At 32.4% G+C, this 71039-nt stretch overlaps 6 protein-coding genes and 1 pseudogene across 16 annotated transcripts; 3 read left to right on the plus strand and 4 right to left on the minus strand.

The window, feature by feature from the left end:
- The first annotated feature begins 8934 nt into the window (after positions 1 to 8934).
- On the plus strand, positions 8935 to 12723 carry LOC118051906 (protein INCREASED PETAL GROWTH ANISOTROPY 1). Its single transcript, XM_035062680.2, has 6 exons — positions 8935 to 10407; positions 10893 to 11024; positions 11128 to 11309; positions 11390 to 11501; positions 12246 to 12383; positions 12471 to 12723. The coding sequence occupies exons 1-6, from the start codon at positions 9262 to 9264 to the stop codon at positions 12597 to 12599; spliced, it is 1839 nt and encodes a 612-aa protein (XP_034918571.1). The 5' UTR covers positions 8935 to 9261; the 3' UTR covers positions 12600 to 12723.
- A 5486-nt stretch (positions 12724 to 18209) lies between these two features.
- On the plus strand, positions 18210 to 21788 carry LOC118051908 (uncharacterized). Of its 2 annotated transcripts, none has more exons than XM_073412695.1 (5): positions 18210 to 18667; positions 18827 to 18903; positions 19768 to 19879; positions 20807 to 20966; positions 21425 to 21788. In XM_073412695.1, exons 1-4 carry the CDS (start codon positions 18408 to 18410, stop codon positions 20934 to 20936), a joined length of 579 nt encoding a protein of 192 aa, XP_073268796.1. In that variant the 5' UTR covers positions 18210 to 18407; the 3' UTR covers positions 20937 to 20966; positions 21425 to 21788. The 2 variants fall into 2 exon arrangements, with proteins under 2 accessions (XP_073268796.1, XP_034918575.1); XM_035062684.2 differs by having other exon boundaries at positions 18216 to 18667; positions 21474 to 21788.
- Positions 21789 to 22131: 343 nt separating this feature from the next.
- Positions 22132 to 27046, minus strand: LOC118051907 (protein trichome birefringence-like 38). Its single transcript, XM_035062683.2, has 5 exons — positions 26597 to 27046; positions 26332 to 26503; positions 23129 to 23304; positions 22835 to 22993; positions 22132 to 22725 (listed from the first exon to the last, which is right to left on the minus strand). The coding sequence occupies exons 1-5, from the start codon at positions 26887 to 26889 to the stop codon at positions 22437 to 22439; spliced, it is 1089 nt and encodes a 362-aa protein (XP_034918574.1). The 5' UTR covers positions 26890 to 27046; the 3' UTR covers positions 22132 to 22436.
- A 10274-nt stretch (positions 27047 to 37320) lies between these two features.
- LOC118051909 (large ribosomal subunit protein bL34c) lies at positions 37321 to 38836 on the plus strand. Its single transcript, XM_035062685.2, has 2 exons — positions 37321 to 37647; positions 38446 to 38836. The coding sequence occupies exons 1-2, from the start codon at positions 37422 to 37424 to the stop codon at positions 38700 to 38702; spliced, it is 483 nt and encodes a 160-aa protein (XP_034918576.1). The 5' UTR covers positions 37321 to 37421; the 3' UTR covers positions 38703 to 38836.
- A 668-nt stretch (positions 38837 to 39504) lies between these two features.
- On the minus strand, positions 39505 to 40955 carry LOC118051910 (senescence-specific cysteine protease SAG39-like; annotated as a pseudogene).
- A 6804-nt stretch (positions 40956 to 47759) lies between these two features.
- LOC118051911 (uncharacterized protein YNL011C) lies at positions 47760 to 56947 on the minus strand. 5 transcript variants are annotated; one of them, XM_035062689.2, is made up of 15 exons: positions 56688 to 56947; positions 56502 to 56618; positions 56299 to 56431; positions 55655 to 55751; positions 55221 to 55264; positions 54900 to 54922; positions 54766 to 54839; positions 54493 to 54564; positions 51428 to 51511; positions 50665 to 50766; positions 50433 to 50480; positions 50065 to 50190; positions 48904 to 48996; positions 48139 to 48353; positions 47760 to 48038 (listed from the first exon to the last, which is right to left on the minus strand). In XM_035062689.2, the coding sequence occupies exons 1-14, from the start codon at positions 56905 to 56907 to the stop codon at positions 48243 to 48245; spliced, it is 1344 nt and encodes a 447-aa protein (XP_034918580.1). In that variant the 5' UTR covers positions 56908 to 56947; the 3' UTR covers positions 47760 to 48038; positions 48139 to 48242. The 5 variants fall into 5 exon arrangements, with proteins under 5 accessions (XP_034918580.1, XP_034918579.1, XP_034918577.1 ...); XM_035062688.2 differs by having other exon boundaries at positions 54766 to 54922; positions 56502 to 56594; XM_035062686.2 differs by having other exon boundaries at positions 54766 to 54922.
- A 2312-nt stretch (positions 56948 to 59259) lies between these two features.
- LOC118051912 (uncharacterized) lies at positions 59260 to 62456 on the minus strand. Of its 6 annotated transcripts, none has more exons than XM_035062693.2 (5): positions 62189 to 62456; positions 61617 to 61776; positions 60531 to 60966; positions 59840 to 59979; positions 59260 to 59655 (listed from the first exon to the last, which is right to left on the minus strand). In XM_035062693.2, exons 2-5 carry the CDS (start codon positions 61686 to 61688, stop codon positions 59506 to 59508), a joined length of 798 nt encoding a protein of 265 aa, XP_034918584.1. In that variant the 5' UTR covers positions 61689 to 61776; positions 62189 to 62456; the 3' UTR covers positions 59260 to 59505. The 6 variants fall into 6 exon arrangements, 5 of the variants coding, with proteins under 5 accessions (XP_034918584.1, XP_073268567.1, XP_034918585.1 ...); XM_073412466.1 differs by having other exon boundaries at positions 61617 to 61795; XM_035062694.2 differs by having other exon boundaries at positions 61617 to 61809.
- Between the last annotated feature and the right edge of the window lie 8583 nt (positions 62457 to 71039).

The raw sequence follows: 71039 nt of genomic DNA on the forward strand, positions 1-71039 counted from the left end.
GCTCTGTTTTTAAAATGTATTTTTTTTTCACTTAACTTCATTCTTAATTTGATTATTTAATATATATTTTAAAATACAAATCTAAATTCATAATTATTTAGCACCTTAAAGACATCAATCTAGCAACTAAATATAAAATTATTAAAAAAATAATAATAATAAAATGAGAGAAAGAATGCTTTGTTCTTGGTGTAATTTTCATTGAAGGCAACTCAAAAACATGTGTTTTTTTTTTAGAGAATTGATAAAAAATTATCTTAATCCAATAACTTAAGTTATTAAGTAAGGTTTCAAATATAATTTGTATTATTCTCTAACATACATCCCCTCAAGTGAAAGCTTTTTGGGCTTGAAACTTTCACAATCTTATATTATCTTATGTTTAATTTTTATTAAATAAATAGGGATAATGATATTCAAATTTGTGTGACCACTTGGTAATCAAGACTTTAATATTATGTCAGAGAATCATCTTAACTTAATAGCTTAAACTGTTAGGTAAAATCTTAAAAATATAATTTATATTATTTTTTATTTTATAATAGAAATAATTGTTTAGAGAAGAGAGAGGGACTTAAGAAAAAATATTACAATTACTTTAACATTTAATATCTTATTTTTTATCCAACTTTATTGTACAACCATTTTCATTCCCGATTGATGATTATCTATTATTTCTCACTCATAATATTTCTCTTCATTATTTTCTTCATCGTTTCACCTGGATGATTTTTAATATGATAAGCTTAAATATATAATCGCCGGCAAATCAAGAAAAAGACTTCAAATTAGTTAATTTTTAATATTTAATTCGATAATTTAACAAAAAAAATATATCTTCCGATCCATCCAACGTGTAGATTATTATCATTCTGCGCAACACAAATTAAAGCGTCACTATCCTATCATGTGACAAGTTGGCTCCTTCCACGATCCACACCTCATTGTTTGCCAGAAAAGAAAAACCCTAGCACCGATCCAAGCATGAAAATAATAATGTCAGTTTTGAAGGGTGAATTGGATTTATATTAGAAAATAATATATATTATATATATTTAAAATTTATATATATTTATATGTTTAATTTCTATCAAATAAATAGAGATGGTAAGATTCGAACTCATGTCTGTTTGGTCATCAAGACTTTAATATCATATCAAAAAACTATCTCAACCCAATAATTTAAAATATTAGATAAGATCACATGATATGATATATATTATTCTCTAACAAGTTCTAGATTTGCTTACTAGAGATTATCGGTTCGAGTTTCACAAATCTTAGAATCATTAAAAACTTATACGGTCGTTAACTTTAAGACCCGTAAAATTAATCGAGATACACACAATCTGAACAACAACTTTGAAAAAAAAAAAAATAATAATGTGGACTTTGTTGGCCAGCTTTATGTGTGCACCGGCTCCTGCACGAAAACGATTATATATCCTGTGAGAGACACCCACACACACACAAGGGATAGGGTTTCAAGGACCACGTACAGGGACCCCTCAATCGCTCATTTATTCCCACCTCTAGCTACTTTCCTTTCATGCTTTCTTAGACACAACTCATCCCTCTCATGGCCATCGTCACCTTCTTGCTGATGGGGATATCGCTACAAAACGCATTCCTTTTTTGTCTTTTTTACAGTAAGACAAGTGCATATATATATAGTTCATCTTCTAGCTTAAGTTCTGGAAAATATTCTTTTTAATCAGGCCCAACTCCCTCGCAGCTCTCAACTCTTAAAGCCGCGTGCTAGCCAGCGTTATATACATATGGCCTCGAGCTTTCAAGTGTTTTTTCATTTATTTATTTATTTATGTTAGGTATTTAAGTTAGTTTGTACGTATCTTAATTTATTCTCATAAATTTTAAAATTAATGATTAGATAAATTTTCAATGACTTTCAATATTAATATCCTTATGACTCGAACCTAAACCATAAAAAAAAATCCCTTTAATTCCAAGCTCTTATCATATAATTACCAACTAGATAATTTTTCAAGTGTTTTTTTGCCCCTATATTAGTTGACTCAATGAAATTAAATATTCACAATGATTTAAACATGTAATTATATCTTGCACAAGTATTACAACTTTTTTTATTATTATTTTAAAGTATTTTTTTAAAAAATAAATATTTTTAATTGTAGATTATTTTAATGTGCTAATATTAAAAATATTTTTTTAAAAAAATTATTTTAAAAACTAATTCCTATCCTAATTATTTAAGAACTAAATATGGTATAGATACTGTGGAGAATTAAAAATTATCTTGTAATTCCATTTTATTTTGATCAACTGCCTGTGAAAATAGTCAGCGATTTCTAGCTCCTTTTATATATACTACGCAAAGTATAATTATTTTTTGTTTTTGTTTTTGTTTTTTTACATCCTTGTAAATCCGATTCCTTGTAACTGATTGTTTAAAATTTGAATTAATCTCCTGAGCACACAAGGTGTTCCCATGTGCATGGTTCTAATTGCAGCAAGAAATCACGTAAATTCTAGTCAGAAAATAGAAATTGCATCGTCGTTTTATTGTAAATTAATATTTTGTTCAGTATCATTTTTACAGCTTTTCTTCCAAAAGTTTATTTATTTATTTGTTTTTTCAAAAGGATACAAATTGCAACTCTCATAGAAAAATTGCAGTTGTCAAAAATTGTGACATTCTCCAAAGCCATTCCTCATGGTGACGTGACACGCTTTAACTGAACCTTTATCGTTTGGCATTTACTACTTTGCGTGTAGTAGGTGAATATATATTGTTTTTTAAAATATTTTTATTTATAAATATATTAAAATAATAATTTTAATTATTAAAATAATATAAAAATTCAAAATTTTATAAGATTTGGGTGGACCCGCGGGTCCAATCATCCGAAATGGGCAACGGGCAAGAATCCGAAACTGATTGAAATTTTGCATACTTGGTCAAAGTAACGACCACAGCAAATTAAAACACCAGACAAAACATGCTAATAATGGGAATTCAGACAAACGGAGAATCTAGGCGTCCCTCGTTGATCTATTATTTACCACTTTTTCATGATCCAGCTGCAGGAAATAAAAAAAGGTCCTCCAAAGTCTTTTAACGGTCATAATTAACCTGTTTAGAGTAGGGATTTAATTATTTTTTAAAATGTTTTTATTTATAAATATATTAAAATAATATTTCTTTTTATTTTTTAAAATTATTTTTTATATTAACATATCAAAACATCTAAAAACACAAAACAAATATTAATACATAATAAAATAAATAAAGTAGCTGCATGGCTACGTACCGGCTACATGTGTAATCATGACAAATTTACAGAGCTACCTCCGCTAAAAGGAGTAGCTGGACAGGGCTCATAATTGCAGTGTTTTTAATAAATTCATCTCATCTACGGAATCAACTCGACCCATCTATTTACCACCCGATTAAAACTAATTTTTATATCAAAAACATGGTGGATCCTTGTTAAAACTTAATTTTTCTAAAAGATTCTTCATACAATGTTGTTCTCATTTTTAAAAAAAAATTAAAATTATATTATTTTAAATTAATCTAGATCCACCTAAATTGATATATCAACTTATAACCTGGCTAAAATATGAGTTGAATTAAATTTTATAATTTTATATAGCAAAATCAATTCATCGTGAAGAATAATGATTATTCTCTAAATTAATGTTTTTAGAGTATAAATTTTATGCTTCTAACAGTATTATTTTTTTATCTCTTTTTTTATCAAAATATATACTAAATTAATTTTTAATTGTATTACAATAATCATTATTAATAATAAAATTACTGTCTCTCTCTAAATCTTTTAGAGGTGAGATTTTTGGTTTGGCAGGGATTTCAATAAAAAAAATAATCAAATTAAAACTTTTGCTTTTTTAAATTATAAAGAGGATCAAAACGATTAATCAATTTAAACTGACCAATTTGATTCAATCCAATTTAATTTTTTTCTTTAAAAACCGGTTAGACCTATGTCTATTTAATTGAGTTTTTTTTAGACCTTCTGTGATGGCCTTGGCTTTTCTAAGCTTGTTTTGAGTATTATTTTACAATGAATCTAAAGTGTTTTTTAGACTTTTTTTTTTTCTTTGATATATGCATGTGACGTCTTTTGGCCTTGAAATCATGTTTCTTTTTTTTCTTGTATTTTTTATGGGCTTAGGATTATTTTGTTAACAAAAAATACTTTAATTTTTTTTATATTTAAGTGTCACAAATTCATATATATATATATATATATATATATATATATTGATGAAAACAATAAAATGAAAAATAAAATAATAATATGTCTGGTTAAGAATAAGCTTTTAAACAAATTTATTCAAATAACATATCAACACGCATGATAAATTTTGTGAAGAAATCAATCAAGTAGTCCAAGAAGAAAGTGAAGTGGAGATTTATGTTAAGTGTTCATTTAAGTGTTTATGTAAATTTTTATATTTTACTTAATAGCACAATTAAAATAAACTCATACACTTCACCTTGTATGCATTAAAGGAATGATAATTAATATGACATAATTTAAAATTGACTATTCTAAGAATTCACTTAGGTTAATTTGTTAAAACTAGAATTCAACATAAACTAATTGAACTGTCCTAGGTACGACTTGATGAATTGGTCGACTATTTGAGTTGTCACTAGGATTATAACGACTATAAGCATCTAGTTTTTCTTATAAACACACACACGCATACACACATAAAACTTGTCTAATTTTAAAATTAAAAAGAAATCTGAACATTTATCATATACAAGATGTTCTAAAAGAAAAATAATTTCAAAATTATCAATTCTTAATTATACTCTAACTTGTTCTATTAGCTTTCATATTTGAGCACAAGAGTACTTAATCATATTCTCATTACACTTAAACATCTTCAAACCAAGTGCTATCTTGTGATATAAAGATTTATTAAAATTTTAATTGTAACCATTCTATTAAGAGAGTTAATTGTAATAACAAACTTCCACTTGTAAACATTTGAGAGTTAAGTAAAAATTTTTGGTATTTGTGAGGTAATTTAATCAAGAAAAAAATATTGAAGAATGCATAGATTCAAGTGGAAAAAATATTGAAGAGAACATATCTAGAGAAAAATATTGAAGAGAGAATATCTTCAAGTTGTGTAAAAATTCTAGAGTAGATTCATTAAGTTGCTATTATATTTTCGAACTTAGATTAATGAAGGAATATAATACTCAAGTACGGGTTGGTGCTTGAGTATTTTTAATTAAAAAAGATATTCAAGATTAAAAAACCTTCATCCTATATATGCATTTATTTTTTTAGCAATCTATTTATTACAATGTTTATATTTTAAAGCAAAAACTTATTGGTATTACAAAATCAAATTTAAAAATAAGATAATATTTTTTAATGATCATGATGCAGATATAATAAAAACATACAAAAATAACGCAATGAAACTTTTTGGAGTATGTTTTTTATGTAATTATACGACAATAAAAATAATTGTGCATGAAAGCCAAAAAATAAAAGTTTAGAAAAAAAAAGTAAAAATAAATCATGAAAGGATGCACAAAAAAGTGTTTGGTAATTTTATAGGAAAAAAAAAATAATCTCTCCTTTTTTTTTTAAGCTGTTTGTTGACGAGATTTTCTTCACTTTATCAAACTCAAGAACTGTGAAACAAAATAAAATAAAGATTTGGACCATAATAAAACTTACAAAAACTAATGAGATCTTAAATAAAGTCAATGAAGAATATGAGAACTAATTATAACTTTTCCATGTGAATTTGAGTTGGGCAATTATTATTATTTTTCAATTTTATTTTTATTCCTTTAATTATTTCATAATATTACAAATATAAACATATCTCATTAATTTGATTCAAATCTTATAAAAAAATTTATATATAAAATAAATGCAAAGAATTTAAATAATCCACGAAAAACACAAAAAAATTAAGTACAAAAAAACAAATTAAAAAAAAAATGTCACAATCCAATTTGAAATATGAGGAGAGGAGCAATGTATTGAGTGTATTAACATTACATTGATATCAAATCAATTATTCAAACAACTCGTATATTTTATTTTTTTCTGTGATTTTTAGTTTAAAGACTATGATCTAATAATACTATTATTAGTCAACAAATTTTTTTATAAAAAATTAGTCACACTTTACGCGGAGTTGAATGTCCTTTTATAAATAAATGACAATTGAAAAGGAAAAACATAATAACAACCTACTTTTTATATTTTAAAACATAGTTTTGAAACTCGATCCGGTCATTGACCTGGTCAAGTGATCGGGTCACAGATCAGATGGGTTGACTCGGGTCAAAAAAAAAAAAACACTTATAGTTGCATGTCAAAATTCAACTTAAGCAAAACAATAACAAAATTAACAACAAATTGATGAGCATTAATAAAAGCAAAAGCAAACGAACAGGGATATCAAATTCAACTTAAGCAGAACAATAACAAAATTAACAACAAATTGCTGAGCATTAACAGAAGCATAAGCAAAAGAACAAAGACAACATAGGGCAGAAACAATAACAACTAATTGCAGAAGCAAAACGAATGAAATATTCACAACAATATTTACAGCAAACGAACAGGTTTTTGACCATTTGAAGTCGCAGAAAAATAAAAGAACAGAGAAAATGAGATACATACATGTGGAGCTGCAAGCCAGCCAGTTTAAAGCAAATAGGTCAACAAAAAAAAGAATCGATGCCATTGTTATATTACAGCAAAGCTTTCCTGCAAGTTTAACAGAGGGAAGAAGATCTAAAAGATGTTTCAATTTGAAACAGAGGACAGCGAAAAAAAAAAAAAGAAACAATATTCATCTAACCTTATTTGCAGATTTGAAATGGTGATCCAGGATTCAAGAGTCTTCTGCTCCTCTGCTTTTCTTCGCAACTGAAAGTGAAATGGGTTTGAAGATTTCTTGAAATTAATTAGGTCTTCTCACTTCTGCACTATGTTCGTTCCTCTGCTCTTCTCATTTTGGCCTTTTAATTATAAAAAACCAAAACGATGTCGTTTCAATCATGAGTGTGTGTGTGTGTGTGTGTGTGTGTGTATAAACCCAGGTCTCAGCTGGGTTTGACTGTTTCGGCCGGGTTCCTGGGTTGACTCTTCCGGATCGAACTGGGTCTAACCGGGCCAATTCCTAACCTTATTTTTTCTTAGAACTGGGTTGGCTGGGTCTCGGTTCGACCCGCTAGGCCGGGCCAGATTTTAAAACACTGTTTTAAAAGTGTTTTTAAAAAAGATTTAATTTTTTTTTTTTTTTAATTTTAAATTAATATTTTTTTTGATATTTTTAAATTATTTTGATATACTAATATCAAAAATAATTTTTAAAAATAATAAAAAATATATTTTAATAATAAAAAATATTTTAAAAAACAATTATAACTATATTTTTAAACATATAAAAAGAAAAAAAAAAGCTAAAGGAGCTGTTTGACTTGTGCTGACCAAACCCGAAACCAAACTGCCCTTATAAAATTCTTTCGCGAGAAACTGGAGAGATGAGAAGAAGAAAACAAGCCTACCAAAGCCGACCGTTGCAAGTAACTATCTAGTTTCTGAATTTCCCACTCTCTCCAGATTGATTTCATCGCGCTCAAATTATCGCCCATAACAATCACCCAAATTTAGTCCACCACACAAAACCCACGCGCACTCAATACATCTCCAATCTCAAATTATAGCATCATCAAGACTCTCTTCCCCCCCTTTATTTTTCTTCAAACATTATTTGAACAGCCATATAAAAATATCAAAAAACAAACAACTAATTGATATTTTTATGAGCATAAAAAATTATATTTTGAAATTTTAGTTATAGTTTGAAAATTCATCATTAAATTTTAAATAAGATGTAAGTTATACTTGATTTTTAACTAATTACAATAATTATAGAATAAATTTTATTTATAAAACTTGTATTTAAACAACATATTAAATTTACACATAAAATTTACTTTGTGCTCATTTTATATAGTCGAGTTGAATGTAAATAATAAAAAAATAAAAAATATAAATTTTAAAAGAATAATCACACAAAAACTTCAGTTAGAAGTTCTACAATTAAATAATTCTCTTTTAATAGCATTGCTTCAAAATAAGGATTGTAACCTCTTAAATAAGCTTTGTATTGATATTTTAAAGATATGAATAATTTAAATGTAAAATTAAATAAAACTAAAAAATTAAGCAAAATTTTAAAATCAACTAGGAAAATAACAAAATAACTTGAAAAAACTTGAAACCAATTTAATGGTCAAATAAAAAGTTATAGGTATTTTCATAAAAAAAAATAATTTAACATGACCAAATTTCTTCTTGAGTTTGGACTTGCTCATTTGATCAAAATACATTTATATTGGACTATTCACATGTTTCAAATACAATACATTAATATTGGATTGTTCAGACCTCTTGCATCAATTGTTATAATTGTGTTAAAAAATAAAATAAAAAATAATATAGAGAAAAAATTAGGATAGAAAATTATTATGATTATAATTAAATGGGTTGTTAAATAAAAAAGCTGATAACAAAATTATATATTGTTTGTAAAATTCAAAACAAAGAATATAAAATTATTGATTGACATAACATAATTTTTTTAAAAAAAATTAGTATTTCATACTAAAAATTCATAAAACACAAAAACAATAATAAGAAAGGTAGAATATAGTTTTAAATCAATCAAATATTAATTCAACACATTTTGCAAACAGTTTTTTTCTCTTAAGAGAAGAACGCAACCATTCGGAAATAGACGCGTGCATTATAGTCGTTGACCAAATCGCGTTCGTTTCTTCGTAATTGCATTTACACATTACACTAACGTCTATTTTTCTGTAAACTTATACAAGTAACCTCAACAAAAATTTTCAAAACTTGGATCCGATAAAAGAAGACCGTTCCTCGACGGTTGTGCCCTAACTTTCTCTCTCCTCTGTTCAGTTAAAGTTCAGTTTTTAGTTTCTACTCCTTTAACTCGCTTCCCTCTCTTGCACTCATCAATCTCTCTCCCTCTCTCTCTCAAGCTCCAAGTCTGTCTCTCTCTGTCTCTCTGTCCTTCCCTCTCTCATCTTTCAGACAACACAGATAGACAACGGCGGCTTTGTTTACCCTTCATACATTCTACACACATCATAAACCAGCGCACCGTAAAATCAAAACCATATAGAAAAGAAAAAGAAAAACCTAACCCTAGTCTTAAAAGCTTAGAATCATGGTAGCCGGCAAGGTAAGGCTGGCAATGGGTTTGCAAAAATCACCGGCAAACAAAACTGAAACTCGTAATAATACCCCACCACCAAAACCTCCGCTTCCTTCTCCTAGTTCCGGCAAAGCCTCCTCTCAAAAGGGGGGTTTTTCTCGCTCTTTTGGTGTTTACTTCCCTCGCTCCTCCGCCCAAGTCCAGCCTCGTCCGCCCGACGTAACAGAGGTTTTAAAACTCGTTGAAGAGCTTCGCGAACGTGAATCTCTCTTAAAGACTGAACTTCTTGAGTTTAAGCTCTTAAAAGAGAGTGTTGCTATAATTCCTGTTTTGGAAACTGAGGTTACTAATAAGAATCTGGAGATTGAGAAGGCAGTGAAGAAGATAGAATCTCTAGAGCTTGAAAACGAGTGCTTAAAAGCGGACTTGAGTGATGTGAGAGGGAGGTTTGAAGAGGAGAGAAAAGAGGGTGAAAGGAAAGTTAACGAGCTAGAAGCGGAAATTCAGGAGTTGAAGAAAGCGATGTCGGATCGTGAGAACGAAATAGAGTTTTCTTCTTCCCAGAGGTTTCAAGGGTTAATGGAGGTCACGACCAAGTCTAATTTGATTAGAAGCTTGAAGAAAGGAGTCAAATGTACGGACATTGTAAGTTCATCGAGTCAGATTCAAAATGTCGATCATCATTCAAAGAGAATGGAAGAGAATGTGGAAATCGAGAAGCCGAGGCATTCCAGGTGCAACTCGGAGGAACTCACTGAGTCTACTCTGGCCAACCTCAGATCTCGAGTTCCAAGGGTTCCTAAACCTCCACCAAAACGATCGCTCTCATCGCCGGTAACATCGTTGCCATCAGTTTCACCCACCGGTTCTGACCAATCGGTTTCAGGGCCACCTGTTCCTCCCCCGCCGCCGCCACCTAACCCACCTCCGGTGGCTAAGAAGGTCGCTCCACCTCCACCTCCACCGCCTCCGAAGGGGAGGAGAGTAGGGGCGGAGAAAGTGAGGAGAGTGCCGGAGGTGGTAGAGTTTTATCACTCGTTAATGCGGAAGAATTCAAGGCGGGAGTGCGGTGGAGGAATGGCGGAGTCTTTACCGGCATCGGCTAATGCCCGTGATATGATAGGGGAGATAGAGAATAGGTCGACCCACTTGTTAGCTGTAAGTACTGAATTCCCTTTCTTTCAAGTTTCTGAGATATTTACTAGATTTGCCACTGGGGTGATAGCTGACAGGTCTGAGTGACTTCATTGGTTCCTTTCACTCACTGTCTTCTTTGGTTTGGATTTTATTGTTTGCTTCAGAGACAAGACAGTGCTTGTAGAATTTCTTGAAAAAAAAGAAAAGAAAAGGGGTAGATCTTGATGGGCAATTTATAACATGAAATAATATATTTTTTAATCTTTTTAACACACATATAAATTAATTTAAAGTAAAGAAAAGAAAAAGGAAAAGAAAAAGCAAAAGAAGGGCTCTTAGTAAGTCTGGACATGGTGGGAATCTTCAATGCATATGTTATTAGATTTTGCTACTGTAAGATTTAGACAAGGTTAATGTCTCTGTTTATCGATCACAAAATTAAGGTTGTGTCTTTTCTTTTTCAATTAGAAGGATTTATTTAGCTGCTGCTGGTGGTGTTTTTACAGATAAAAACAGACGTGGAAATACAAGGAGATTTTATTAGGTTTCTGATAAAAGAAGTAGAGAATGCTGCATTTACAGGTATCGAAGATGTGGTCCCTTTTGTTAAATGGCTGGACGACGAGCTATCTTATCTGGTAAATTTTTAATTTTCATTAATTTAGTCGAAATTTGGCGTTCCATTTCATCTTCCGGAGATCATATATATATATATTTTCCTTGCTCGCTGTGTATCTTTAGGTTGACGAAAGAGCAGTGCTTAAACACTTCGATTGGCCAGAGCAGAAGGCAGATGCATTGCGCGAGGCTGCCTTTGGGTACTGTGATCTCAAGAAGGTAGAATCGGAAGCCTTGTTATTTCGAGACGATCCCCGCCAGCCATGCGGCCCTGCTCTCAAGAAAATGCAGGCCTTGCTTGAAAAGTACGTGCATGATCTCTCTCTTTTACATTACATTACTTGTTTTTTTTTTTCTAGTTTCTTAAGCTGTGTGACTGGTACAGGTTAGAGCGAGGTGTTTATAATCTATCAAAAATGAGGGAATCGGCAACGATGAGATACAAAGGATTTCAGATTCCAGCGGACTGGATGCTCGAAACAGGAATAGTAAGTCAGGTAATTTACCCCCTTCCAACGGCTCTGGACAATTATTGGTCTCTAATTTCTGCCATGTTTGGAAATAGTACAGTGACACGCAGACCCACAAATCCCACCTTCTGATAATCTAGAGATAGATTTCAGATGGTCTTGTATTTAATTATAGTCACTGGAGAGTAAACTTAACTTTAATGCTGACACATTCTGCTAGGCATTATAATACAATTTGTAGTTGGAGTAGATGACAAAAGAAAAGTTAGATTTTGCCTTATTTTCTCTGCCCACGCCTGCAAGCGTGCATGTGAATTTCCAGATTTCTAAAATGTATTTGCTTGTCTGCTTTTAAAATTTGGATTCATCTATAAAGATTCTCCAAGTTGACCCCATAAACCAGCACATGGTTTCTTTTTTGCAAGTATAGTAGCTTGAAGGATTTTAAAGTCCTACCAACCCAACAGGCCCTTAAATAATATGTTCTTCTCCCAAAAAGAAGAGGAAAAAAGTGAAGTTGCAGCAAGTGAACTAACTGCTAGACTTGATTCAAATTAAATGAGATCTTTTATTTATTGTTCTTCAGTAGTTGTCATGCAGAATGATGACTGTCTCGTTAAACAGTTAATCCAATTGTTAAAGTGGCATTAAGGTTGATTACTTGTTTTGTTTTATGCTTTGAATCTTCATTAATAGCTCCGATTTACAGAGTTCTGAAATTATTTTGTTATCTAGCTAGCTAAATTAGTCTACTGGCACATTGTTGTGCAGATCAAGTTGGCATCTGTGAAATTAGCAATGAAGTACATGAAGAGGGTATCTGCAGAGCTTGAAGCTGGTGGCGGCGGGGGGCCTGAAGAAGAGGAGCTGATAGTCCAGGGAGTCCGATATGCTTTCCGGGTACACCAGGTGAAGACCCATTTACAAGTATTTTTACCTTTTAACAACTATATATACTTGGTTGCAGTGCGCTAATGCCTCCATTATCTTGGCCAGTTTGCTGGAGGTTTTGACGGGGAAACAATGAGGGCTTTCCAAGAGTTGAGAGATAAAGCCAGATCATGCCATGTACAATGTCAAAACCAGCAGCAACAAAAACTTGTTTGCAGGTCTACACCTTGCTAATCTGTAGCAAACTCAGCTTCAGAATTGCTGCCTGCCTTTTGCTGTAAAGATGTATAACACCATGTTTCTCAATGCTATGACCGCGGTGATCTTGGAATCAAATATTTTTTAATGATTCATTGCTTCAACCTATTGTTTTATTCATGCCCTTGACTGCTATCTTTAAAGGCGATCTTCGAATAAAAAAAGGAAGCTTGAAAATCTCAAATGCCACGCGTTTATGGGGTGCGGTGCTACCAGTAACACACAACACCGTTCTCAAAAGCAAACAAACGAACAAAGCATGAACAAACCTTAATAAGTTTTTAGTGGATCTGCCATGCTATTGCAGGTGATGTTTAGACAAACAAATAGGGTAATAAGAGATGTAAGAGTCACTAATCTGATTTTAAAGGTAATAAGGACACCCGGAGACTGTTCTTGTAGTTTCTTACTTTAAGGTACAAGGAAATATACGAAACTAATGAAATGACCGGTGATGTGCTAGATTCTTATATGATTTTTACATGCCCTTGATTTGATCTTATACTAGTTTATTTTCGATATCTCTATTATGTATAGTTTTATCATAAATCAATTCATGTGATTATGGGTATTGAAGTGAAAGTTCATTCATCCTTTAATTCTAGCAAACATTAGCCTTAATTGGTTTGAGACTTATGATATTGAGGAAGATCATTTATAAGTCAATTAAATAAGAAAATTTACCTTGAAAAGGTTTGATTTACTACGTTCTGAAAAAGAAAGAATGAGGCAAGTGAGATTTTCTATTGTAAAGATAAGAAAATTTATTTATCATAAATTTCAGAAATATATCTTGATAAATTAGGCATAACTTTCTTTACAGATATCCATATTAAGATAACCATAAATTTCATGTTTATAGTTTTTAAAAATAGTTGGTGGAGAAGATAAAGTTAGAAGTTAGTTGTAAGAATTTGTCAGTTTTGGAAAGAAAATCAAGAAACAAATAAAAAGAGATTTTGGACAAAAAATAGAGTATATTAAGGAAGAGACTATGACTGGAGCTAAAAAAGGGGGTTCCTTTTTACCATTGAAAGGGGAAGAAATGAGAAGGAGAGGACATGAAAAAATATGACATTGTAGAAGAAACTAGACGTTGCAATGAAATGCTTCATCAATTGATTCCTAGCAAAATATTTTTATTCTTCTTCTAAATTCTCTTTTGATATATTCCAATAAGAACATGATTTATTTTATATTCATTATAAACTAAATTTTATAGTCTAGTTTTGATCACACAAATTTAAATTTCAAGTTATTTTATTATTATTATTTTTTTCATTTTGAATGTTTAGCTTAATATTATTGCTTATAATTTTCTGGTCAATTATTGTTTAATCTATTGAATAATAATTCAACTTATTTTATTTCTATTTTTATTTATTTTGAGTGTTTATCTTGATTTTATTGCTAATAATTTTATGGCCAATTATTGTTTGATCTATTAAATCATAATGAGACCAATAGGTAATATATGATTATAAGCTTTCATGATTAAACAACAATAGTTAAGAGAAAGATAAATATACTTTATTGCAATTAATGTGACTTTATATTAAGAACAATCTAAGAAACTTAGTGATTCCTCAAATAATTAGATTTAAATAGAGACCTATTGAATTGTTAGGTGGAAATATTTTTAATTCTATTCAAAATAAAATATTGAGTAATTAAGGATCTTTTCTTTTCATCAAAGTGAAGATTTAGAATTTTATAACAAGAGATAATAAATTATGTGGGATTAGCTAGGTGAAATAAAAAGTTCTAGATTTATTTTTATTATCTCTATAATTTTAAGTTTTATTCTATGTTCTTTTAATTTATTTTTATTAAACGCTTTAGTTTAATTTAGATGGTGAATTCTATAAATATTTTAGTTGTATATATATAACTTAAAGTTATAGACATAATAAAAAAAATCTAGAGTTTTTGATTTGATGTAACTAATGACACACAATTTATTATTTTCTTATTATAAAATTTCAAATCTTCACATTGATGAAAAGAAAAGATCCCTTAATTATTTAATGTTCTCTCTCTAATAACATTAAAAATATCTCCACCTAATAATTTAAAATATTTCTATGTAAATTAAATTATTTGAAAATTCATTAAATTCTTTGGATTTTTCTTAATTTAAAATCACACTAATTGCGATAAAGTATCTTCATCTTTTACTTATCTAATGATATTTAATCCTAAAAGTTTATAATCATAAATTATATTAAGGTCTTATTATGATTCAATAGATCAATTAATAATTGGTCAAAAAAATATAAGCAAAAAGATAAGGATAAACATTCAACATAAAAAAACTTAAGAGTTTAAATCATGTGGTAAAAAATAGACCAAGTCAAAGCCCTAGAAAAGTAACAATTTAGTTCATAATGATCCTGAAATTAAATTGTGTTCTTATTGGAATACATCAAAAGAAAATTAAAGTGAAAAAATAAAAATTTTTTTTTTTTAGAATTGATTGAAAAATACACTTAACTATAGTTTTTGGTTTCTTTTTAGTCTTGTTGGTTCTATTGTCTCATTATTTGAATGATAGCACTTGACATTTACAAATGTAAAAAGTTGTTTATATCCTTTTATATTTTTGACATAAACATTGCTTAATTCAAAATATTAATAAAGGAATTTTTGGTTTTGGTTTTTTGATTTACTTGAGAATGGAATAAAATGGAGAAAGAAATAAAAATCTATCCATATTTGCTTGTATTTTTATTATGTTTTTTTTCTTTAATTAGTTTTTCTACTCTTTTTAGTTTTTTGTTCTTGCTCGATGATTTTTTATTTTATCAATTTTTTTTCTTGCCTACTCAAAATAAAATAAAATGCAAAAATTCTAAAAATATAAAAGATTATAAAAATGACTAAAATTTGAAAATTGAATAGATTTATCAAAAAAAAAAAAAAAACAAAGGGAATCTTTGTATTTTTCTAAAAATATGAAATCTAGGGTTAAAAATCAAGATAAAAATCAAGTTATGACAACAATCACTATTAACTTTATAACCCTTGCAAACATATTTAAAACTATATGTCATCGCTACTGGATCACTTCTATTATATTATTATCACTTGCATGATTTTCATTACTTGTTAATAAAATAACAATCTTGTTAATTTTGTATTACCATAACAATTATCATCTTTAACAGTATTATATCAACCATTACCGTATTATGATAATCACAATCATAGCTACCATGCACTAAGTGATTAATACTTAAAAGTGTATTTTTATCAATGTTTTATATTATTATTTTGCACTTAAAGTATCATTAACTCTTTAACTAAAGCATGTTTTATAATAACATATCTAATAATATAAGATATCTTTAATTTATGGTAAATGTTCATCTTAAATGCAGACTTATCACATAAATAAAATGATTGATTGATGAGTTTAAATACTAAAACTGAAAGGACAAAGAGAGGGCCAAACTTAGAAAAAGAGATGTTGGTGCAGTCCAAACTGAAATATTCAGTAATTTGGGTCATATCTGGAGCTGTAGATCTTGGATTTAGATCTGTTTTATATGGATGGAAAGGTAAAACATAAGTCTACAACTTTCATGGGAGTTCCAAGATTTAAAAAACATTTTCAAATCCAAATTATAGCAACAATGGAGAAGTTAAATCTGTCGTGCAGCCCAGACACTGTTAAGTGTTCAGCCCATATCTTGAGTTCTAGAAGTCCAAATGACCTCAATTTTTTTTTCCTGGAAAGATAAGATAATTTCCTAGAACTTTCATGAGTACAGATGGTTCTAATTCTGATGTTAGCATTGATGTTTTATTCAGACAAGAAGATAAGGATTTTCACCAAGTCAAGGGTTGATCACCTACTCAACAATTAGTCATCAAATTAATAGTTCTAAATTTTGGCCTATAAAAGGAATCATTTGCCATGCATTTAGGCATTTTAGTTGCTCAGATCAATATCATGCTCTTTATTTTTTTCTTTATATTTTTATAATGTTTAAGTTTTATTTCATGTTATATTTTCCTTAATCTCTTGTTTATGATTTTCATTTCATGATATAAACATGGACTTCAATGTTTACATCCAAAAAAGTTTGTTATTAAAATGTCTTATCTTTTTATCTTATTAATTCTTAATACCTTACTTGTTAAATAGTTAATCTAGATTTGTGTTGTATAACATTTGGTACAGCAAATGTTTGACACTTTCATAGCCCAACCGTATGGTGTGCTATGAAATGAACTTGATTTATTGTTAACATAAGTTAGCATCATGAATTCCTGACAATATTTAAAAGTATGGTGTTACTAAAATAAGATAATTAATATGAATTATTAAGGATAAATCATTCGATTGGAATCTTCTTTATGTGTGATTTCCAGTTGATTAATAAAAAGAGTTTATACTATACTTATTTCTAATACTATTAGTGGATCCTTTAATCTTGATAATTATTTTGTCTTTGTTTAATTTTCACATTAATTTTACATTTCAAAGTTCTCATTACATCATCATCATCATCATCATCATCATTTATAATTTATATAGTTAATCTTCATGTGGTTTGACCCCGGTCTTGCCGGGTTATTTATTACTTCGTCACTCATGCACTTGGGAGAAGACATCAATCTTTTAGTCGTGTAACAAGGGTAATTATTTTCAGTCCAGTTTCAGTTTTTATATATATAAAAAAACAAACTGAATTTAAAAAAAAAAAAAACCGGTTCAAATTGACCAGTTTTGGTTTGGTTTGTTTTTTAGGACAAAAACCAGTTCAAACCAGTTTGGATTGAGTTTTTCATTTTGGCTCCGTTTTTTTTTTGTTTGGCTCGGTTTTTTTAGTTTAGCTCGGTTTTTCGGTTTGGGTCTGGTTCGATTTTTTTTTCAGTTTTAGGCTTATAAAACCAAATCGAACCGGTCGGTTTTTTCAAAATTTTAATCAATTTTTTTTTCACGATTTAGTTTTTGAAATTATTTTTTTTTCTGATTTTCTCGGTTTAATCAGTTTTTTGATTTTTTTTGCTCACCCCTACCATGCACTATTATAATTTCACTATCATAATTAAATGTGCTATATTATTAGTTTTATATATTTTTAAATAATAATAATAATATATCTTATATTTTTTTAAAATAAAAAATATATGTTTTTAAAAATTTCCTTCATATACCTTTGTTAAAAAAAATCAATAATAAACAATAAATAGTTTTAAATCTTATAAAAAACAAAAAAAAATAGAAAATGGTACCAAACACCCCCATTTAAACCATTTTTATTGCGTTCAAGATATATTTTAGTTTTTAAAACAATTTCAAAAGGATAAATAATAAATGCTGCATTTCAATCAAAAATATTTTTATTTTTATTTTTTAAAAAACAAAATACATGAATAGCAAACACAATCATTGTTTATTTATTTTTGTTACAATTTTTTTTTTTTATCGAGGTTTACTTATTGTCATGTGTGGCAAGATGATGGTCACATCATTATCTATAGATCTATAGTCTCAATTTTATCATCTTAGAGTTTTTTAACATAAATTTTGTATATTTATAAATTCTTGATTAGGTCTTTCAATTCAAATTTGATCATACATTTCATCCAAATTATGCTTCTTTTTATTGTTAAAAACAATGTCATTATATAGGGAATCTAGCTCTTTATTTAAGAAATTCTAATAAAAATATTAAATTTGACAAATCAAAATTTTTTGTTCTGTAAATATTCACCCAGACCGAATGGTTGGGGGACGTTCTTGAAGTTTTCCATGTTATTTTGGCAACCGACATGACTGCATCTGTCCTGAAGTTACCTCTTCTACTTGCCTTCACTGAGTTTAGGCCTCTTGATCGCCACATTCCAAAGAATCACCCATCAAATTCAGTAAAACCATCTCTCTCTCTTAAAACCCCTCGATTTCCACGCCAAGTGAAAGCCAGAACTATTCCCATGGAAGCCGAACAAAGTGGAACTGCAGTCAACCCCAGCTCAAATGCATCCATGAAGCTCTTGTTTGTGGAGATGGGTGTTGGCTATGATCAACATGGGTGTGTATAAACTCTGACCCTTTTTAGCTCTTTTTATTGCTGAGCATATATTTTTTTGGGCATATTTGATAGATACCCATCAAAGATTTTTGTCTTTTGGTTTATTCAATTGTTAGAATTATGTGAACATAAGTCTGATTCCTTGATTGTGCAATACAGGCAAGATATTACTGCCGCGGCAATGCGTGCATGCAGGGATGCCATCTCTTCAAACTCAATTCCTGCATTTCGTAGAGGTATATGAGTTATCACTTGTATATTCTTGAAGTTTCTTTCTTTTCTTTTGTTCTCTTGTTATTAATTTATTCATCTATGCGTATTTGCGTGTAACTGTTACTCTCGCTGCTTGAGATGCAATGATTTGATATCCAGTTTTAGTTGAGAAGTGAGGATTTGTGTGGATTCACATAATAGAATGATGAGATTGCAAACGATACCATCTCTCGTGTGTTGTTTTTAGAACGGGCTTCCGTAGTTTCACAGACTACTGGATTTCCACTATTGAATTCCAAAAGGTCAAAGAAAGAAAGATTGATTGGAATAGAATGGAATAATCAAGTAGAGAGAGCTTTAAGAAGTTTTAGATCATGATAAGTTTTCTGGGAAGATGATTACATCAACAGCATCCATTTGTTGAATATGATTTCAATTGTTTCTGTGGAAAGTGTTGCTACTCTGCCTCTTTCCTTTGTTGAGAATTTCCAAGCATAAGAATAAAGCACTCAGTGGTCTGCTTTTTTATGGATGTCATATACTGGTAAAGTCAGAACTCGTACGCTTTAAATTATCATTTAGATTGAATCTCAAAATTATCTAAAGGTTCGCAACTTACCATCAATCGCTACAAACACAGCTTCATGCATTGTGCATGATATCGTTCGCTGAATTTTTATTGCATGCACACCAGACATTCATGGAAGACTTTAATTCTATTTGCCTAGTCAGGTTTCTTCATGGGCTTTTCTGAAAATATTTCCTGTCTTTTGCTCAATGCCAAGTGAGGAGGTTTCTCTTTATCAATCTCCAGATTGGTATGAGATGGCTTTGTGCCTTTGTTATGACAATTGTTGCATATGCTATAATAAGATCAAATGGTGCAGGGTCCATACCTGGGGTCACATTTGGCCAAATGAAACTACAGATCAAACTGGGGGTCCCACATTCTCTGCAACAATCATTGGATATCGAGAGGGTGAAGTCTGTCTTCCCTTAGTAAGTACAAAGTATCAAACACCTATATATTTTGGAAATATCATCTAATGTTATTACTTCTTAGATGCTTGCTTTGTCCACTCTCCTATTTCTTGAGAAAAAGTGTTTTGTTTTCCTTTTCTTTGTTTTTGTTCTCCTTTTGTGCTCGAAGCGAAAGTAGAAAACAAACGTTGCGAGGATGTCTATATAACATCAATGCACAGCTTGCAGAGGTTGTAACTGGGGAGTTCTAACTAAGTACAAGTCCACTAAATCACATGAAGTTATTATTGCAATTTCATAGGTAGCGTTAAGACATTAGCCAGCTTTAGTTGGATCCCATGACTGGTCATGTAACTCATTTTCAAAATCTCACTCTAATCAAACATTTACTGAGTTTGTAAGTGTTAATGGTTAGTTAACTACCAACAAGAAGACAGAATTATATAGCAAGTTCTTGTCTGGCATAGTTAAGGGTATAATTATACTTATGCCAGCACATTGTATAAATTTGATGGAATTTAATATTTGAGAAGGTACCGTTCTCAAGTTAATTGGTTCTTTTTATAAGAAGTTCAGTCTGTGCCTGTCGGTAAAAGACCTACTCTAAACGTTTTGCTTGCAGATGCTGTCTAACATCAAAGATATCTTCTTTGTTCGCTATCAACTTTCTATTAATGACTACTAATACATAATCTAAAGTTTGCTTGTGATGGTTTCTTGTAAACTCCAGCAATTTTGTTATAAATTATAATGCAAAAGGCTAGAATCTCTTACATTGTTCTTGATTTCAATTAGAAGGTGATATCTCTACTCATATGGCCTTCAAGAATATCTGGTGCTATTCCCTCAAACTTTGTGGTGCACAATATAACTGCCTAAACAACCAACCTATTAAACATACCAATCATTTCTTTTTTACATACATGTTTTTATGAAACAATGCAGTGGGGAAATTGTGAAATTTGAAGTTGTTGATGGTGGAATGGTATGCTCAAGTGGTGTGTACGTTGAAGAAATGGGAGACAAGAATGATGACTGTTACATTGTGAATGCTGCAGTATATGTTGGCTACTAGCTTTTGTCACCTCTTTAAGTGCTTTCTAAGGTTAGCTTTTGCCTCTATCATCCACTCATGATAAATTACATTTGTACGCACACACTGAAAGATTACTTTGTGGATTTTTTTCTTTGATCTAATTTATCTGAGGTTTCTACTATAACAAATAGCCATTCCATGTTAAGTATTTCCATGATTCTTTCTGCATATTCTTATACACTGCAATTTGGTGCTACTTTGTGTTTCTCTGTTCTTGATTTGATTATCTCAACTTGAGTATTAATAGGATGTTGTATCATGGTAAATATTTGTGAACATATACTTTTTGGCTCAGTTGCTGTTTTGGTGAAGTGCTAGGGATAGGGTTTAATTGGGTATGCCTTTGTTTTTTTTATGTAAATATGTGCTGTTTGCCATTTATGTGACTGTAAATACTGTACGGACAAGTCTGTTTCATGTATTTGACATGTCATACATGTGTGATGTAACAAATTTCATGCTTGTAGATTAGTTTACACTCAGACGAGTTCTGAAAACCTAACATGGGTTCCTCAGGTCAATGTCGTAAATGATGAAGGACCCTTGAGGGAGATGGTGGCTGATGGTGCTTCTCCACATGTTTGTGGCAAACTGCTGTGTGATATTTTTGGCAGAAATGAGAGAAGTTTCACGGTTTGCATCAGGTGCTGTCTCAGCTCCTGCTGCTTTATGGGTGAATGACCTTTTTGATCTACTCATTTCTTTAATTTTGTTGCCAAAAAAAAGCCAATAACAAAAAATGTATTGCCTTAAAAAACCTGTTGTGGTACAATAACTGTCATTGCAACCATGTTTGATGCCTTCATATATTCAACCTTTTGTCTTAGGCTTCTTCCTGTCTTTAAAGATAACAATGACCGTAGGCTGTAGCTCAGACTATGATGACATTGCTTAAGAACATTATAGAGCACTAACAGCCCAAAACCAAAGTATAAGCACTTGAATGACTCCAACCAGTATTACCATCCATCTATATGCAGTAGAAGGCTTTGGGATTTCTTTTATCTCTTCTTCCTGTATCCTAGCATTATTTATTCATGTCTCCGAGCCATAGTGCTATACATTTGAAGTTAGGAACATCTTGCTTTGATAGTTGTTGCAAATGAAAGAAGAATGTGAAAAGCATTGCAACATTTGATTTGGGCTGTTCATGGAATCGTTGTGTAAAATCTAATTAAACAACAGCAAACAAATCAATGATATTTGAACAAACTTAAGTTTGGTCCCCAGTGGATTTCTACTTCCCTCACACAATCATCAGATGCCATTTGCATCTCACTGTCACCTATCTTTGAATAATTTTAGGACAATTATTGTGGTCAAGAGAACCAATCACTTTACATTTGACTTTTGCTCATCATTATCACCCTATCAATGAGTAAATGAGAAATTTCCGCCCCCCCCCCCATAAATACACGACTTCAGGAAAAAGGAAAGAAAAAAGAGAATAAAACTAAACTAAGATTTGGATGTTGACCTTCACATGATGAGAGCTGCATATAGGAGTTGGTTCCAAGTGTCAGGCAATCCGGGTAGGCACCAATGGCTGCAGTCGGTGCCGGACCCATGACTATAAGTTGAGGGATGAGCATCTTTTCTTAACTGTGATAGTGTTGTTATGTCAAGTAGATAAACTGGTTTCTTCATTGAGCTCAACACCTTGTTTACAACCGCAGCTGCTGGAGGTGCACCAGCGGGGTATGTAGACCCTGATAGGGGCACTGCTTCTCCAGAACAACTCCTTTGTGGTTGATTCCAGTCCTTGCCCCTATTTTTATAGAAAAATTCGAAATAAAATGAGTCATGTTTGCTGCATTATATGCTGTATAGCATTCTCAAATAACAAAATATCATTTAATGCATGTTTTTCCACTTACTGATAATGCGTTGGTGAAATCCCTTGGAAGAAGACTCTAGTCTTAGAAGGATCGATATTTTGGTCAACCCATCTGCTCCATGTGGTCAATCCTTTACTGAATGCCGTCAATCGGTCCATATTTTTGTACAATGCTGATCCATCCCGGATGTAGTCCCATCTGCATTTGCACAGCCAATCGTTGCAGCAATAAAGCCAGAGTTCCAGATAAATGTGGAAACACACACACACATAAAAAGAAGAAATTACTACTGCACAGGTGCTGGCAGGACATGCGAAAGGAGGGAAGAAATACCCCTGGGAACGTCCGGTGTGAACCCACCAGTGCCAGGAATTGAAGATGAGTATGTCCATCCCTTTCCATGCATTGCCAGCCTCAATGGAGTTTAGGTTCAACACCTTGCCAACGTTTTCTCGAACAATGTCCACCAAGTATGGTGTGCGATACATGTACAAAGTCACACCGTAGCTCTGCAACACAATAATTGTTAGCCACTTGAAATAGATTCTGTAAATACTTCATGTTTGCAACATCTTTTCATCACTTTTTTACCAAATTGTTAACAATTGGGGTGATGATTCATGATAAATGGTAGTTTATAGTAATTCAACAATGGCAAGTATAGCGTAAAACGTTGAGCACCACACGACTCAGCTGGTACAAAAATGGATATTACTACGTTACTACCTCAGCACTGCTCTTTTTAAAGAAAAAAAAAAGTGTTGCAGAGATGTTTCTCAGTAGCTTTGGTTCAGGCAATAGAATTTGAAGCTCCTCGTAGAGTATTATAGTATGGTTCACGAGTTGAACAGCAGACAGAATAATATTCTAAGTGAAGAACATAATATCAGCTTTTGGGCAATCAATCATTCACGAGCGTCACAGTAGCCATTCATCTGCTCTAAAGCGTGAACATGATACTGCTGTGCAAGCAAGCTTTCACGTGATGAATTAGTGCAAGTTCTAGTTTTCATATATAATTGATTAGATTAGCAATAAATTAATAATTAACAGAATTATTACTAATGTTACAAAAGAAAAATTGAATGGTTTTTAATTGAAGAATATTTTAAATATAATTTTATTCAGTTTATTTACAATGAATCTTAATTAAAATTTAAGAAAAAAATTTCAAAAAAACTATAATACGATATAAAAAGAGTTCAGGCTACAAGCCTGTGGGTCAGCCAGGCTATAAGCCTGTGTGGGTCAGCGTGCAGGGCTCAATACAAAGAAACATAGACGCCCGTGAACCTCCAAGATTAGACCTCCACACTTTGGCCTTCTTTTCTTTATTATTATTTTTTGTTTAATATGGTGAACGTCAGCATTTTTTTTTTAAATAGACCATTTACCAGCCAAGATTTTGATCATCGAGGTGACTTCTTACATCCTAAAAGCCATTTTTTTTTTTTCCACTAAAAAACACTTAGAAACCTCTGTATATCCCTTTTTTTCACATGATGCCCTCCTTATTACGAGATACCCCCCCAGTGTCATGCATAACCTCCTCCTCCTCCTCCTCCACCACCTCCACCACCTCCACCCCACCTCCTCCTCCTCCTCGCTTTTTTTTTTTTTTTTTTCCCGTTAAAAGATTAAATTCTTAAGAACTAATTAAACCCTACCTTGTCTAGCTAGAAAAGCCAACCAAGATCCAGCTGCAATTTAGAGGTACTGTAAAGAGTTGTCTCTGAATCACCCTACCATCTCATTAGGTAGCCACTAGATGTGTGCATGCTGTAGCTATATAAATAATTAATGTTCTTAAGTAATCGTACACATAAAATTATGGGGGAAAGGAAGAAGAAGAAGAAACTACACACAGAGCCGTTTGTATTGTAATAATAAAAGCACAGTTGGCAGCTTCCTCTCAACAGCTGTCGAGGGAGAGGGATGGGGTCGCTCATTTACTGTAACTTGGCTCTAGATGGCAGCTAATTATGCCCTAATGCCCTGTTTCTGTCTCCTCTGTTACTCTAAAGCGACAAATATATTGGAGAACAAAACGGGGCTGTCAGAGGATAGCTTTCCATAGTTTGGACCAGATAGCCTAGAAGGAATCCATGTTAATCATTCTGGGGGTATTTTAATTTTTATTATTCTTTCATAAAAAGTTTTTGCAAAATAAGGTTAAAAAGTATCATATTTCTAACACAACTGCAACTGAAAAACCACTACTAAAAATAATGGTTGTATACAACAACTTTTATTAAAAATTAATTAATATAATAATCCAATATTTTATAAAGATTTAATAATAAAAAAATAATAAGATTCAAGATCTAATAGATAAAAAAAAAATCATATAACATTAAAGAGAAATAAAAAAGAAGAAAAAAAAGAAAGAATGGGTTACTAGATTACACTGGTGCACAATTATTGACATATATGGTATAATTAGAAAATTTTTGAAAAGATGATTATAATAACACCGTGGAAGAATATTAAATGAATTTATAATTAACTCTAAATTAATCTCAAATAAAATCTCTAACCAATCATAACTTTATTTAATAATCTTTTAAGTTGTTGTTAGAAACATACCGATTAGATATTTCTAACAGTATTTAATATGTTAAAAAGAGAGCCCAATATGCTTTTAATGACCTGTTATTTTTATTTTATTTTTTTTGTCTCTCTTGCATCATCTTATCTCCTCTCTCTCTCTCTCTCGTTTTACCTGGCCTTTGAGTCTTTAGTTGACTTCTATATAGGTTAATTAACTTACAAAAATACACCATGGCTAAACAGCCGACTGTGTTCTTCTCATTCTTGGCGCCCTCGTAGCCTCACCATTGACCAAGAAACATGCTTTGCTTGCAATAAAATTTGTTTAGTTTGGAATCAAAACTTGTGATATTCACCGCATGTCACGAGCTGAGAATTGATTTCCTTGCACATTATTAACTTACCATTCTTTGATCGCTTCTTCAATGATTTATATTTACATATTCACTTTGCTACCATTTTTTCACAGTGAGAAGAATAAAAGTCATGGGAACTCGAAGAAGAGGAGGACAGAGACAGAGACAGAGACAGAGACGGAGACAGACACAGACTGATGAATTCCATGACTCGTTTTATTCCCTTTACTTTATTTAATTAATATGGCTAGCAAAGAAGGCTAGAAAAACCAGAAAATTATGTGCTTTCTCCTTGCAGCAAGTACAGTTTAATACTTTAATTATGTGCTCAACACAAGACCCCATTTTGAATAGTAACGAAGCCTAAATTGCCTTAATTATTCTAAACAATCTATAGTTTTCTCAAAGCAGCAGAAACTACAGCTATAACCTAAAAAAAAAGCTGCTCATGATAATACTGTATAGCTGTATGATTCCAAGGCAAACAAGACGAAAACTGCAATTTGGAACAATGAATAAAATATAAAATAACATGAGAATGGACAAACAAGCAATAGAGACAAGGAGATGCACAAACAAAATGAGTTGAAATGAAAAGGTGAGAACTGGTAAAGTAGCAAGTAAACTCACATCAAAGGTCACAGAAGACAGTGAGTCTCTCCTGGAAAAGGTTGTCTTGGCCTTGGGCACTGCAGCATGAATCATGCATGACAATGATTCCCACATGTTCAGACTCAGTGAGTCGCCCACGAACATTATCTTCTTCCCTCTCCACCTCCTCAAAAGATCTGCGCCATTAAACCTACACCAGAAGGAAGAAGAAAGCATCAGCATACTGCCTTGCAAGAGAGATTCGATGAGAGAAACGAGTGAGGTGAATGATTCTAGTACGTACCTTGGTATCTTACAAGAATCAGGTTGCCAAGAGTATTTGAGATACTGGTTATCACGCCTGCCATGTTTTTGGCAATTGAACTCATCATCAATGAACGGACAGCCAGAGGAATCATAGAGAGGATAAGAAGCATCAACCACCCATCTCCCTCGAAACAAATTACAGCCACTCACTTTCTTCCTCCCGTTCAACCTGCTAGCGTTGGAGGAGTGTATTCCAGCTCTTGTTTCTTGCAAAAACAAAAGCATCACTAGACAAAAAGTACAGACCCAAACCTGACACTTAAAACCCATCGTGGATTTTGAGTGCCAGAAATGTTTTGGGAATTGGGATGAATAGAAATTGCTTGTGATTTGAGTTTATATGAGTGGCTGAGGGAGGGAGGGAGGGAGGAGGTGGGGCTAGGTGGGTTCACATGGCAAGCGTAGAAGCGTGGCACTGACTCTTTTTTTTTTTTTTTTTTTTAATGTACAAGGCAATGAGTGGGGAAATTTTAGAAGCATACATTAATATTAGTTAGTGCACTGTGCAAGTGATGGGGTTCAAATTCTTAATTTATATGGGGCTTTCTTCAGAGGCTCTTTTAACATTCTACTGCTCTGCATGTCAGGGGCATAGCAACCCTATACTGACATGAAACTGCACATGGTGAGTTAAAATCATGGATGCTTCAACAAAACAAAAAAAATATTGGTGTTTGACATTCTCACCGTTCATTCATATCCCACTAGTTTCATAACTCGCGTGACACTAGAAGTTAATAATTTTTTAAACATAAAAAATATTAAAAAAAATTAAGATTTAAAAATTTAGATCTTTTTTATAAAGTTATACCCAAGAATCTTGAAATTCGGCTGTAACGCTTGACATTAGAGTAGTATTTATAATATTAATAATAATATTAAATTTACATGACTTAAGTTTAAGTGAGTTTGACTGCAACATTAGATCCAAGAGCATTGGATGTGGATCTAGCTATAAAATCGTGTCATAAAAAACGTGATAATTAATAGATTAATTAAAAAGAAAAAAACTAAAAAAAAAATCAATAGGAAAAAAAAACTAATGAAGAAAAAAAAAATCTGAATTAACTGGTTAACCCTTCAAACCATGTTAACTAGTTAAACCTGATCCACATCATGAAAGTTTGATAATTAAAAAGAAAAAGAAATTGACGGGTTTACCCAAAATTAACTGGTTAACTCGTCAAACCAAGTTAACCTGTCAAGTCCGGGATATGTGTCATAAAAGTCTAATAATTAAATAGAAAGAAATTTAACATTAACAAACTAAACTAAACGAAAATAATTAATTAAAAAGAAAAACAATTCCGGGTTAACTTGTCAAATCAAGTTAAGCCATCAAACCCAGGATCTGTATCATAAAAGTCTGATATCTAAATTAAAAAAAATTAACATTAACAAACTAAATTAAATAAAAAAATTCATTAAAAGAAAAAAATACAAAAAATATTAAAAAAAAAAACAATTAGTATATGTTATAATATATAATATAATATATTAATAATAGAAAAAGTTAAAAAAAAAATGGGGAAAGCTTAGAATACTTTTTCCTATGCCTTTTAAAGTATTACTTAATATGTAACTCCTCATAATTTGCAATTTAATTTGTTGATTAAAAAAAGAAAAAAAAAAAAAAAAAAATGGTCAATCAAGGATCCCCAATGCTAAAAGGGGAGTGTGAAGCAATTAACGAGGAAACCACATAAAGATGCAGAAGTTGTTTTTTTTTTTTTCCTTGCTAAAACCTGGGCTTGAAGCCATAAAATAAACTTAAATCAAAGCTGGGAGTGCAGATCCAATGAGTTTAAAATACTGTAAGTAAATTTGAGGGTGTAATTTAACTGAATATTCATTCGAGTTTTATAAATTTCAAGATTATTGGAGGTTTGTATAATCATTAACTTTAAAACCCATAAAATTAGTAAAGATATGCACAAACTGGTTCAAACACTTTTTAATTAAAAAAAAATACAGTAAGTAATATAACCCCGGTGGAGGATCTCTAAGAATCCAATCGTTTTTGTCAAAAGAACTCTTGGATAGCAAAAATTAGCTAACTAATCTGCTGTTCTATGCTGCATCTGAACATCCCGATCTCTTTCCATTAATTAGTTCCTTTGTTCTTAGTGATCAAAATAGACCATGAAATTCGACTGAAGCCTAGCTCCATCCCCTTAACCACTGCCCATAATTCTGCCTTGACCGAGGAACATAAGATGCAGAAGATGACAGCATAATGAACACACACAAAAGTGTAAAATCATAGTATATTAAATTTGATGTTAATAGAAACAAACTAGTATTTAACATGAATCGACAACTGGTAGTGTCTTGTTTCTATGGGTCAAGTATGGCTTAACACAAAATTAAAGTTTAGTTCAAAGGTCATCATTACAGCTAGGGACAGGTTGGGCGTCATGGAGACTAAGTTTTTTTCCTTTTTATCGCCAAATTATGTGATCTATTAAATCCCTCCAACAAATCCACATGCATTAAGATGATTCCAGTCTCTTATCCAATCTATCGTGCAACATTATCTTAACTTGACAATAACCATAGCTTTTCATGCAGTCTTGCTGGAGAAATTTGCTTCCAAGTTCCCATGATTAGGGCACTCCAATAATTTCTGATCAACCAATACAATATTATAATGCAAAAATGGGTTCCAGAGGCAATCAAAAAATCATTTCAACGTACTAATAGCTTAAGCTTTAGTGAAGTCCTAATATATAATTTATATTATTCTCTTAAACACACCCCTCAAGTAAAGCTCTTTGGGCTTGAAACTTGCATAGACCACATTACCTTGTACTTAATTTTTATCAAATAAATGGAGATGGTAAGATTCGAACTCGTGATTGTTTGATCATCAAAGCTCTGATACCATATCAAAAAACTATCTCAATCCAATAATTTAAGATCTTAGATGATCCAATAATTTAAGATCTTAAACAAAATCCTAGGATATGATTTATATTATTTTCTAATACAGACGGCGTTACAGTCACTTTCCTTTCCCTCCTGGGTGGAGCACGATGGATTTGTCATCAGATTTTTCTGCCGCAGAAGCCCTAAAACTTACAAATATAAAAGGAATCCCACCAGGTCCACAATCAACATGGGACCCCTTTCATCCATGAAGATGGCGAACCGTCTACTAGGGCCGTCGTGTGGTCCTTGTATGGTTGTTGCCGTGCTGTCAATAGCCGCATAGCAGGTTCCATACTTCCATTAGAGAGTTTAGACAGTGAGCGATGCTTCTTTTTGCCCCCCCTGCGTTTTCTTTTGGTGTTCATATATAATCATGTTTTTGATCCTTCATTTTCCATGGGAGTTCTTACATCAAAGAGATCTCCCATTTGACAGAATATTTGAATCCTTCGATTCTTTTTCTGTGTCTGTTAATCTTGTTTGCAGAACACCACCCTGATGGATCTTGAGCTCCATAGTAATTACTATTTCTTTTTCACCAGACCTCTTATGCTATTAAATGCACGCATCTCCAGTCAACAACCTCTATAGGCATCTTAATGCACGATGAGGTTTTTTTCTTATAAATCATATATGGTGGGGATTATACTTATTTACACCATGGGCAAAATGACCTATAATTCTAGCTTTTTTTTTTTTTTTTTCTCCTTTTTCCTTGGTAGTTCCAGTTGTCCACATTACATCGCCGCTATTCATGCTACAAAGTAGTGATCGCTGGCGCGCCACCTCGATGGAGCAGAGGATTTCACTGCAGGGTTCGAAGTTCTGGGAACCAACCTTTGGAAGAGGCGATCGATGTGGTTCCTCCTCCAGAATTAAAAAAAAAAAAAAAAAAAACAGAGAGAGGAACAGAATCTGAAGTGTAGTGATAAAGACTTTATAATCCATAACTTGATTCTGGTCAGGGTTTACATCAATTTTTTTTAATATTAAAGCAATCGTTTTATGGTTTTTTTTTTTTTTTTTTAAAAAAAATCTGAAATGATATAATTTTTTGTATTTTTAAAAAATCCAAAATCCAAATGAACTCGTTGATTCCTTAAGTTGAACTGCGACTCATGATCCAAACCTTGAACAGGGGAAGCCAAGTTACATTTTTAATTATGACCTCAATGAATGTCACAGTTTTTTTTTAATATTGTCAAAATGGTCCTTCAATTGTGGCTCATGTGCTTAAAATCACAACTACTCTGCTAAGACGAAGTGAAAAAATTAGGTTGCTTTATGAATCACCTTAATTAAAACTTCAAGTAGGCAAGTAGCATATATTTTATTTATCCAATTGAATCATTTTGCTTTTTTTTTTTTTTAAATATAATTTTTTTTAATACTTGATTAATTTTGAATTAGTATTCATAGTTTATTTTCTATGAAGCTATCGTAATCTTAAAAAAATCCCGGTATTTGGTTGATGTTTAATTTTATAAAAGCCTATAGTTTTAACATACTATTATGCAAAAAATAATTTAAAAAACAAAATTATTAAACTCAATAGAGTCTATGATCCCAGTCGTGAGTTTGTTGCGTTAAATTACGAACTCTGGATAAATCTAATATGTTATTATTTTAAGATTAAAAAAATATTATTTTAAATTTTTTGAGATAAACCTATGTTTTTATTAAGTTAACCAAATTGTTTTTAAATTGTGAGATCGATTAATTCATATTAAAATAATTTTTATATAATTTAATTTGAAATTTAAGTAAGATAAATAGTCAAGTTAAAAATTCTTTAAATTAAAATGAATTTAATATTTAAAAATAATCTCTTGATTCAAAACTTTTTTATCCAACTTGTAGTGCACTACAGGTTGTTAGTAAACTAGTGTTTTTCCGTAAAGACATCAATTTCCACCCGAAACTTGCTTTTCTTTTTAATAAATTCCATACCACAAGCGGAACGATAAGATTCTTCGCCCCGTCAAATCATCAAAGGAAAATTCTTTATTAACGAAATAATTTTTTAATTTAAGAAAATTGATTACTCTGAATAATTAATTATATATCGTTCATCGACCTTAATGGCATCTTTGACAAAGACTTTGCAAATTACATGCTCCACTTTCTTCGTCATGATTACTGCATTTGTCGTCCAGAATGCACACTCTTGGATCTAAATTGCACATGAAACAACTAATCTTCAAACAATATAGATAATTAATGATCAAACAGCATATATGCCTAAGTTAAGCTCCACTTGCACATATTTTCATTAAATAATAAGAAATGATAAGCTCAGCAATTAGAAAGTATTGTAACGCGGTTGAATTGTGTTTTGTAAGAATTTAAATTTTTTTAATTTAAAATTAATTTTTATATATTTTCAAATTATTTTTATATGTACTAATATAAAAAATTATTTTAATATATTTTTAAATAAAAAATATTTTATTATCAGCATTCTCACATATCTTTTAAGTATACCTTCCGCTAGATTAGATGTCACTACACCTCTAAGCTCGTACAAATCACGTTTTAATGCTTGATATCTGGTCAAATCAATAGTAACATTAGATATTTTTCATGAGTAATTCACTAAATATTTCTTATAAAATTAAGCAAAAAAACTATATCCTTTTTTTTCTTAAAATCATCTAGCCAAAATCATATTTCCATAAACAAAATATATCTAAAAAATTAGCACTTGAGACATATCTTATAGATAACAAAACTTTTCATCTACCTGTCTGTGTAACAAAATATTATATAATTAAAAATATAGGTTTGTTTTTATATTTTAAAATATTTTTTAAAAAAATTTAATTTTTTTTATATTTTTATATGTTTATATCCTAAAAAAATATTTTTAAAAAATAATAAAAAAATATTTTAATAAACAAGTATTATTATACCTTCAAATCCTGGTTGAGTCAGCTCCCAATTCCTTCGAAAAGATTTTTTAGCTATTGGATAGCAGAAAGCCAGAAACTATACTTCACCCAATCGTTGCGCATCCACATGTTAGGCGCCAATCACCATGTAGCTGTTAGCTGTGGGCCCATAATGGTTTTTTTTTTTTTTTTGTTTTTTTTTTTTAATTTTGGAAAGATGGAAATGGAAACTCTCAGGAGTCAAACCAACATCCAATTTAGAAGGGATCCATATGGGCTACAGTCAGACAGGAGGGCTGTGTCCAAATGGTGGGGGCCCACATACATGGCTTTATTACAAAGTTGCTTCTTCCATAAGCAACACATCACATCCCTTCAACACCTGTTCTTAGGGTTAGTTTTTTCCGTCTACTCTCTAACCATAATCACGAACCCTTGTTTGATATGGTCTGGCTTCCATTTTCTTGACTTATTAACCACGGAATCCCCCCCCCCATTACTTTTTTATTTTTTATTTGGTTTTTTGAAGCTCATATCTCATTAAAAAAAAAGAATATTAATCTATTTTTAAAAATATTTTTTTATTTAAAAATATATTAAAATAATATTTTTAACATATATAGTCGTAAAGCATGAGAACAGATTATCCCTTTTGAGTCGAAACATATTACAAGTACAACAAAATTATTCTTTGCATCATATCATCCAACACGCACGCAATCTTGAACAGCCCTCCTCAGCAATCTCTCGAAGGTTGAGATCTTTTCACTAGAAGAAGCCTTTCATGTTCGTGAGTACTCATTTTGACATTAAGAAATTGTTTTGCAAACAAGTTGTAGATGCCGTGAGTGTAAACATTAGATGCAGCAGCTCTTTTTCACATCTATTTTTTTCCAAAACTTCTAGAAATAAGACTTAAAATTCAAAATATGTAATTTCATGAAAATTCTCCATTTTTTTTTAAAAAAATTTCGTTGATGTTTTAGCATATATATATATATATATATATATATAAAGTTGGTACAACAAATCTCTTTGTCCTATTTCTTAATATCCTAATCCTATACTACTTCTATATCCAAACTAAACATACCTAAAACATATCAATTTCACTTTAAAGTTGAGCCACTTTTCTTTTTTATATATGGGATTGTGAATATTTATTATAATTTAAAATAATTTTTTATTTAAAAATATATTAAAATAATATTTTTTTTATTTTTTTAAAAATTATTTTTAATATTAATATATTAAAACGATATAAAACCACTAAAAAATTTTAATTTTTAAAAATACAAATTGTACCACATTTCTACTCTAAAAAAAACACAAACAAATCTCTTTATGTTTTTTCTTTTCTTCTTTCTCCTCTTCATTTTCTTTCTTTTCCTTTCGTTCTCTCCCCACCAACCACAGAGCCTTTTTTTTTCTTCATTCTCTTATTGGATTCTGGTAACGTTGACCAAAATCTATCTGTATTCTATCATGCTTGAAGCCAGCAAACCACCTCTCTCTCTCTCTCTCTCTCTCTCTCTCTCTCTCTCTCTCTCTCTCTCTCTAATTTCTCTAGATCCGAACCCTGTGATGCCATGTCGTAAAAATACTTAAAGAATCTAAGCATAGTAAGAATAAAATTCAAAAAGTGGGCTTACCATTGCATTAAAAACACACGCACGCATGCACACTAAGGTATAGAGATAAAGTTCATCCTAGAATCTTTTTTTTTTTGGAAGATGCTTCGTTTTGAATTTTCCAAGGACTTTAATCTCTTTTATATATACAATAAGGAATATTTAAGAACCTATTTACCGTAATTTTGTTTTCCATGGGGTTCATAAGAACCTTAATGGCATTTTATGGATGAAATTGGATGATATTGAGATATGATTAGATTATTATTAGATGTTCGTATTGAATTAATTTTTTTTTATATAAAAAAAATATTGAAGTATTGATGATATGTAAAAAAATTATGAAATATAATTTTTAAAACAATCTAACAGTAAAGGTAAAATTAAAAAGAAAAACTAAAAGAAAACAAAAAGAAAATTAGGTTATTGAAGGGTTAAATTAAAAAAAAACAAAAAAAACACAAAAACACTATTTTAATGAATAATATTTTGTGGATGTTACTAAGCCATGTCATTTAGTAATTTGTTATTTTGACAACCTTTTATAAAATATTTACCCCAATTTCACTACAATATTTAAACGTTTTACTGACGGATCTAATCCGTCGATGTAAGATTGTCACTTCGTTGGTAAATTTTTTATCGACTAATTCACCAACATACAACATCCGTTGACATAGCATTCGTTGGTAATTTTATATTTTATTGCTAATTTTATCGGTAAAAAAAAATACTGATGGTTTTACAAATAAAAAATATGCGAAAAAAAAAATTCCTGCTAGAAATATACCAACGAAAATATTCCATTGGTGATGGTGGCATATGCAATAAATATTTTTCAACTCTTGGTAAAATATCAACGGGATATGTTGTCGGTAATACACGTCGTAGATTGTGGCATATGAAGTAAATATTTTTCAACTCTTGATAAAATACCGACGAACTTGTTTTTGTTGTAGAGACGTCGGTGATTGTGGCATTTCCAATAAATATTTTTCAACTCTCTGTAAAATACCCACTAAAAAATTCCATAGAAATCTTTGGTGGTGTTTTTAATTTATTTTTTTAAATTATTTAGAATCAATAATATAAAATTATATAAATTAATAGTAAAAAAAACCAATTATGCAAATAAAATTGTATTAAACATAAAAAATATAAAAATAAAGTTAAATAATTTTCATCCAAATATTCATTACAAATTTAATGTGTTTTCAAAAAAAATTAAACTAGAGCAATGGTGGAACTGGAGGAGAAGAGGAGGAGGCTAGTTGTTCCCGAGACCAAACGACCAAAAAAGGGATGCACATGTATCACCCATCTGTGACCTAATGCCCATGATCATTTGACGAAGTTGTTCATAATCTGCCGAGAGTCGCTTGTATTGTTGTTGAAAGGTCATGAACTCCTTAGATTGGGTGCTCAATACTAATTAGAAGCTCCAATGTTGAGATACTATGGGTTGCCCGTAAGTTCTCGGTCAGTAGTGTTGGAGAGCCTGTACAATTAATTTTTATCAGTCCACTAGACGATCCTACCTCTATCCACAAATCCAGATTGAAGGATCATTCTCACATCTCTCCCTCAACCGGCTATTATAGGTCTCTTGAAAATAAAAAAAGAACTCATCATATTCAATTCAAGAAAATAATAACATACAAAATAAAATGGTTGAATGAACATACCACAAAGTGTTGAGCGCTGTTGTCAACGAACTGTTATACACCCTGTTGGCGGTCTTCACTTTACGTGCATCTCTACAAACAGCTCCATTGGCTCTGCTCACGAGAACATAGCCTATAAAAAAAAAACTAATTAAGTAACAACAAATTAATTAATGATATATTTCATTTAAATTAATCTTATAATCTATTTTATATGTGCAACAAATAAAACAGAGCCGTCGGTATACATGATCACCGAACCATAAATTTACCAGATTCAATTATCGATACCAAATTATAAGTATTGTGTCAGCTGCTAGGACAATACGTGTTGAATATTTTGCAGCTATACATCCTCTAGGATGAATTGCGGGTTGAAATCCCTTTTACATGTACAGTACGGAATATTTAAAAACACACGCACACTAATGGTATAGAGATAAAGTTTATCCTAGAATCTTTTTTTGGAAGATGCTTCGTTTTGAATTTTCCAAGGACTTTAATCTCCTTTATATGTACAATAGGGAATATTTAAGAACCTATTGACCGTAGTGTTGTTTTCTATGGGGGTCATAAGAACCTTAATGGCATTTTATGGATGAAATTGGATGATAATTGAGATATATAACTAGATTATTATTAGCACACGCATCCGTGTCGAATCAATTTTGTTTTTATGTAAAAACTTTATAAATATTATTGACATGTAATAGAAAAAATTATAAAAACAATTTCTAAAACAATCTAATAATAAAGGTAAAATTTAAAAGAAAAACTAAATAAAAAAATTGAATTGTTGAAGGATTAAATAAAAAAAAACTAAAAAAAAAACATGAAATATAGTTTTATTTAATGGGGGTATTTAGTTGCTTATAGAATCATGAAATAAATTGTTTTATTTAATATAATTTGTTTATAAGATTCATATTTAATTTTTTCACGTAAAAGAATATCTTAAAATTCAAGAAGCTTCTCAACTATCGCTTAAATTCTTAAAGAAAAGATAGAAGCAGAAGGACTGTTAACAAATAACAAATTGAAAAAAAAAAATTTTATTAATAATTAATAATTCCAAGCCATTGATATCAATCATGAGCGAGGGTCCCTTCTGAATTCTAATGGCGACAAATGCGCGACCAAGCCCACGCCATTGCCCTGATAGGGTGGCTAAGCCCACTTCGTCAAATGGGCACTTTTATCTCTCTTCCTTTTTATATATTTTTTATTTAAAAATATATTAAAAAATATGTTTTTTATTTTTTAAAATTTTATTTTTAATACTAATATATTAAAAATAATTTTTTTTTTTAAAAAATTCAATATTTATTTTGGAAACGGTGTTTCTGCCAGCAAAAACAAACAAGGTATACTGTTAATGGCCTAAGAATGTGGGCTTATGACTAGGAAAAGAGCTTCAAAAGGAATGGATCACTTATATGGGCCTTAAGAATTCCAATGTGGGCTTATGACTAGGAAAAGAGCTTCAAAAGGAATGGATCACTTATATGGGCCTTAAGAATTCCATGGGCTCCAAACAAGGCCTGAAATAAAACTATTTTGTTTTTGATTGCCAAGTGAAGAAGAAAACCGATAAGGCCACCACCAGTCACAGATAGCCTTGCCTTGATAAGAGAGGATAACAAATCAAGTAGGCGGCAAGAGAGACACACAGAGGAAACAGAATCATGGCTACTTCAATTTCAATGATATCGTCATCACCGCCACCTTGGATGGCGTCGAGTCGAGCAAGAAGCAATGGCAGCGCATCAGCTTCACTCTCTCTTATTTCTGGTTCAAGAACGAAAAGGGATTTTTCAATGAATGTGGCCACCAACTCCACAACTCGCTCGGGGCTGCTTCATTGCTCCTTCCTTTCTTCCTCTTCTCTCTCTTTACCTTCTTCCTTCTCAGGTAAAGTAAAAAAAGATGTTATTTTGTAATTTTGGGCTCATGGGGTCTCTTAATTTCTGCTTAAAACGACGGGTTTTTAGTGAAGTAAGGGACTGACTCTCTTGTTTTTTTTTATATCCTTGTTTTAATCCTGGAATTGAAGTACTTGAAATGCGCATTGACAATGCTAAGGAATTCTTGTAGTAAGCACTGGAAAGATCAATTCTTATGATTCTATCGGTGGAAAGAATACCAAGGCAGATTCTTAGGTTTTGGTTGAGCTAGCTTGCGAAATATTAACGTAGGAATTTAAGGTAGTTGCTAAAATGTATCTGGGAATCTGGATGCTATTGTTTTCTTTCACTATAATAATTTCTTTCCTTTTTTGGTAGTCATTGTTTGTGATTTTTCTGCTTTAATTTATGATAAAATTGACAGGCAGACATTGTTGCATCTTAAAAAATTTTCATACTCTTGAATTAAGATGGGCTCAACCTTTAGCAATGAAAGTACTTTTCGGGGATGAATTTTCCTTGTAACAGCATTCTTTTTCAATAACAATCATATATTTTTTTCCATCTCTCTAGGAGATAACTTCTCTCTTTGCTAAGGGTTATGCTTATCTGAGAGTTGGGTGCTTAAATCTGTGTTAGAATTCTATGTTTTAGTGTGTCAAGAGTGGTGATGGTCTTTGGTCCTCGTCTGAGCTTTTAATCAACCATGTTATTTGTGCTGTCAGAAACAATCAACAAGCATTCAAGTGGAAATACTTTAGAGAAACTTTCAGTGATTTAGTTTGATGTAACACCTCCATTGCAGGTTTATCTCTGGGATTGGGTTTGAATTCTAACATCGGAGTAAGAAAGGATATAGGTCGTGGTCTAGTAGTGAGAGCTGGGAAGGCTGCACTTTGTCAAACCAAGAGAAACAGGTCCAGAAAGTCTCTGGCTCGGACTCATGGCTTCCGTCGAAGAATGAGAACCACTAGTGGGAGGGCAGTGTTGAAACGTCGACGTGCTAAAGGAAGAAAGGTCCTTTGCACCAAGTCCAATCCCAATAGTGGGAAAGGTTCATAATCCTTAATTCAGTTTCTAGGTACATGGATCATATTTAGTTATGTCTCCATGTTGTTTTTGCTTATCTCATCACATTTGAAGCGTTTGTTTAACGATACCATTTTAATTCTCAAAGTGGAAAAGCCTTTGTGATAGATCTTGTTCTCTATGATGATTTGTTTTACTCCTGTTTTTAAACTGTTCATCTTTGTTTTTACTGGAGAGTGAAAAACCTATGCAATTTCCCTATGCAGATGCACACTGCCCAGAATTCCTTTCTTTTCAAAATCTTTTTTCAGTCAGATCATGTCTAGTAAATGCCTCCTGGATCATCTGCTTGTGATTGTGAGATTTGCTCAATTTTATAGCTCATTTCTGTTCATTATTTTTGTTTGCCGCTTCTGCCTTGTAGTAATTGATCAGGAGAATGTCCTACCTGTTATGGTATTATATTTTTTATCTACCTTAAATTCTTAGTCGGTTGAGTTCTTAACTTTCTAGTCTTGTTGCCATCTCTTGGAATTCCCTTGAATACCTCTGTTTCAATATAAGGTATTTCTATTTTAAATACAAGGTTAAATTATCTTGAACTTAGTTTCAAGCTAAACTTACTCCTTAAATGTTATTTTTTTTGAAGTACCTCAAACTAAAAAGAGATATTCCCTTTACCTCTGTTTCCAATATAATATATATATATATATATATATAAAGGCTTTCTTGTCTAGATTTTCATCCCTCTTTTCCCCCCCAAATCATGTGTTTCTAGGACACAATATCATGTTTCTAGATTTTCATTTGTGATCAAAATTAACGGTAATAGCTATTTTTAACTAAAAAATAGATTATCACCTGGTCTTTCCTTCAGTGACGGAACAGATTAAGGCCAAATCTTGAATTTGAACAAGACCAGAATGGGGAGTCTACTCTGTCTGAATGAAAAGGTAAGACAACCAAGCAGCATATTTTTGAATAGATTTCATGCTCTACTCTTTAGCTTGAAAAGTAATTACAAACAAGCAATCACTACGAATTTCATTAACAAAGCAAAAGCCTTTACTTAAGCGTACATGGAACACAGCAGTTTACATATTAACAAAGAGAACACTGCACGTACATTCAACAAAAAGAAATGGAAATATACTTCTGGGGAATTCTAGATGAAGAAGGATAACCATCATTTGTTGCTATTACGCTGTAGGGTACGAAGCTTCCATTGCAATTCCACAAAGACCTTCCTTGGCATCAATATCTCTTTCCTTTCTTATGTATCCATTCTCTCCCCGGCTAGTTCCCAGGAATTCTTGACTAACCAGTACTTGGTACCGTCATCACTCATACCATACCCAACTGGAAAACACACCACTCGATTAGAATTGGAAGGCAGATCCACCAGCATCAATAGCAACTGAGACTGGCTGATTGGCTACTGCCTTCAATAGTGCCGCCTCGCTGTTGGCAGGCACTTCTGCATAACCAGTGATCTTTGCAGCTGCCTTCCCAGAGTTGCAAGCTCCATCAGCTCCCTGGTAGGGGTAATTGGCTTCAGTCGTAAGGCCTTTGTTCTGAATGATGAAATCGAAGGCGTCATCCATAAGACCACCGTTACAACCTTGGTCTTCACCACTTGTATCACAATCAACCAGTTCTTGCTCTGAAAGAGATTATTAACTTTCCAGTTGAGAGCTGGGTAATCCCTTCCGTTGCAGCCACGGCAGAAAATGCCCAGCAACAGCCTATATATGTTTTGCATGGATTTGACAAAAGGGTAGATGATTCAGTTTGTCTAAAAGAAATAGAAAATGAAAATGTTTCACATTTCGAAAAATGGTAAGCAGATCATAGAGGTTATCGTTAATATGCCTTACCGCATTGACCTTGGTCCTTGATAGGGGTAACAGCTCCTTTCTTTCTCCAGTCCATGGTAGACGGAACTGCACTTGCATTTTCATACCTGAAATGTAAGATCTTGTATCCATTGCGCGAGGCCCGGAATTCCTCATTCGTAAGATCTGCAAATTCGTTGACACTTAGCTTGTAAGGCTTTTTCCCAACCTTGTTGAAAGACTCGATGAGCTCCACGTTGTTCTTGAATATGTTTAAGCGCCTCTCCTTCTCTACATGGTCATTATATACTCGTCCATATAGAGCCATCCATGTTTCATGTCTCTCCATCATGGAAGCCTCATACAGAGAGGGTGACCAGACATGAGAAGTCCAGAGCCCAAGAAGTAAGAGCACTGCAAAGATTAGTTTGTTTTCTGGTATAAGAGCCATTCTGCTAAAGTGTGCAAGATTGTGAATGTAGGCAAGTGTTGTGGGATGTGATGATATTGCACTAGTCATTCGTGAATTACATGTATTTATAGTACTTGCACTGGTCTGCTTAAAGATCTCTCTCAAGCAGCATTCACACCATGGCTTCAATTCTTACAATGTGGAAGCAAAGAACCTGGTGAATCTGGCACGTTGTGTATGATCCTGACACAAAATTTGGACGCTGCTGCGTTGTCTGCACTTCTCATAATTTATTTTGTAGCACTTGTATTGTTCTGCGATGCTTATTTTTCCTTTTCCTTGTGAATTATCCAGCTAATTGTTCAAGCTACGTTCAATATTGGAGTGTTAAGCATGAATTCAAGCAAAATAACAACAAAAAAAATAATAATCATTGAGCCTGAGCCTATATTCCGTACTTAATGTCTCATCTTTATTAGAAAGAGTACCCCCTTGACATACCGAAACAAGTTCCTTGAAGAGGTAGGCGTAGGACTTTCCTAAAACCAGTTTGGTTCGCCCGACATGCAGGGATCGACAGGACTTTGTGAAAAAGAAAATGCAGGTTTATGCTGATTGAAACTATTCATCATTAACAATACAGATATACAATCATAAAATTTAAACATAAGCTACACATTGGAATCCCTTGAACATTGATTGCTATGGCAATATATATATATATATGGAATTCTATTCTGACCGGTGATGTACTAATAATTGCTCATAGGAGGCTAAGCACACTGACACAATATTTAACGTGGTTCGGCAAACCACCTACATTCACGGGAGAAACCATTTGATTATATAGGGAGAGAACAAGATTTACAACAATAGAGGAGGAGGAATTATTCCCTCTTTAGCAACTCTCAACCTCACTCTATTTCTTTTTTCTTAGTGCTGCAATGGCAGCTACTGCTGGCTGCCTCTCTCCTATATTTCTCACATCTTTGGCTCTACAAACTCTCTCAACTCCCTCTCATTTTGCTCTCTAACATATGCCTCTATTTATAGGCATTTCATGGCAGACAATGTGCCATCAATTATGGCACAAATGGTGGCAACACATGGGTTGCACCATTTTTGTCAATGGTGGGTGCAACTATTATTGAAAATGGTAACCCTACTTCTTAGGGTAGGTTGCACCATTATTGCCCATTAATGGCAAATCCCAACAACATATATAAACACTTTAATTATATGCAGTTTGTCTCAGAACTGAACTCAACGCCAAGACAAAGTGAAATTGATATTATATGGACGAGAAGCTGAGTTTTTATAATTTCATTCTTCAAAACATTTTCTTCAATTGTTCCTACCCTGAGTTTTTGGTTGTTACATATACCATATGTGCAAAAAAAAAAAATTATGTTGATTTTGGAAATGATTAAATAAATAAAACCGGTAAGGCCAAGTGATATCAAGTCAATTGATAGTTAAAATGCATAAATTCAGAACTAAAAACTAAAATGAAAAAGACGTCCAATTGAGGGGCTGGTACTTGAGTTTGACATGGGTAAAATTACAAGAAATTAAAAGTTTGGAAACAATTATGAATGCGATCAAAAGCAATTGGAAAAACAGGGGCTTAATTGAAATTTGCCAATCCTAAATCAAGAAACCTAAATGACACGTCACTCATAATTAAAGAAAAGAAGGTGAATGACACATTGTTCAATCGGTTGACCTATATTTTGTTTTACAGTTTTGGGCTAATCAAGCTGGGGACTTTAAATGAATAAATATGAAGTTACATACCTCTAAATTGAGCATGTTTTGATTCAAATGAAAGGTGTGCATTCTGTATACCAACTATAGGTGGTATCAAGCGATGACGACGTTAGAAATTTTTCGACGAGACCTCAAAAGTAGACACCACGGTCATCCATGACTAAAACATATTTGTGTCAAAATTGACTTTCTTTTTGTGTGTCCAAATATAAAGCCTTCTCAATGAGTTCTTATCAAGGGTTTACAATTCTTCTCTCAAGATGAAGAGGTCAAAAATGAATTCAAAATCTTAGCAAAACCCTACAAATACCCCCCAAGTTTAAAAGTAAAAGGGATGGAGAAAAAAAAAAGCAAAGAATAAAAAAAAAGGGAAAATATTAAACTTGAACATAAGGTTAAAAGTTTCATAAACCTAAGAAAAGTTTTTCAAGGCTTCAGAAAAGGGAGTAAGCTTATGAGTGGCAAAACCTTTCAAAAGAAAGTAAAGAGAAAGTAGTTATTTTAGGTATACCTTGCTAATCCAAAAGTAAGTCTTTTGTGGTTTGCTTTTGTTTTTTTTTGTTTATATATATATATATATATATATGTCACAAAAAAAAAAAGATTGTAATGCTTAACAAGTAATGTTGCATTCACATCTTTGTTGTTATGATTTTTATTTAATGATGTTATTTTGAAGTTTTTTTTTATATGTTTTTAATATTAAACTTATTGTTTTAAGTTTTGTTTTTGATATATAATGTTGTTTTATTTTATTTTTTAACATAAGCTATGCATGTTAATACAAGGGTGTTTACTATGAGTTTGTTACACCTGTTTATGCACAAAATAGGTTAGAAAAACCAATTTGAAATCCATGTTACATGAATATATAAGTTGTTTTAAGTTTTTTTTTTTTTGGATTTGGTACCTCATGTTTGATTTTGTTTTTTTGATGTTTTGTTTTCTTAGTTTTTTGTTCAAATATGTTTGTGTATGGTATTGTGAATTGTTGAGATAACAAGAGCAAGTTTTAGAAGCACAAAATGCATATTTCTAGGCTTAGAAGTGGTTAGGCATGGCTAGTTTTTTTCTAGGTTCTTTTAGGTAATGTTCTTTATGTTCTTGGGAACAACATTGCCTCAACCCCTAGATTTAGACCATTTTTGGTCCATTTATTTGCATATAACCCTTCCTTATACATGATTAACCAATAATCTAGTGTTTATTCGTATCAATAATGTGTTTAAATTGTTTTTTTTATCCTAGGGTTTCAATTTTGAATTGAAACTCATTATGGTTAAATTGTGATGATTCATTGATAATCGAAGTGAAGGGATACTAGATTATTGATCCTTGCATGATTTCCAATATGTTATGCCTTTGATTTGTCTATATTTGGTTTGGTTTGAGAGCCACATTATTAGGTTCATGTTGAATGCTCTTCATTTGTTCATGTTTTCCCTAAGAACACTAGCTTAGTTACATGATTTCGACTTATTTTGCTTCATTTCTTTTCATATGCATCTTTGTATGACATTTATAATCAATAATATAGTGCTTTTTTGCATCAATAAGATGATTTTAATGATTTTTAATCCCAGAGTTTCGGTTTAGAATTGAAACCTATTTTTGACAAAATCATGATGCTTAAGTGAAAATCAAAGTGATTGGGTGTTAGATTATTGATTATTGTATGATTTCCAACATGTAATTGCTTTTGTTTTGACCAAATCTGGTCTGATTTGAAACCCATGTTGTTAGGTTTGGTTTTAAGTGTTCTTGATGTTCTTTATTTTTTTTTTATGTTTGATCCATTTTAGTTTTTGTATTTTTTGAGTGTTTAATCTGTATTTGTTTGCTTTGATTGTTTTTTTGATGTTTTCGAGCCAAACCATGATTTTTGGTTTGGTTTATGGTCAAACCAAAATTTTTTAGTCAACCCAATTAGGTCGAGTAAAAACAAATCAGGTTAAAGGGTTTATACGCTGTCTGGTTTGCTATTTTTTTTGTTAAGTTTTTTATTTTTTGGTTTATGGGTGTGTTTTACAAACAACCTTTAGGCTTATTTTGGGTAGTTTTATTTTAATTTTTTTTTTTCCAAACAAAGCCTAAGAAATAAATTATAAAAAATATTTTATTTTATTCTTGCATATGGCCAAAAATCCTAACATTATTTGTGCATCTTTTTTAGACAAAAAATTAAAATACTTTGGCATGTTTCTTATATATATATATATATATATATATAATATTGCATAGATTTGACAACAAGTTTGTAAAATTTCAAAGGATTTTAGCCTATATTTAAAAATTATTAGACATTATATTTTTGCAATTAAATATTATTCATTTTTAATATAAGGATAAAAAAACTAAAAGTGGTTAATATCCAAAATATTATTAGGAGTAATAATTATATTATTCACTTTTAATATAAAGATAAAAAAACCTAAGAGAGCTTAATATCAAAAATATTATTCGGGATAATAATTTTATTACTCACTTTAATATAAAGATATAAAACTTGTATGAGTTTAATATCTAAAATATTATTATGAATAATACAACTCATTCACTTCTAATATAAAGATAAAACTATAAAGAATTTCATTTGAAATATTATTTGAAATGATGCAGTAGCAAAAATTCTAGTTTTATCCTGAAAGAAGACTCAACGATAATTGAAGATATTTCACCATTCTAGATTGATTTCTTGACCTAGAAAACTAGAGTTTGTTCATTGTAGCAAACCCGCTATAGTAGGCTAGTAGAAATAGACATCATCGAACCATAGAAAAAAAAATACAACTTATCTTAGGTAAAACATACTAGAGGTGTTAATATTTTTCATTTATACAACCAATCCCTCGCCTAGAATCTTTTTAAAAAAACCCAATTAAAATTTCTAGCAACAATAATACTAAGTGACGACCTTCTCAACCAACATTTGATACTGTCATTGCTAGTCCTTTTCCCAACCACAGTAATCAATTGGCTCTTGCTTGGAAAGCGAGATCAATTCTCTAGTAGGAATCTTGTCAAACCCATGTTGCTTAGGTTTGACATGTAGTTGAGCCTAAGGGCATTGGTTTGGAAGCTCACCAGAACTATGCCTATTTAAGATCATTTTATAGCCATACCCAAGGGTGTTAGGTCTAAAAGTAAACTAGATACATGTCATCTGGGCAAGGTATTCTACCTAGGCTAGGGGTGTTGGATATGGATGCAAACCTTACTTATTTATCATTGGGTTATCACAATGTCTTTGGACCTTCTAAACTAGAACTTAGGCTCAACATTCATTTTTCATAATGCTTAAAAATATTGATCAATCGATAGCTTTCCAAGTCTTTGTGTATTCAATATGCAAAGATTTGTTTTGAAGGGTTGTCAATTTTTAATGAGATACTTTTTACTTTTTCTATGCGATAGATTATCCCAAACAAAACTTTTAGGATTCTTGTGGCCATGTGACTTGCCCTAATTAAACGAGTCTATTAGGAAGAGAAAACAATGACATGCATTCAATGTAGTAATTAACTAGTTATTTTTTTATATTTGTGGTGACATCAAGGGTTATTCATCCAATGAGGAGGAGGAAAAGTTATTTCCTTTATAACTCTAGTCACTCTCACTTCCATTCTTTTCTTATACTTTCATTTTTATATATTCTTTACTAAAAACAAATTGTTGTTGAAGCTTTGAGCAAGATTTATTCCCATTTATATATATATATATATATATATATATATATATATATATATATATATATAACTCTGTTATTGTCAGTATTCCTCCATTTTAAACTACTCTCTTCTTCCTTCTTGTTATTTAGTTAGAAAAACATGGATTCTAAAAGAGTGAGTAGAGATGTTGCTTTTTTCGGTGGTGAATTTAGCTTCCAACCAAAAACTAGGGGAAACAATAGGGGATAGGGTTTATTAGACTAGGCCTTAGGACTAAAGAGGGTGGAACTCTAGCATCCACCTCTAGAAAGGGGAAGGTAGTTTCCAAACCCAGAGAAGTCCCTCTCCCTCTGCGTCTAAGGAACCTTGAAAGAGAAATAGGTTGCCTCAAACCCTTAAGCACACTAAGCACAACACCTTAACCATAGAACAAATGGCCTATATGAATGGCTAGCAGCTATGAAAATATATGGCTAAATTGTCTCCAAAGAATGAAAAGATCAATCAATCAACCTTGGCCACTTTTAGGGAACGTTGTGAAGTCATTGCCTTTTTGTTCATGTAAGAGTCGGGGTACTCAGTCCCTCTTTAAAGGTTCTTGAAGGAAGTATTTTGCTATTATAGGTTAGGTTCAGGTCAAGTGCATTCTTACGAATAAATTAGATTATTCACTTTTGACAATTTTCTTAAGTTTGTTAGACTTGAGCCTACTATAAATATGTTTAGGACAAGTTATAATTTGATTATTGGCGCTAACAACAGCAACAAAGTCTAATGGTTTTGACCTTTACCAACAAACCCAACAGACCTATGAAAAAGATCTTATAGGGCAAGCCTGCCACGTCAAAAAATGAAGTAGGAGGTGGCTAATCATAAGGTACAACAAGATGGTTAGCCCAATAGATAAGATGATAGAAATCTGGGGTTATGTCCACTATTAAAAATTACCCTCTGAAATGAATAGTAAACCCTTTCTGATCTTGAATTAGGAAGAAACATGAACTATGTTGGTACAGACCTCCTCAACTGAGTACGAGATGAATGAGATGGCTAAAGAGCATTATCGGGCCTTGTTGCAAAATATATAGCTTCTTATATTTTATTTTTGTATATTTAAATATTCATCTCTGACTTATTTTTATATAAGGTTAACAACTGAAGGGAAGGAGAGTTAGCAGGTTCTACATCTGAGAAGGCACATCCATCCCTTAATTTATATGGTTCTAGGACCGGAGCAAAGATGGAAAATGACCCTATCAAAACAGATAAGCTTCCTATCCCTCTTAAGAAGTAAATGAGACTTTTTTCTGCGTATCACCCCATGTCTTTGCATTTATCTCTCCACTGAAGAACAGCTGTTTATACTGTCCTCTTGATTTGTTCGTTTCAAATTCCAACACCAAACAAAGTTAAACATTCCATCCAGGCCTGTTCATTCTTCACACTCGTCTCAGATGCGTAATTAAGTTCAATACTTGCTTTCATGTTAGAACCAGAGGTACAACTACGGTCATTTTGTACAGCTTTTTTACTATTTCCACTAATATAGTATCCGACTCCTCTGATGAGAATGGAGTTGCTGCAATGCAATAGAATTGAGGTTTCCATGCTGTTGCTGCTTCCTCGACCCTCCTCCGTTCTTCAATTGAATTTTGCATCATCTGACACCAGAAGTGGGAAAAGCCTACCAGCCAATACACTGTTTTTAAATATTGATATTAAACTAAGAATAAAAAATAAAAATTGGCATTTTCTGTTGAAGGTTGACTTGCTGAAACTTTTACCTTGTATGAAACATCTCCGCGCATGGAATCATTCCAAAGCACATGAAGCAATCATGTTTGCCCCTGAATACAATTTTTTCTTTCAAAATTTAATCCATCCTTCATCACATTTTTATGCTCATGTATCTGCCAATCAAATTGGCAAGGGCGTCTATCAATGACTTTGGGTTGAATATCACACCAACTTTCGGATCACAAACAGAGTCAACCGTGATCTGCAAAAACATAATTTGATTAACCTAGTGAACAAATAAAGCAACTTAACATCATCAGGGAAGGGTGAATTAACATCAATGAGCAAATCGCTCTACTCAGTTTTCTAGTCCCCAATAAGAGATGGGCCAATATCACAATCATTGAATAGAGCACATGAAATGCCAGCCAGGTAAATGCCAGCCTACCTGCCCTTAGAATTTGCTTGACAATGCCATACTCAGCAAGCCATTGTGGAAAGCAAGCAGTAATGGGAAAAGGTGTACTTTTTAAGCAAAAATAACCAATGCAAAGAGTAGAGCTAAAAGAAGATATCATACTAGGAGATTTCCAGAAAGAATTTCTCAGATAGCTTTTCTAATATAGAATTTGTCTGCTTCATAGTAAACCAACTGCTGTAAGCAATAGAGATAAGACATCTATAACTTGTCAAAGTTACGAAACTACAAAACAAAACATTGAACTCCAAGACATGCCACATAATCATTTGAATATGTAGCTGCTGGAATTTAGTTTAAATGCAACTAAAAGGAATGATATAAGCACACATACCACATCAAATATCCCTTGGGAAGCCAAGCACTGCACATCTATGGGAATCTGGCCATCTTTGGGAACTAAAAGTGTATTGATATACTGGTTTGGCTGCATAGAGATATCAACGGAAGTAAATAGCATGCTTCATTCTGTTTTTTTTCCCCTCAAAATCAAAGAAGTTTTGCAAACCTTGTATATTAAATGTTTTATCACAGAACTTGAGCAAAACCGTAGCACTTTTTTCTTTAGAAAGCAAGAACCAACAACCTACTAGCATGACTTGTCAATCCTTAAGTTGGAGGTGTCAAAAGAAGCAAAGGGTACATGAGCATATAAGGCTGGAAAATCACAATTTCCCTAACTGCTATATCCCCCGCAAAAGTGAAGTCCTTCGTTTCTTTTCAACTCAAAGTGTATTCAGCCAGAAAATGTTTGTGCTGAATGAATAAAGAAGCAATGTTGCAAGCATCAACTTAAAAAAATTCTCATAAAAAGGTACGAGGACAGAAAGGACCATCTTTTTGACAAGTACTTGATTGTAAGGATAAAAAATGAGAACTTCTCACCATAGGGAAGGTTACACATTGTAAATAAAAGCACGTGTAGCAACCAGAAGAAAACCAGTTTGTTTTGCCCCTGTGCTGTATTGAATAGTCAATTTGCACCTTTTATTTTGGAGCAAATGCAATCCATTCATACCCAATTTATAGCTCCTGTTAGATTCTGAACTAAAGCGATCTTGTGGACTTCTAACATTGCATTTCACAAATATGGATGTCAAGTAATACATGGATTTTATAAAAATTGTAAACAGAAGTTATTGACTGGGTTGAATTGGATAACATTTTTGTTGATTTGGATGCAATACTGAATTGGAAACATAGGGTGCAAATTGACTTGTCAACTCAAACATGGGTGGAAAATGGTAGTTTTCTCTACCAACCAGTATGAAGGGGACTGTGAATTGTCCAGCCCCTTTTCTGGTTCCTGAATCCAAAATACAGACAAAAAGATAAGAAATGCACAATGTGTGGTGGTTTTATTAATAAAGATATTCAGCTATAGATCGCACATGCATAGGGTAGAATATGTTTCTAAAAATTGGATAAAACAGAAGAATATTTTTTCATCATAACTCCATGATTGTCTCAAAATATAATCCATCTAGCCACTTACAAAATTTTCCAAACAAGAATCAGTATCTCCATATTTTCGATTTAGGGCGTCTGTTATGGAAGTTACAAACCCAGAAGCAGAAAAGCCATTTGTCTCTCGATCATGTGTACCATTCAACAAAAGTACCTAATGTTGGAGAGAGCTAAATAAGTATAGCACATGTATGCTAAAATAGCAGCATATTTTGATGTTCAGCTTGTAAATAATATATAAGAATGTCCAAACATGGAACGTCAGAGGATTCTAATTTCCAAATCTGTGACATGATCGATCAAGAGAGTAATGATAGATTTTGATGCAAATAAGACAGCAAGAAATTAGCCAAATGCATCAATTGATGCATGTCCAAGAGGTTATGAAATCAGCACCTTGGGGCAGTTCCTGGAAGAAATAATTTCTCCAATGCCACGTAACACCTAAGACAAGTCATATTTAATGATGAATAACAAGTAAATGAAACAGCCATAGATAATGATATTCCACAAGTAAACAAAATCACATCAATATCCTCCTGCAAACCAAAAGATGAGAAAACGAATTTGGCAACAATCATCAAATGAAAGTTAAATTTCATTAAAAACACCGAATCAAGAATGTTACCAATGATGGGCAAACGGAGGTAAAGAGGGATCCCATTGCATAAACAATACAATCCACATTACTCAATCGGTCCAAGACAGATGCATTTACCATGGGGAAGACCTATTCAATTTGAATAATAACATTATTAGAATTAGAGATTACATATTTCAACAACCAAGATCCACATTTCATGACATGAATATGCAACCGTAAGAAACTTGAGAGAGAAGTTTTTTTTTTTTAAAAAAAAAGAAAGACTGGAAACAGGACATCAATGTGACTAATGAAGTTTGAAAGGTACAGGCATGTCCTATCTCCCTGTATCACTATTCACCAAATACATAAAGCACGTCAGCAAAATTGTTCACCACAAGGGGAAAAAAACCAAACTTTACAAATCACCTGACATCAAATTCCAGGTGCAAGAGATCAAAAACAAGTGAATATACAGCATCATATTCACGTATCTAAGAAAGAAATTGGTGTTATGCTGACATGCTATATTTTGCATGTTAAAGTTTCAAATGACTACATAATTGTGGTCTTATAAGAAATTACAGAAAGATAAATCTTATTGAAGTACCAATGCCAGAATACCGTCTTTCATTTTTGCTTTTCAATTTTTGTTGCAATGTCAGGCTCTTGCATATGAAGGTAGTACCAAAGGTTCTGGGCCACTTTTACATTATACCAACCAAAAAACACATGACCATGACACAAGAACAATTCTTCATGATGATAATTGTTTGTGGTAGAAGAATAAAGTGCAAGATGTATTCACCTCGTGCAGTGAGTTTCCACCCTCATTTGACATATAGAAAACCCTCTTTATTCTTGAAGGAAGTGCTGGGACTGAAGAACATCCCTACCCAAAAGAATTTATTTCCATAAGAACTCAGCATTTCAAAAGAACTTTTAAATTATCAATAAAGTGCAATCCCAACACCATTATGCTCTGGTATAAAACTAGGAATTGGATTCTGTTTCCAAATATGATGACTAGGAGAAATTTTACTTGTTTATATAGTCTAAACTGATTAACACATATTCTCCCAGCACCAATATTTCTGTATTTAGATGCATGTCAGCAATTGGTCTCCAGAGATCAGTTAAATGATTTGGTGAACAAAACCTCAGTCCAAAGTGTACTTTGGATGACAACTGAGAATTGGATTTCCTAATATCATTTAGATATCAAATCAATCACAACAATGAGAAAAGAGATATATTCTTACAATAAAAAATATTGATTAACACAAATTTGCCCTTACAGATGTGATTGCCTCTCTACCACACAATGTTAAGTGATGCTTAATAAGGAAGAAACAAGGTTACAGCAGAAGAGAAGTAACAGAACCACCAGCAGAAGCAGCATAACAATTTGCATGTGCTGAATATCGTAATTGGCATGTGATGATTAGTTGGTGGATTCAGTTAGTAGCTGAAAAGTAGCTAGTGACAGTTAGGAAGTTAGTTGCAAGGTAGTTAGAAGCAGTTAGGTATTAACGCCATTTATAAATAAGAGTGTATGAGAAACGTAGAGGGCAAGTAATAAAGCTGAATCATTTTCTGTATTTGCAGAAGACTCTTTCTCTTTCTCTCTTTCTTCTACTTCTCAACCTCCCTTTCTTAAACTACTAACCACCATTTTTAAGGACATTTCTTATCAATTTTGTACCAGAGCCAAAGATACAAACAAGATGGGAGCTCTAGAAGAGCAGAGCAGATAAACAAATGAAGAAATACAAGAGGTAAGAGCTGAAGTTAAAATGCAAGGAACTGAGTTATACAATAAGATAGAACAGCTACAATTGAAGATGGAGACAATGCTGTCAACCATGAGTTCCTTTAAGGCCAATCAAGACAGTGAATGAGAAATGCGGGAGAATGTTGTTGGGATTCAAGAAAGCAACAGAGGAGGGTATAATATAACTTTGCCAAAGGCGGAATTACCTAACTTTGTGGGGGAAAATCCTTGTGGTTGGGTGAGGAAGTGTATGAAATTCTTTAAGATGCACTTCATAGTCGTCCACCAATGAGTTGAAATTGCTTCTTTGTACTTAGAAGGAAGAGCTGAGATTTGGTATGAAGGGTTCTTGGTAGGAGGTAAGGACTTAATGAATTGGGATGAGTTTTCAAAAGTAATTTGTTTAAGGTTTGGCAGTCAAAGAGTGGCCAGTACCTCATACAATCAAAGAACTGAGGGGATTCTTGGGTTAGTACGATATTACAAGAAATTCATTGAAGGAATCATCAGTAAACCGTTAACTGAAATTTTGAAAAAAAAAAAAAGTTTGGGTGGAATGACATGGCTCAAGAGGCATTTGACAGACTCAAGGAAGCTTCATGTATAGCACTAGTGTTAGCATTGCCTGATTTTGATAAGGTTTTTGTACTGGAGATTGATGCTTGTGCCAGTGGAATAGGGGTTGTGTTAAGCCAAGAAGACAAACCTTTAGCTTTTTTCAGCAAAGCATTGAGTACAAAACACTAGTAGCTAGATGATATATCTAGTGCTTGAAGATATATATCTCAGGTGTATAACAATGAATCAACCTAAGAAGTGGTTTAAATGGTTATCGTTAGCTCAATGGTGGCACAACACTAGCTTCCACTCTTCTATCAAAATGAGTCCCTTCCAAGCATTGTTTAGGTATCCACCACCAAGCAGGGCATTGTCTACTAAAGAATTTAGTTCAATGGCTACAGTGAAGAGGTGGTAACCAATAGAATTAATATGGATCAGTTCTTGCAGAAGTAGTTAGAGAAGGTTGTGCATAGGATAAAGCATATGGCAGATAAAAATAGAACTGATAGCGAATTCAAGGAGGTGGATTATATTTACTTAAAGGTTCAACCATACAAGCAATCAAGTATGGAATTAGGGAAGCATTTCAAGCTCAATCTGAGATTTTATCGTTCATATAAGGTTTTGTAAAAGATTGGTTCAGTTGCATATAGGTTGGAATTACAAAAAGAAGTTGCCATACACCTAGTTTGTCATGTCTCATTGCATAAGAAAAAGCTTAGTGAGAATGTAGTAACCTCAACAACTTTGACAATAGTGGGTGGTGGTGGAAGGGCAAACATTGCTCCAGTGACTATACTGGATAGGGAACTCATGAAGAAAGGAAATAAGGTAGAGCTGATGGATTAGTACAGTGGTCTAATATGTTTGAGGAAGATGCCACTTGAGAGAATTTGGAAGAATTGAGTCAACAATTCCTGGATTTTAGCTTGGATTCTTGAGGACAGGAATTTTAAAGGGAGGGCAAACTTTTACATGATGCTTCACAAGGAAGAGAGAAGGTTACAGCAGAAGAGAAATAACAGAACCAGCCACAGTAGCATAGCAATTTACATGTGATGAATATTGTAAATGGCATGTGATGATTAGTTAGTTGATTCAGTTAGGAAGTAAGTTGAAAGATAGTTAGAAACAGTTAGGTAGTTAACTTCACTGTAGAAATAAGAGAGTATGAGAAAAGTAGAGGGCAAGTAATAAAGTTTAATCATTTTCTGTATTTGCAGAATACTCTCTCTTTCTCTCTTTCTTCTACTTCTCAACCTTCCTTTCTAAAACTACAAACCACCATTGTTAAGGACATTCCTTAACACCCAACCACCATGATTAATCAGACTTGATCCCATCAAGCACACGGAACTTTTGACAAGATAGTTCCATCATCACTTCAATTGCAGCACACATTACCTCCATAAACTACTAATTTGCGGCCAAATAAGATATTCTCGGCAATCCCTATTCAGAAATTCTCAGTAAAATATTGATACATTAACTAATTGAAAACTAATTGTACTTCAAGTCACATAGCTAAACAACAATACCTTATCAATGTGTTGCATGGTTCCACTGGTTGGATGTGAAATCTCATTCTGACCTCGAATAATAGTGCCATCCTAACATAAATTACTAAAATATTAGAAAAGAAAGAAAGATGCTGTATAAAAATTTTCCGAGCATACAAGTGTTAAAAATCAGTAAACAGCTACAAATCAATGACCTAGGTTGCAATTGCAAAAACTAAATTTGGAAATGTTATAAAGTATAATCTGCATATGTCACAAGCATACACACTTAACATAAAGTGGTAGCAATACCCATAATTCGCATCCTAATGTAAGCCTGTCATTTGTTGAGATGACTGGAAGAACCAGACTTTCTGCTGGAATATCTGAAACACGTGAAAATAAAAATATAGCGGCATCTAAAGATTGAAAAAATATGCGTGCACCTGCAAAGAAAAAATTCCCAATGCTGCAAAAAAGAAGCATGTCAGTTAAGTCATGATTGTGTAAAAAGCTTCACAAAACACAGAGAAATTTAAGGTGGAAAGCTTTATCAAGAATGGGGAAAAACTTAAGGAAACAACAAAAATTATCCAAGAACATATGATTCTCTAGAATACATAGACTTCAGGGCAAATCACTCCTAGATATTGGTGGAATAGGAAGCCTACTCAAGAACATGATCATCAATATTCTAAATATAAAACAGCACTGTGACACCACAAAACAGAAAGTAGCAAGACATAGTTACAATTGGATACAAGTACCTGCCATTACTAAAGCAAAATGATTCATTAGGCCGGCGCAGGATCTGCATTCACAAAACATTTATTGATTTCATACTAACATTATTTCACAATTTCTAACAAGCACTAAAGCATTTGACAGAAACAACACATACAAAAGTTGGAACCAATCTGGAGAAGAAGCAAAATAAATAAATAAATAATGAAATCCAGCAAACTTTCAAAAGAAGAACAAAAGTAAGAGGTGTCACCATTAACTTTCCTATACCCTATCACCAATATTAACCACTTCATCTCTCACATAAAAGTTCCTCTCATTTTGTAGAAAGTTTACGTTAAGTCCATAGACCTTCGACGACATAGTTAATAGGCATGCAAGAAGCACGTTGCATGAAAATCAACAAGATGAAATGGCAATAAAGGGGCAATCCAGTATCATTTTCAGCTTAGCCTACCTCATTTTGGAAATAAACAAGAAAAGCTCGAATTGTTTCACTATATGGTCTTGATACGCCTTTCCATAAAGAGTGTTCTCCTCCTACAATATCATACCTGCCAAATTCCAATTCAGCACACTGTTATTCAATACCGGCACCATATATATACCTAGCAAGTAAAACAGTAGAAATTCAGGATAGAACCTATAAAACTGAATTTAATAGTAGACAACACGGTAATTTAAGGAATTTCAAGACACCTTTTACATAAACAAAATATACCTAAGCAAAAAATACAACATTACTGGACCATCAAGTTTTTGCACATCAAACTTTTTCTCGAATATTTTATGTTCAATGACAACCGGTCTAGCACTTTTAACACCTTTCTCTTTTCCTTTTTTCTCAAATTTCCTACAATTTTTTACACTGATTTCATGAGAGGAAAAGTCAAATATGAAAAGCAACCAAGAAAACGTTGAAATGCATAAACACACAAGGATAAATTAGTGTAAATCCAAGTTATGCGAAGAAACACATTTTGGAACCGATTAGTAAGATGAATATTATGACTTAAAAGGAGAAGTGCTTTAAATTGAAATGTGTTTAATGTTATATATTTAAATTAAGAAATCAACAAAATTCACAAGACATATTATTACCATTGGGATTTGGAATCTTGAGGATCAAGAGGTAAGCGATGCCCAAGCAATCTTCTGACAGCAAGAGCTTCAGCACTACTTTGATCAGACAATCTTAAACACCTCGACCGAATATCTCCAACCGCAGGACCACCTAAGTTACAGTTTAGAGTATATCAATCATACCGGAAAAGAGAAAAAGAAAAGGTGTGTCTGCTATTTACCGAGCACGCGGACAATCTCAGCAGTGCTGCCACCATCATCAGAGACAGGGAGAACGTGAGCAACACTCGTTGTTAATTTCTTCAGTTCTTCCACTACGCCATTAAACGCAGTACCACCTGCATATGCATTAAGAATTAATCATAATTTTTGGATCTAATTGAAGAATGAGGAAGTATAGTAGAGACCTGAGAAGACGAGGAGGGAGGGTTGTGAGGGCCTAGGGCTTGAATTTGAAATGGAAGAGGGGGAGGAGGAGCATTGAAGGGAAGTCATGGATAGGACAAGATGTTTTGGTATTGGCTTAGGGAATGAAGAAAAAGGGAAGAGTAATTGAGGAGGAGAGTGGAGGAGAAGAGAGGGGGAGGAGGCCTTGGAAATCAGGGGTCCCAAACAACTGTCCGCCATATTCCCGCGATTTCCTCCCTCCAACCAACAAACCTATTTACCTCACCACCTATATTATATTGTTTTTTGTTCTTAAATAAAAAAATTCTCATTTTTTTTTCTAATTTAGTGGTTTTTGTATTTTCAATCACATTTTTTTTTACACAAAAATAAAAATAGAGGATGAATTTTTATTTTCCCATTCAAATGGTAAATTTTGTTATCTTGCTATCTTTTGACGGGTTATTTAAAATCAATTTTAAAGGACAATAGACTAGTAACAAAAGAAATTAAAAGCCTTAAGAGTATAAAAAAATTACAGAGAATCTATTTAAAAAAAAAAAAAACTGTAAAAGGGTCTTTTATTTTAGCATATGAGGTAATTCACTATGAATTTAAACAGTGTAAATGTTATTTCTCCCTTTCATATACAAAGTTTTTATCTTGCTAGTAAGGGTAGAATGGTATTTTCCATTGAATTTTCTAGCAAATTTAAAAGTCATTTGCAAATTGATGAGGATCAATTTAGTAATTTTAATTTTTTGGTACAATTAAATTACATAGATACCCTTAAAAAGTAAAAATAATAAAAAAAAGCTACAAGGGCTTTTACACATTTTTTTTGTTTTACTAATAGTACAATCACTTCATAATCTTTAAAGTAAATAAAAAATGGATAAGTCAAAGGCTATTTTAGTTTTTTTTTTCTTTTAGTTTTATTGGCATGTGTGGTGTCGTACAGCAATCAAAATTTTCAAATCACTATTTCATCTAAAACATATAGTGAAGGTTAAACTGTTGAAACAGTGCGTGTTGCTCAAATCATAATAATTTGGTGACAGTTGAGTTTTTTCTCCTATTCTTGTTTTCTCTTTTCCCTCATTGAAATTCAAGTTATGTCAATAAAAAATCAGGATTGTTCTACCATTTATTTTGTCTTTTAATTATGCTCTTTTGTCTTTTGCTTGGTGTTTATTTGTTTTGGAATCTTTTTTAGATTTTATTTTTTATTGTCATCCCTTTTCATTTGATTTTTTTAGTTTTTATATCAAATATGATACTCATTCTTTTGATTATTTTTTTTCAATCATTTTCTTGATTTGTTTTTTCTTTCAATTTTGTCTCTTAATATTTTATTTTATTTCATTTTTTTTTCAAATTTGATTCTCATTCTTTTAATTTCTTTTTTTTAATCCTTTTCTTAATTTGTTTTTTTTTATTGTCTTTTAACCTTTTATTTCATTTATTTTTTTTATTTAATTTTGGTCCTCATTCTTTTAATTACTCTTTTTTTTATCATTTTTTTATTTTATTTTATTTTTTGATTAAATCTCTCATTATTTTCTTTCATTAGTTTTTAGACCAAATTTGATTCTCATTGTTTTTACTACTACTTGTTTTATTTTTTATTTTTTATGGTTAAGAGTTTTGTTCAAGATTTTTTTTTTCTATAGGGTTTTTTTTTTTATTTCATAACTAGGGTTGTTGGTTTTAAAAGATTAGCTTGATTTAACTTTAATCTTTTAAAAGAAATTAATTTTTCCTTTGATATTAAGCTATTGCGCCTTGAGCTTTTTATTGTTTTCCCTTTTCTTCATCTAGGGATATCCCGAGTTGCTTTGGATTTTTTTTTCAATTTTTTTTTTCAATTTCATCCTTTAACATTGGACAATTGGGTCTTAAGATCTCTTATCTTTTATGTTTTTTTTTTTATCGGATTATCTCGAGTCGAAAGTTCATTAGGTTAACCCAAGGTAGCTAGGGTATTTTTTCAATGTTTTATTTATTTATTTAAACTTGATCAATTTTTCTAAGTCATTTTAAAAAGAAATTAATTTTCTTATCTCAATCTCATGTCGCGACACAAATGGTAGGTTAGTAGAGTAAACCCGTGCTGACTCAGATTTTTTCTTTCGCGTTTCTTTTTTAATTTATTTTTTCAATTTCATTATTTGAAATCAACTTTGTTGGGCCTTGAATTTTCTATTTTTTTTTAGTTTCTTTCTCTAGGATTATTTCGCGTCATAAATTAATCAAGTTATTTCAAATTCACTCAGGTTATCATCATTTGTATATCTTTTTATTTTAGATAATAAAATATACATCTATAGTCATTTAAACGCATAGTACATATTATAATTTAACAAAAGCAAATTATATCTATGCCATAAAAATGAAATTATTCATGATAAAATAATTCTCATTAAATTGTAAAAAAGTTATTTTTTTTATAATTATAAATAACAAATGAATTAATGATATTAACCAGATATGAAAAAGGAAAAATATAACAGTTTCCATTGACAATAGGAAGCCAACTACAGTCATTACTTTTCTCCAACCAGAGACATCGCACATAGAGCCCTACAATCATGAAAAACACAGCAACAGGTTGCTGCAATGCTATTTATTCACAAGTAAATGGTTCCACTGCTTAGACAACGATGGACTCCCTTGAGCCTTGAAAGGACCTAAATCTCTCTCGACCTCTATACAAATTATCAGGGATGTAGTAGCCGAATTCACTTCAAGTTACAGAGTGATGTTTCCATCTTTTATGTGCACGAGTGAGACAACAAAATCACTTCAAGTTACAGAGTTCATCATATGTTAATATATCTAGACTATCACCCACTCGGAATCAGAGAGACTGTCATCTGGTGTGGTAATAACAGATGATGCAAAACCTTCTCTCCGATGACTCGATTCTGGACCGAGATTTCTGTACCGAGCTGGTTCCTGATTGAAAACTTGATTTGCTGTCCTTTCCTGCAAGGAAAAACGAGAGAAGAAACATCAGTTATCAAAAGTTTCAACCTTCAATAGTTCAGTGGCTCATTTCAAACTCGAAGGATGCCCAAAGGCTCTTATTTCAAAGGGTTGTATGTTTAAGCCTTCAAGAGTTCTGTCCTTGAAGTAGAAGTAACCTTACGAAGTTGACAGGAAGTCATACCTCGGAAGACCAAAGTTGTCCTGCTTCAGAGGAAACAGAAGAAAGTTCATTACAATCTATTACAAAGCAACTCCCATCAAGCTTCACTGTACACGATAACCCCAGATTGGCAGCATCTTCAGTGGAGTTGTCTAATTGTCCTGTGAGAAGATACGAAAAGTAAATTTTATCATAATTGCTCCTTTCTTTGATCACAATGTCAGCTAAATTAAGACAAACAAATAGTTAGTCAAATGCATAAGATAACAGCAGCTCCAACTAGGAAAGGGAAAGTGTGGAATATAACAGGGTGAGATTCAAGTAAAGCCTTTAAAAAATCCCACACTGGAGAAAAGGGGGCCACATTCATCATAATGGAAGAAACATTTGGATACCAGTTTCAAGAGCAGACAATGTGATCTGGCTTGGAATAATCATGGTATGGCTCAACTCGTGAAGAGAATGTTCTGGCACCAATGCGGTTAAGGGGCTACATAAGTTTGTAGGCCAACCATTGCAGATATCAATGGAGGGAAAGGAAAAGTGTAAGAGTAGCTAAGCAATAGTAGAAGGAAATGCTTATTGATTGATTCAGTTGAGGTTTCAGTGGAAGTAAATCCCAATTCTGGAACCTTGCTTTCGTTGGAATAAACCAAATTAACAGATTTTGAAGATGGCTTGTCTATTGGAATTACTTCTGTGAGAGAGTTACTTTCTAGTAGATCATAAGATGTTGAGGAGAACACTGAAATGCTCAGATCTTTCTCTTCTGGGGTATCTAACTTCTCAAGCTGAACTTGCTTTTCCTCGGAATGAATTTCCTTAAAACTTGACATTAATTTTTCATGTATCTCAGCAGCAACCATTTCCTCCAAAGACAGATCATCCTTTGTGACCTTGATGGGTTCAAAAGAAAATGAATAAAGCGGTTGCCTCAAATTGCAAGGTTCCATATCAAAATGGTCTTGGACAATGCCTTCTTTTGACATTCTATCCACCGCAGTGTTTTTCACTTGGCAAGAATCACTAGCTACACCATCCATGGTATCCTCAGCAGGCTTAGACAGCACTTCTCGCATGATTTCTGAGCAAAATTGCTTGACATTGGCACCCGTTGTCTGCAATTGGTTCACATATTCCAACCCTTCCTGTCCAAGAAGGTATTCAATTTCATGAGAGATGTTTTGGCAGAACTAACTGCAGCTAAAGCTGGAATTGAGCAACAAGCAAGCAACATGAAGGCTTTAAAAGCAAAACTAGCGCAATCACATCAGAATAAATTGTAACAAATTAAAATGAAAACAATGCAGAAAATTAATAAAAAAATTTCTTGATTTTACAAATCACTTAATAAACCACTTTGAACTTGCATTATGACCTAAATTTTTTATGCTTGAGGAAATTAGATTATCTTATCTTGTCTATTCATCAGAGCAGAGAAACACTCATCTGCTCAAAGGTGAGCCTTTCCCCTTAGTGAGCTGCAGGAAGGGTTTGTTCGCAATAATGTTTATCGCATTATGTAGGCATGGGTGCTTCGGGCATGTAGCATCCTCTTTGCTGCTCAATGGTGGGTAGATTGTGCAAACTATTTACACATACTAAGACTGTACTTTTCCTTGCCTTTTATTTTGATGAAATAAAAATATCTATGCTTCATATACACAATTCATTTAGAAATACAATCAGTAAATGTTCAGTCAAGCAAAAACATATCAGTGGAATGCACATAATAACAATAAATAATCATGGCTGGAACATTTTAAAGGGATTTTAATTGCATAAATTTCAAAAATACCTGCTCCAAGATGTAATCCAACTCCAAACACATAGCTTCAAACTTCCTGTACATATTTTGCATCCAGGCCATAGCTTTACTTGCTGTTTACCGCATCAACAAAAACAACTTGGCAGTATTCTGCTTTTAGATATGGAAGTTGTTGTTCCTTCACCTCCTACTGAGAATGTCATAATCAGCTGTGGTCAGATTACTGAAAAGTTTAAAAATTTATCAACAATTCTGCAATAACAAAACTATCAAAGAGAAAGAGTAAGAAATAATTAAAACCCATGAGCCAAGCAAAGTAATTAAAAGAATCCATAAGCTAGAAAACGCTGGAGTCACAAAACTCCAATGACCACTGATAATCATGAATAAAAGCAGTCCAGATACACAGCCAACAAGCATAAACGGAGGAAAAAAAACAAAAACAAAACAAAGTTCGGATGATCAGCGTGCAAGATTAAAGATTGCAGAGTCACACTAGTCTAACACAAACAAGTCAATCAAACAAAGAGAAAAGAAAATACAAAAGCCAACATTAATTAATGAAAAAACTAAATTATGAAGCTTGAAGTTTGATCACTCACAAGTTGATTGCCATAAGCCGAAAAAATACATATATTGAATGCCTTAAACAAAAAAAACAAGAAGAATTGTTTCCTATACAAAACAAAAAGAAAGCAAAAGTATCTTTCTTTTGTGACTGGAAAAGAAGGAGAAAGAGAAACAAAATGGTGGGTTGTTATTGATTACAAAAAGAAGAGAAAGGGTGTCCGTTGAGAAAGTCCTACTGCTCCCTACACACGCACTGGTCACAGAAGCTTTTTTATAGTGAAAGCCGAACGCTTACTTCACTCTCCCCTCCTTCCCTAACCCTCGTATACAGCAGTGTTATTAAACCTGGTCCAGCCCGGCTGGTCAACCCGAGACCCGGTCGACCCGGGGCCTGGACCGGGCCGGGCAACACAAAAGACCGGTGCAAGGAAAAAACCAGGTGACCCGGCCTGACCTGGGTGAGACTCGAAATATATATACTAATTCACCAGCTAAATTTTCACCCTAATTTCTTTCTTTGCAGTTCGAACAATCAAATTTAATTCAAAAGAGAAGCTCGATTCTATTGCTAGATCTTGTCATAATCTTGTAGGAGTTTGCAATCTGCACCAGTGATTCGAAAGAGAAGCTCGATTCCATTGCTAGATCTTGTCATAATCTTGTAGGAGTTTGCAATCTGCACCAATAATTCGAAAGAGAAGCTCGATTCCATTGCTATAAACCAGGTGCGTCCTCTTTCTGCTTCACAGTGTTTAAGTTTACAGTCTGCACCCGATTTGTTACTCTTTCCCCCCTTGTGTTTCCCTTTTGAATTCGAACCTCTCAAAGCATGAAAGCAATATTCTAATGATGGATTGTTGATATTCGCTTGTGAATGACGCCAATGCTTGCTAAAAATGGGCCCACATGTTGACTCAAACCTCGCCACGATTAACGACATTGATTTTTCTTAGCTCCCAGATACAGACTATATCGAACCTAACTTGAGGTTTTGAAATATCTTGAAGAACTTTCTGATATCTATTGGTCAGCTTAAAATAAATGACTTCTACTGTCAACTTCCTCTGCTCAAGTGTAGAACCATAGGTGACAAATAAGTTCTTGTATATATAAAACATAGCACAGCTGGCCACTGCTTAAGGTTCTTGCCTTTTCTTTCTGGTTTCTCTGTAATTGAACAGTTCCCATCTTTATGTTTGGATAACTTGGCTTCAGTTTTCAGTGCTTGCATGCGTGTGTTGTTAGTAGACTCTGATATGCTGTTGAATTGTTGGCCAAAGTTTAAAGAAATCTTGGATATAGAAATCAGTTAAAGTTATGGATGTTTGCAGGGCATAGTGTTCTCTCATTGCGTGAAGCACTAGACTAGAACGAGCAAAAAGACTTGAACTTGATTTAGTTAAGGTAAGCTTTTACAATTTATCACCATTCAATTTTTCTCATCGTAGTTCAATTTTTCATGCTTGCCTTATTATGTGCTTGAGCTTTCGTTGGGTTATACATACCGAAATAGAGCACCTGATTTAGCTTTGCAGCAACAACCATCAAGCATGATAATTGAGAACATATTGATACTGAAAAGATAACAGAAATTTCATTAGCCTCTTAAACCTTTTTTGTTCTTTTTTCTCGCTGTTTGTTTAGCACGAGATTAACATTACAAAAAGGGGGGAGGGTTAACAACTGTTGTAACCCAATTTTGGACTCACCAAGATTTTCTTGAATGTTATTTTATTTCTATTATTATTTATAAAAATCCAAAAAAAAATCAATTTCTTTTTCAAAAATAAAAAATAAAAAATAAAATAAAGACTGACAATGTGGAGAAAGGAAATCGGGGAATCAAGCTGCAATTTTGGAGGAAGTTCAAGACCTAATTGTACCTTATTGTGCCCAAAAAATGAAGAAAAATGCAAATTCAAGGTCAAATTAAATGATTATTGGATGAATTTGCATAAAAATTAAGTTTAATGACATAATTAAATTTTTAATGGGCCAATTTGATTTAATCATTGACCGAATTAAATTTTAATTATGTTTAAGAATTAATTTGGGTTCAATTGAAGGATTTAATTAAGTGCAAGGACTTAATTATACTTTAAATGGGTCAAATTAATTTTATTTGGGGCTTAATTGGTGAAAAATTAAGTTTGGGAGTTTAATTTGGGCTTAATTGAGAAAATTCGAATTTTAAAAGACCAAATTTAATTTTCACCAAGTTAATTAGTGGCCAAATTGCATTAAATAAAAAGGTTTAGGGTCAATTGAAAGAGAGAGGACTGAAATAGACTTTGACCAAAAATCACTGTTCATTATCTTCTTTATTTTTTTCTAAAAAAGCTGGTCTGGTTGACTACTTTGCAACTGCATTTAATGTACCTAACGTCCACCAAATTTGACAAATCTTATATGAAACGGATCCTATGCATTTTTTCTACAACCCCATGTGATCAGGTTGGGCTAAAGGACAATATATTAGCACTGGTGACAGCCTAAAGAGGCTTACTCAATCAGCTTTTGTCTGCAGATTTTCAACTCATGATACCTACTTTGAGCCAGTGGTTGGGATCCTTCCCAACTGAATCAAGGGCTGAAATTTTTCCTCAATGTAGACAGGATTGCCCTCTTCCACCGCCTATAAATAGAAGTGGATTTCATGGCCTGAAAAGGAGGAGAAAATCGGGTCCAAACTCAGCCAAAAAACCAGTTTTTCTTCAAGTTTCTACACATTTCTTCTTTCTTTCTCTCTCCACCGTGGCCTTCAGCCACCACCACCCTCATCACCGGTCTTCCCACCATCATCTACACCACAGGCAGCCAACGCAACCACCAACCTACCACCAAGAGCCACCATCGGTTTCTCTCTCCTCGCTACAGCCCCTCCCGCGTTTTTTCTTCTTCTTCTTTCTTCCTCTGCCATAGGAAACCGACGCCATCAACGTCTCTTCCTCCAGCTCCACCGTTGCAACCACCGGCAGCACACCTTCCTCAGCCAGAATAGTGACGGTAGCCACAACCCTTCAGCCAGGTAAGCCACCCTTCTTCTTCTTCCCTTCCCCTTTTTCTTCCTTCCCTATTGTTCCTGTGTGAACAGTAGGCGTGAATTATAATTCACGTCCTACTGTTCATGCAGGACGTGAATTATATATATATATATATATGTGTGTGTGTGTGTGTGTGTGTGTGTGTGTGTGTGTTTATTATAATATTTTTTTTAAAAAAAATAAAAAATAAAAAAAACCCCAAAATCATTTTAAAAAAAACTGTGATTTTCTCTTACGAACGTTGTTTGTTGACACGTCAATATTTTAGATGAGTTTCCTATTTTTAGGAACTGATGTCATTTTTTTAACGCATCTCCTATGAACGATATTTGTCGACACGTCTCTTTTTATAGAAAAGGACCGATGTCAAATAAAAAGTTTAAATACCAAACAAATATGGATTATGTCCATAAATTTTGTTTTTTTTTATAACTCAGACGCAATTCTCCTTTTTAGGGTTGAACGTCGATATAATTTTAGACAAGTCTTCTATTTTTAGGGACTGATGTCATTTTTTAACGCGTCTCCTATTTTTAGGGACCGACTTTAACTATTTTAAAAAAACGAAATTGCAAATAAGATCGAAATATAATAGCATTTAAATCAAATAAAAAACACACAAGTAAGGATAACCTTTCTTTTGAAAGGATGTTTTAAGGGTGGTGTCTACCTTCCCTTAATCATAACTAACCCAGTACCCAAATCTCTGGAACCAGTGTTTAATTTGGGATTTCTAGTTCCCTCAAATTACTAGATGGCGACTCCAATAAAATTTTCATTTCCCCCAAAAATAAAAAAATCTTTTTGTTAAATAAACAAAAATGAGCGGAGCTGTCGCCCGATGTTGTGTATCGACAACAACTATATGCTTAAGGGGTTGCTCTACATTTCTCACTACCTCCTTAGTTCCATTCTCAGCGACTATAAGTTTGTTAGATCCTACATTTCTCATTACTATGATCGATTTCTACTCACACTCTGACATCATAGTTTAATTTTTCATGCTTGTCTTATTATGTGCTTGAGCTTTCGTTGGGTTATACATACAACTGCATCAATTTTCATTTTGTTTAATGTTGACTTTTATGAAGAGATATAGATGGTGATATTTGTTCTCAATTAGGAAAGTAAGAAGCAGCCAACACATGCAACCTTTTTATTCATCATGTTAGTTTGATTTGATTTACTATAGTTTTGTAAAATGGCTTCTCAATATGGTAGCACTTCAAATAGCACTCCTTCAACTACTCAATCATCTGAACCTTCAATTTCCATATCAACATCAAGTGGTATAAGAGGAAAAACAGATTTGGTATGGGGTCATTGCAGAGAAGCTCTTGAACTTAGTGTGGGATGTAAGAAAACCAAATTAGTATGCTTATATTGTGCCAAAGTTTTTGTGAGTGGAGGCATTAATCGATTCAAGCAATATTTAGCTGGAACTAAAGGAGAAGTGGAACAATGCCCAAATGTCCTCCGGATGCTTGTCATCAAATGCTTCTGAATCTTCAGGGGAATGTTGAAAAGAAAAGGAGAGCTAGAGAAATGGAAGCAGATTTCAATTCGTATAGCGCTAAACAAAGAGAGCATGAGGAGAGGATGATTAGACAATTAGAGGATGATTGTAAAGGCAATAATGATGATAATGACAATGATGATGCTGAAGTTGATGGTAAGAAGCTAATGTTACCACCGAAGGTTGCCAATAAAAGAAAGAGTAAAATCACTGGTGTTGTTAAACAATAATCTGTAAGATGTGGAAAACAGAAAGAAAATATAACATTAGGGGCATATTTTATTCCAAGAACAACTCATGGTGCTCAAAAGTCGCTCCAAAGTTGTAGGAAAAACAAAAAAGCTATTGAACGATGTGATCTTGCTATAGCAAAATGGATGATTGATGCATGTGTACCATTCAATGCTGCAAACTCTGTTTACTATCAGCATGTTATAGATGGTATAACAGTCATGGGTCCTGGTTATAAAGGACCAAATTTCCATGCTCTTCGTGGTTATTACCTAGCAAAGACAGTTGATGAAGTGAAGATTTTTGTTGAGAGTTATCGAGAAACTTGGAAGAAGACCGGTTGTACATTAATGGCTGATGGATGGACAGATCAAAAGAGGAGAACTTTAATTAATTTCTTAGTATATTGCCCTAAAGGAACTATTTTAAAAAAAATAGTAGATGCATCAGAGGCCTCAAAGACTGTTGTGTTGTTGCATAAATTATTTAGAGAGGTTGTTTTATTTGTTAGGCCTAAAAATATTGTGCATATGGTGACCGATAATGCTTCTAATTATGTTGCTGCTTGCAAGTTGTTGGTGAAAGAATTTCCTTCAATATTTTGGTCTTCATGTGCTGCTCATTGCATCAACCTTATACTCCAAGATATTGGTAAGCTACAATCAGTTTGTTCTGTTGTTGATCATGCTTCTAGTATTACAAAGTATATTTATAATCATTGTTATCCACTATATTTGATGAGGAAGTTCACTGGAGGGAAAGAAATACTTCGACCTGCTCCTACTCACTTTGCTACTAATTTCATAACTTTGCAAAGCATTTTAGTATACAAAGATAATTTGAGAGCTATGATGACATCTAGAGAATGGGTCTCCTCTGCTTATGCTAAAGATAGCAAAGGAAAAATGTTTGTTGATAGTGTATTGAACTCTACGTTTTGGGAAGAATGTGCATCAATTGTACTTATGACCGAACCATTGGTTCGAGTTCTACGAATTGTTGATAGTGATGATAGACCTGCTATAAGATATTTATACGAGGCTATCCATTCTACAAAGGAAGAAATGTTGAGGAGATTTCAAAAGAAAAGAACTAAGGTGCAACCTTTCATAGACATCATTAACAATAGATGGGATGGACAATTGTATAGAAAGCTTTATGTAGCGAGATTTTGGTTGAATCCTCGATTTCAGTATGATGTCAATCTAATAGATAGATATATAAACACGATTTCCGGACTTCTAGATGTTGTTGAGAAGTATGCAAATGGAAATGCAATTCTGCTAAGCAAGCTTACAAGTGAAATGAAGTTGTTTAGAAATGCAGAACATGACTTTGGTAGAGTGTTTGCGAAAAATGATCGCACCCTTTTACCTCCAGGTATGTAATTATTTTCATATTTAAAGTAATTTAAAAAAATTATCTTGATATAATCTAACTTATTAATTTTGTATATAGATGAATGGTGGGTGTTGTATGGAACTTGTGCTCCAAATCTCCAAAAGCTAGCTATACGAGTTTTAAGTCAAACTTGTAGTTCTTTAGGATGCAAGAGGAATTGGAGTATTTTTGAGCACATCCACTCTAAGAAGAGAAATCGATTGTAGCATCACAGACTTAATGACCTAGTTTATGTCCACTATAATCTGAGATTAAAACAAAAGTATTTTCTTTTCTCTAATTCTTCAAAAGTTATTTATATTATTACATAGCATCATTGATACTTATATTGTGTACCTTAACTTTGATTTTGTAGAAATTATTAGAAATGACGGAATTATGATCAAATTAATTTTGAGGCATTTTCTGACACTGAAAATTGGATAGTAAAAGATGATCCATCATCTTTAACAACTGAAGAAGTAGATATCTTTCGTCGTGATTTATCAACCATGACTATTCAAGATACTTTAAATGAAGGTAATGGAAGATTTGATCTTTCACTTTGTGTCATGATTATCATGTTTATTGATTAATTATGTTTCAATTGTAGATTTGATAAATATAAATGAGATTGAAGATGACTGTTATGATGAAGATACACAAGAGCGTGATGATGTTTCAATAGGCATTAATGAGGTTGGCTCAGTTCCATTGGTATTTGATTCAAATTTTGCTCCCATGGACACTGAAGAAGTCAATGCCTATATTCAACCAAAGTAAAGATGTTGTGTAGAACTTTACCATTCTTTTCTTTTTTTAAATTATATTAGTGCTAAGTGTTCAACATATTCTAAAATCTTTTGCTTTTTTTATGCAGCTGAAGATGTTGATTTATGGATTCTAATGCAAAATGGAGTTAAAATGTTGATTTATGGATTATAATGCAAACTAGAGTTGAATGTTGTCACCTTATATTTATTATGTTGAATTATATATCTCTAGAACTTGTTATTTTATTATCCTTATCTTTAAATTATGTTAAATGTTTGTTTATTTGAAGATAAATGCACTTTCTAATCATATTAATGTGTGTTTTTGTTCTTGACCCGGGTTGACCCGAGTCAACCCACAAGACCCGTGACCCCGTCACTTCACCGGGTCAATTACCGGATCGGGTCTGATAACTATGGTATAGAGAGAGAGCATTATGTTTTGCTTTGTTGTTAATTATTAAGTATTAATTAACAAGGAAAAAAGAAAATAAAAAAGCGTTGATTAAGAGAAAAGGCAAGTTTAGTCCTTTGAAAACAACATATATTAACTCTACCAAATTTTCGGTTTCTTTTTTTTCCCTTTATAATTAGAATTTTTTATATTATGGATGCTAACTTCTTAAGAGTTCAAATATTCATAAAATACTCAAAACAAATCCTTACAAATCTTGAGTTCAAAATTCAAATTCACTTCACAATTACTATAAAAAAAAATACCGTTGTTGATCTCTTGAATTTTCTACGAAAATATCTTATAATATTTTTCCTTATCTTTTGAGAAAATATTATTAAAAAAAAACTCAAATACAGTAGGGAAATTATTGTACACAAGCACACAAAAAACTATTCATTATTATAGTAAAATTACATTTTTATTCTTGAAAGAAAAATTAAGATGCTTTAAGGTTGAGGTATTTAAATCTTTTTGCATGGCTACTTAATCATTTCAAGATTGTCCGGATATATATATAACTTTTTAAAAAATAATAAAGTGACTAAATTATTCCTAAGTAAAAAAAAAATTACAATTCACCAAATATATTTTTATCTTTTATTTTTTAAAGCGCACTAAAAAGACATTGTTGTCTTTGCATTCAAGAAAAGATAACCCATATGTCTAGGGGTTTTTTCATCCTTTAACAAAGGCTTTTTGGTTAAGTTCAAACCAATGAAGAGAATTTTAGTCTTTTTATTTTTCAATAATTAATGTAAAAAAATTTAAAAAGTTGCTAGCGCGTGAAAGGCATCCACAACCTTTAAGCAACATATGCAACACTTTCCAAATACCAGACCTATTCTTTTATCGTGTCATAAGAAACATTGCAATGTCATTTTCTTTTAGGTGGAGTGCAAGTTAGTGATAGCGAGATGATTTGTAATTGTTAAGCGTTTTTTATCTTCCTGTCTCTTTCCTTCTTTAAAAAGTACACGTTGGGCATCTTTGTTTTTAATATTTCAAATTTAGTCCTTGTTTCTTTTCTTTTTTTAAATTTTTATTCTTTTTCTTTTTATAAAAGTTTTATTTATTTTCAATTTAATATTTCAATTGTAGTTTGCATATTATTTTTTTCCAATTCAATTATTCTTCTTTATATTTTTAATTTTTTTTTCTTGACCTTCTATAAAAGTTTTATTATTTTTATCTTTCAATCTAGTTTTATGGTGTATTATTTTTTTTTTTCTAATTTGATCCCCATTCTTTTGATTGTTTTCCTTTTATTAATTTTTTTCTTTTCAATTTAATCCTCCAATAAAAAATTTTGGGTTGCCCTCAAATTTATTTTTTTATCTTGATTTTCATTGTCATTCATTTAATTACAATTTTTTTATTTTAAATCATTTTGTGCAATTTATCTCCTAGTTTCATCCCGTCAGTGTTTAATTTTATTGGGGATTGGGCTTTATAGTTATTTATTTATTTATTTATGGTGTCTCT

This window comes from Populus alba, chromosome 11 (genome assembly GCF_005239225.2).
Source record: "Populus alba chromosome 11, ASM523922v2, whole genome shotgun sequence".
Taxonomy (NCBI): Eukaryota; Viridiplantae; Streptophyta; class Magnoliopsida; order Malpighiales; family Salicaceae; genus Populus; species Populus alba.

What these genes read in the sequence shown, in the direction of transcription:
- LOC118051909 (XM_035062685.2), top strand. Translation starts at nt 37,422, where the DNA reads ATGGCTACTTCAATTTCAATGATATCGTCATCACCGCCACCTTGGATG. An exon ending in TTTACCTTCTTCCTTCTCAG is followed by an intron (nt 37,648 to 38,445) that starts GTAAAGTAAAAA and finishes CCTCCATTGCAG; the next exon opens with GTTTATCTCTGGGATTGGGT.
- LOC118051908 (XM_073412695.1), top strand. Translation starts at nt 18,408, where the DNA reads ATGACTGCATCTGTCCTGAAGTTACCTCTTCTACTTGCCTTCACTGAG. An exon ending in AATTCCTGCATTTCGTAGAG is followed by an intron (nt 18,904 to 19,767) that starts GTATATGAGTTA and finishes CAAATGGTGCAG; the next exon opens with GGTCCATACCTGGGGTCACA. An exon ending in GTGAAGTCTGTCTTCCCTTA is followed by an intron (nt 19,880 to 20,806) that starts GTAAGTACAAAG and finishes GAAACAATGCAG; the next exon opens with TGGGGAAATTGTGAAATTTG.
- LOC118051907 (XM_035062683.2), bottom strand. Translation starts at nt 26,889, where the DNA reads ATGGGTTTTAAGTGTCAGGTTTGGGTCTGTACTTTTTGTCTAGTGATG. An exon ending in GATTCTTGTAAGATACCAAG is followed by an intron (nt 26,504 to 26,596) that starts GTACGTACTAGA and finishes CTTCTGGTGTAG; the next exon opens with GTTTAATGGCGCAGATCTTT. An exon ending in TGTCTTCTGTGACCTTTGAT is followed by an intron (nt 23,305 to 26,331) that starts GTGAGTTTACTT and finishes ATTGTGTTGCAG; the next exon opens with AGCTACGGTGTGACTTTGTA.
- LOC118051912 (XM_035062693.2), bottom strand. Translation starts at nt 61,688, where the DNA reads ATGGCCTGGATGCAAAATATGTACAGGAAGTTTGAAGCTATGTGTTTG. An exon ending in TGGATTACATCTTGGAGCAG is followed by an intron (nt 60,967 to 61,616) that starts GTATTTTTGAAA and finishes CTTCTTGGACAG; the next exon opens with GAAGGGTTGGAATATGTGAA. An exon ending in ATCTTATGATCTACTAGAAA is followed by an intron (nt 59,980 to 60,530) that starts GTAACTCTCTCA and finishes ATCTTCTCACAG; the next exon opens with GACAATTAGACAACTCCACT.
- LOC118051911 (XM_035062686.2), bottom strand. Translation starts at nt 56,907, where the DNA reads ATGGCGGACAGTTGTTTGGGACCCCTGATTTCCAAGGCCTCCTCCCCC. An exon ending in CTCCCTCCTCGTCTTCTCAG is followed by an intron (nt 56,619 to 56,687) that starts GTCTCTACTATA and finishes ATGCATATGCAG; the next exon opens with GTGGTACTGCGTTTAATGGC. An exon ending in CAAGATTCCAAATCCCAATG is followed by an intron (nt 55,752 to 56,298) that starts GTAATAATATGT and finishes GGAATTTGGCAG; the next exon opens with GTATGATATTGTAGGAGGAG.
- LOC118051906 (XM_035062680.2), top strand. Translation starts at nt 9,262, where the DNA reads ATGGTAGCCGGCAAGGTAAGGCTGGCAATGGGTTTGCAAAAATCACCG. An exon ending in GGTCGACCCACTTGTTAGCT is followed by an intron (nt 10,408 to 10,892) that starts GTAAGTACTGAA and finishes GTGTTTTTACAG; the next exon opens with ATAAAAACAGACGTGGAAAT. An exon ending in AAACAGGAATAGTAAGTCAG is followed by an intron (nt 11,502 to 12,245) that starts GTAATTTACCCC and finishes ATTGTTGTGCAG; the next exon opens with ATCAAGTTGGCATCTGTGAA.